This window comes from Myotis daubentonii, chromosome 3 (assembly GCF_963259705.1).
Source record: "Myotis daubentonii chromosome 3, mMyoDau2.1, whole genome shotgun sequence".
Lineage (NCBI taxonomy): Eukaryota > Metazoa > Chordata > Mammalia > Chiroptera > Vespertilionidae > Myotis > Myotis daubentonii.
In genome coordinates this window covers 8,071,508-8,126,494 of record NC_081842.1, presented here as the reverse complement: position 1 = coordinate 8,126,494, position 54,987 = coordinate 8,071,508, and the positions used below count along the sequence as shown (strand labels likewise).

Here is a 54,987-nt window from a genome sequence, read left to right as displayed (position 1 = left end):
AGAAGTGCAAAGCAGTCCCATGCACTGGGGTGTGAGGCCAGGCAGGTCTGGTCCTGGACTCCAAGATGCCCTGGCAGTCTCTGTCCCCCAGATACTTCTGGAGCCCAGTGGGCACAGACTTCTCTCCCTCCTGCTCTTGGGGACTCTCAGGTTCAGCTCCCACTCATCTCTGGGTCTCTCCCACCTGGAACCTGCCCTGCAGGGGGTGTGGCAGCAGAGGTCATAGCTTCCAGAGCTAAGGCCTGGGATGTGGGTTTGCAGATCACAGGGGAGGAGGACAAATCACAGGAAGATGGAAGAGCAGATGTTTGGTAACCAGCTGTCTGCCCTGCCATGCAGGTGAGTCTCAGATTTAAAAAAAGTTATCTCTGATCTTTGCTCTATTTCTGGACCAGGCTCCCCACCTAAATGATTTTAATATAATCATTTTATTTTTGTTCCCTCCTTTATTTTAGAGAGAGGAGGGGAGAGGGAGAGCAAGAGAGAAACATAACATGAGAGAGAAACATTGATCAGTTGTCTCCAGTTTCGGGCCCAGGGGGATATGGAACCCGAAGTTGAACTCAGGACCCTTTGGTGCACAGGAGAAAGCTGCAAAGGACTGACCACCCCGGCCAGGGCCTTCCCTGAATGCCATGAGGGAGAGGTGGGAGTTCTCCCCACCCCATGGCTGGGTCTTGATTGCCCTCCGCTCAACATAATCAACAAGTGAAAGTAGCACCTTTTGGAGGCGTGCAGAGTGGGATACCTCCGCAGCGTGTTTCCGCGGCCAATAAGACCAACACCAAACAGGGCACACGCCTTGCAGCTCTCGCCAGTGGTCCCCAGGCGGCGCCCTCCGCGGGACCAAGTTGTGCAAGAAGCCCGGCCTCGCCCAGATCCCCCCCGCCCTACCGGACTCGTGGCCCGCACCCCGCCCCGCCCCACCCCACCCCAACCCTAACCAGCGTTGGCGCCCGGGCCCTCCAACCGGACCGCCCTCCCCGCCCCCCGTGTTTCCGCCCTGTGTCACCTGAGCCCAGGACTTAGGACAGAGGGAGGGCCCTGCTCACAGTCAAAACCCCTCGCTCTGCCTTCGCTGCTAATCTCACTCTGTGTCCACTGCTCTGTGCCCGCTGCTCTTCCCTTCTGTGTCTGCAGCTCCCTGCCTGCTGCTCCGCCATGAGCGCTCCCGTGGTGCTGTGTGGTGGGACCTCCGAAACCCGCGCTGCCACGGCCGAGATCCAGGCCATCGCCGACAAGGTAGGCGGCCCGGTCCCCCCGAGCCCGGGTAGGTCCCGCCCTGTCCGCACAGGGGCAGCGCCCGCCAGGAAGCGGAGGGTATGGACGCTGGGACAGGCGTCTAGAGGGAAGGGCCTGGTGTGCTTGTCCTCGGGCGGTTCGGGTCAGTGAAGCTGGGGCAGGGTCTGCAGGGTCCTAACTTCCGCCCTGCCTTCTTCCAGTGCTCCTTGTGCAAGTAACACAAAAACAGACACCAGGCTGGGATGCAGAGGCAGAGCCTGGTTCAGACCTGGGCAGCGCTTGACCTCTGTGCCTCAGTTTCCTCCTCTGTAAAGTGGGCATCACTGGGGGCCTTCACCGAAGGTTCTGGGGAAGGTGGGAGGGTGGGGCCACAGGAAGGCTCAGGTTCTGAGAGGACACAAAGTCCAACAAACCTGCTGCTTCCTTAACCCCATAGAACCCCATCCCGCAACTGCACCCCATTTGCTCAGGTGGTTTAGACCATCTGACCACAGTAAAGGACGGTGACTCAGTCCCATGAGACTTTGAAAATGAGGAATGTGTAGGGACTGGGTGGTGAGCCAGTTGGGCAAAGTTCCTCTCCCACGCGGCTCCGGATCCCAGCCTCTCCTGAGGTTCCCGGGTCCCAGGCCTAAGGAATTCCTCACTTGCTGGGTGAACTGTGAATGCGCATCAGCTCAGCAGAGAGGAGTGGCTGTCTCAGGGCTCCCTGATGTGGTGCTGGTCACTTGAAAGTGACAAGTAAGAGGGCGGGCACCATGGCCACTGGGAGGCAGTTCTGAGGGCGGGGCTTGCCTGTGGCTCCTAGAGGACAGGGCAGGGACACCCTCATGCTGCCTCGGGTACTGACTCCCCCAGCTCTCTGGGCTGCAGGTGTGGAGAACAGAGGTCAGAGAGGGAGCCCTGGCCAGAGGATGTCAAAGTCCCAAATTCTGGCTCAGCCTCCTCAAGTAGTGCCCACCAGTCCCGACCTTGGCCTTCCCTAGCCCTCTGCAGTCTCCTGGGCCCTTGAGGGTGGTAACTGGCAACTTCCTCACCATCCCCAGGCCTTTCCTGCTCCCCTTGGCTCTAGTACAGCCCGTCTTTCTCCCGGTCCACAGTACTATCAGTGAACTGTCACCACGGGCAGGGCCTGGAGGCTGCCACATGCCCAGTCCCATCGCCTGCATTTGGGTCTTCTCACCATTCCTGCTTTCCTGCCCCCACTCCTGAAACAGGCCAAGAGGGAGGCCATTCCTTCCCAGACTCCCGTGTGCGTTTGTGTGTGTCACTCATCCCCGTAGGCTTGTCCACCGTCCGCAGGGTCAGATCCCTGTGGATCAGACATGGCACCTTGTATGACAGGTAAGCACTGAGACACAGGTAGGCCTGCAGTGAGAACACTGCCAGCCGCATGCAGAGGGCAGAGGAGTGGCAGGAAGGGCCTGCCTTCTCCCTTCCTGACCCTCCCTCCAGTCAGCTGCTGACTCCATTCTCCCTCCATTCTTATCCCTGGTTAGGGCCCCTCCCTGAAGGCGCAGGCAGGCCACAGGCCTTGTGCCGGCCACGAGTTTGACATGCTTGGTCCTGATTGTGAGGAATAATCCATAAAGGGTGGCCTTAGAGGTCAGTTTGTAACATTTGACATGAGGCCTCAGCTCCCGTGTCAGCCACTCTTGCAGGAAGAAAGACACTGAGTTCCCCTCTCTCCTGTCCCCTAGGTGAAGTCCCAGCTGGAGGAGAAGGAAAACAAGAAGTACCCAAATTTCAAGGCCACAGAGTACAAGAGCCAAGTGGTCGCGGGGACTAACTACTTCATTAAGGTGGAGTTCGCTACAGGGGTGCTCATGCAGATGTGGGGAGATGGGGGACTTACAGGGGCCAGGACAGGGGTGCTTAAGGAGGTTCATGTAGCCCTGGCTGGTGTGGCTCAACGGATAGAGCATCAGCCTGCACACCAAAGGGCCTCGGTATTGATTCCCGGTCAAGGGCGGGTACCTGGGTTGCAGGTTGGATCCCTGGCCTCAGTTGGGGAGCATACAGGAGGCAATCAGTCGATGTACCTCTCCCTCTCTCTTTCTCTCTAAAAAATCAACGAAAATGTTTTTAAAATAATAAAAATAAAATGAGTGTGCATGCACTCCTGCAGGCCTCCATGGAGGAGAGGACTGAGCCTTTCTGGCAACTAAGGGCTCTGAGGAGCGGATGAGGCATGCCAGAGGTGCTGGCTGGGGTGCTGGGCATCTGCTTAGCCCGAAAGAGGAAGATGGGAATGTCACCACCCTAGTGGCTGATGCCCTGAAGGGACTGGCCTCCAGGCTCTCAGCGCCTTTCTCACACAGTCCGCCAGGCACAGGGACTTGGGGTCAGAGGCAGCACCTGCCCCCCTCACTCGACTCTCTCTTTGCAGGTTCAAGTTGCAGATAATGACTTCGTGCACCTTCGAGTGTTTCAAAGTCTCCCTCATGAAAACAAGGCCTTGGCCTTGGACAGTTATCAGACCAGCAAGACCAAGCAGGACGAGCTGGCCTATTTCTAGTTCTGGATTTTGAACTGAACCTTCACCATGTGGTTCTCGGTCACGTGTTCGCGTGTCGGGGTCATGAATGCCGTCTCTATGCTGTGCCACGTTCGCTGGAGGGGCTGCTCTGCACCAATCTGGTGTCTCTGCCTCTGACTTTAACAGCATGATTTTCCTCCCAATCAATGATCTTAACTAAATTGCTTTCCAAGAGGGCTGAAGTGATCCCTACATAAATACATTTTTAAGTTTTTGCAATTTCCTCCTTTGCTGTGTGTTTTGTTCTTCATCTGAAACCATAACCACCATATAGACGTGTTTTCAAAGGTCTTTCACGGCCACGCGCCAGGCCTGAGGCCCTCCACCTGAGCAGGAGAGCCCAGTGGGGTTCCCCCAGGTCCCAGCCAGTGGGTGGTAAATCCCGGGCCCCAGGAATCTGCTCCAACTACAGGTCTGGACTCTGCGTCCTATCTCCAGGCCTTGGTTGCCCCGGTAAGTAAAAGGATTCGAGTAAACCCAAATCTAGACCATGAGTTCCAGATGTGCTCAGTCACACTGTTTCTGTAGCAGCAATGACACAGCAGGGACCAAAGTGTTGCTGAGACCAGCTGCACAGCTGCTCAGAACTGGCGGCCTGGGAGGCGGTGCCTCTCATCCCCTTGGCTGTGGGCACCTGCTCAAAGCCTGAGCCTCTGGAAGGGCCCGTTTCAACAGGGTCCTGCCCATCAGTGCGGTCAGTGCCTGGTTGGTTTGCCCCGTGTTTGTGTGAAATAGATTAAAAAGAGGGCCCCTGACATCATAGGAGTAATGACTGTTTGGTGAAATTTCTATCTGTGTGGCTCAGGGTCAAGGTAGAATATGTGTTCCTGAGGGTTAATGTCCGTCTGACATTCCTGAGCCCCACTCGGGTCCCCTGGGGCATGTGGCGTTTTGTGCCAGGGTCAGGCTGTCTGCATCCTGAGGTCTTGAGGAGAGTGGAAGGGTGGGCGGTGAGCATGCGGAGCCTGGAGAGTGGCAGTGAGAAATCTCTGCACAGTGAGCTGTGTGCGTCCCCGTCCCTCCATGAACTGGAAGAATAAAACGTACATAACAGAGTCAAGCAACTGTGCACTGAACAGAAGACCGAACACAGTTTCTGATAGATCCTCCCTTCCCCCAACTGGTGGGCGGGGTATGATGTAACCTGCAGCCCAGAAATACCTGAGTGCCTAACCAGGTACCTTATATGGACTATACATTGGACCACCAATCCACACCTGCCAAATACCCTAAGCCCTGTCCTATATGGACAATGCAGTAAGCCACCAATCAGTGTGTGCCGAGTACACTAAGCCCCCCACCCCTTCCCATTCCGCCCCAAAGGCGTGCCCACCCCTGCACGTGTTGCTGTCTTCCCCTTGTGTTGCTGTCTTCCCCTTGTGAGGCAGCCTGGCAGGTGCTTCTCCTCCAATAAAGCCTGTAGTCCTGGTTTTAGGCCTCCGTCTGATCTTTCAGTTTCCACCTGGGACTTTCAGGGACCGGCAGGGGGAGACGGCATTGAGAGCGCTAAGCAGAGCTGACAGCCATGCCCTGCTCCGCCTGGTTAGTAATGGGTGATTGCTTAATGGGTGTGGGTTGTGCCCAGGGTGATGAGGCATCTGTGACAGGAAAGGGGAGACAGTTACACATGGCTGGGAGGTACAAATGCCCTGGGCTGTGCAATTGAAGTGACTCAGGTGTACTTACTTCCTGTGAATTTCACCTCACTGAAAACATAGCACAAGACAGTCAATCAGAGCCAGTCTGGGTGAGCCCTTGGCAGAGGATTTGGGGAACAAATGCTGGGCTTGCACTCTTCCATCTGCCCACCAGGCCGCTGTGGGAAGCTGCCTGTTGTCTTCACTAGCAGAGAGCTGTGGACAAGGAACCCGGAAGGCTGGTGACCCTTGAAGCCCTGGCAAGGGTCAGGGCTGTGCACCCACTGTTAGTCCAGACAATGGGCGCTGAAGCAACTTCCCCATTTATTATTATGTAAATCCTTGCTGATGGGCTAGTCCAGCTGTGAGCAAACTATGGCCTGCGGGCAGGATCCGGCCGGTTTGGCTGTTCTATCCGGCCCACGGAGCCAAAAGAGCGGAGGGTTCTCTTGCTCTCTCCTCCGCTCCTTCACCAGCAGCAGTGTTCACATGGCAACGTCGGAAACAAGGCCGAAGCTCCTTCTTCTGAGTGGGCGGATTTATATCCACCCATTCAGTAGAAGGAACAACCTCTCAATCTTCCAGAGGCTCCTTGTAATGCCTGCGGACGCATCTCCGGACATCACCCTGGGAATGCGTAGACACATTATCGTGGAGATGTAGGGAGACACGCCCCTGGAGAGCACAGTATCAGAGCCTTTCCGAGGTAAGATTAAGTGTTTACATTCTTCTTCTTCTTTTTTTTTTTAAAATATATTTTATTGATTTTTTTACAGAGAGGAAGGGAGAGGGATAGAGAGTTAGAAACATCGATCAGCTGCCTCCTGCACACTCCCCACTGGGGATGTGCCCACAACCAAGGTACATGCCCTTGACCGGAATCGAACCTGGGACCCTTGAGTCCACAGGCCGATGCTCTATCCACTGAGCCAAACCTGTCAGGACTACATTCTTCTTGTTAAAATGTTTGAAATGAATAAAACTATTGAAATAAAAAAAAAAAGACCGTACCCTTTTATGTAATGATGTTTACTTTGAATTTATATTAGTCCACACAAACACTCCATCCATGCTTTTGTTCCGGCCCTCCGGTCCAGTTTAAGAACCCATTGTGGCCCTCGAGTCAAAAAGTTTGCCCACCCCTGGGCCAGTCTGCCTGTTACTGGAAATTGTCTGCCTAAGGGCTATGGGTGTATCCCAAACCAATAAAAGGTGGGTGAGGCCTGAGCACCAGTGGAAGTCCTTCCCCTTGAGTTGGACTTGCCCACCTGGCTCCCCAATATTTCCAAATAATTTCTTTTTTCTTGACAGGGCAGTTATAACTTTATTGAGGTTCTTTGTAATTAAATGCTTCAGAGTAGAGACCACAGTCTGCAGGGAAAGCAGCCTCCTCATGTTTCCTCCCAACCACCCATAAATAGAAGTAGAATTTGGTTGATTCCTCATCTCCAGCTTCAGTGGCTAAGGGGTAATGGATGGAAATGGAGAGAATGACTAAGAGGCAAGGATGAGGGTCGGTCTTAAAACAGGAAAATCCTGAAGGGCTTCGACTTAAACCAGCCGAAGTTTGTTTTACAGCTGTTCTCCACCCAGTTCCAGCCAACCAGGAGTAAGTTAAATATCCTTTTGCCACCTCAGCTAATGACAACAGTAGCAGCTTTCCAGAACTTGAGCCTAGTTTGCACCAGTTGCCAACACCACAGCTGCCAACATTACAAGAGATTTTAGAACAGCTCTTCTACCCTCTCACTCTTTTCCACGGGAGGGCTGGCTTCACCCCAGGGATCAGTCCATCTGGCAGCCTTCATTTCCGCTTCTTCTCCTGTGTGCTGGCGAACCGAGAGTCTAGGAGCTTCTTGCTGTAGTGTAACGGCCAGGCATGCACTTGAACCGCCAGCACCAACACCAGGTACATGACGGAGACGGCAGAAAACCCAAAGAGGAAGCGGTAGGCCTTGCCGTGGCGATAGAGCTGCTGGGCGGCAGGGAACATCTCCATGCTGCCGTAAATGAGGGGGGCGATGGAAAAGAGCCCCATGCTGATCATGGAGAGCACCAGGTAGCTAATGTTGTTGCGGGGGAAGGAGAGGAGACCCAAGAGGGAGGGCACAATACTCAGCAAATATGGGTACTCCCACTGATAGAGCATGGCCACCTGATCATGTGATAACAGCCTCAGGTGTCCCACACTCATCTTGGCAACCAGCAGCAGCCATAGGACCAGATGCACGTAGATCAGCTTCTCTGCCAGGCCCCTGCCCCTAGCACACTATACACCCTCCCACATTTTGTAGATAACTCCTCAGGTCATCCCCAAGTAACAGGCTTTGTGAGAAAGGCAAGGAGAGCGCGGGAGGCCGCGGGATCTGCTTTGTGTCTGAAGCACCTGATTCTGCCTCTCAAACCCACGCTGACCGCCCTGTGCTGCTTAGCTGTCCCTGCCTGGACAGCTGGAGAATTAGGGTCGGCACTGCAAGCTGTGGTACTCCTACGGGAGGGATGTGGCTGTAGTCAGCTGGCCAGCTTAATAAAGGCTCTTAAAATTTAAATTTTGAGTCGGTGGCCAAGGTGAGCAGGGCAGGGCAGGGCAGGCCCTTTCTTTAAGAGGGAGCTATTTGCCCGGCCAGCATGGTTCAGTGATTGAGCATCGACCTATGAACCAGGAGGTCAGTCTGATTCTCGGTCAGGACACATGCCCAGGTTTCAGGCTGCATCCCCAGTCGGGGGGTGGGGGGTAAGGGGGGGTGTAGGAGGCAGCCAATCGATGATTCTCATCATTGATGTTTCTCTCTCTCCCTCTCTGAAATCAATAAAAAAAATATATGTATGTATATATATAAAATATATGTATATAATGTATACTAGAGGCCCAATGCATGAAAATTCCTGTAAGAGTAGGCCTTCCTTCCCCTGCTGCCGGCACTAGCTTCCCTCCAGCACCTGGGACCCAGGCTGGCTTCCCTCTGGCCCCGGCTTCGTCAGGAAGGACATCTGGAATGATGTCCAGTCTAATTACCATATTACCTTTTATTATATTTTTTTATTTTTTTAAAGAGGGAGATGTTGAAGGGAGAGCAGTGACCACGGCTTGGTTAATGCAGTGTAGGCACTGCACAGATGATTAACAAAAGGGAATCCTGTGGAGAAAGAATTCCTCACGCTTCACCATGATTGCCATGAAAATATTTATTTGTGGAGAATCATAAGTCAACAGGAGCAGCACACAGACAGGCCTCTACAATGGTGAGCTGCGTTTTACATTTACAAACACGTTCCCACTCACAGTGGGCAGGGCTGGTCACCGCGGGGCCAATGCAACCATTGTCTGAATCTCACAGAGATCGTCCCCTCACAGCTTTGTTCCCAGGCTGACACCCCCCCTGAGAAGCCTCCAGATCCCAGCTCCTTTCCTGGAAGGCCTAGGGCAGCTTCGGCTGGGCTCCCAGTCAGTAGCTCTGTCCTGCTGGGCCAGTTTTGCAATTGATTGAAATGCCAACTACAACTCTACATTAGCAGGTGCACAGCTATAAGGTTAAAACATTCAAAACACCACCCGGTCTACATGGAGACCGGGAATTCCTTTCCAGTTCCCTGAATAGTAGCATCTACACCTCCCATCACCAGGACAGGGGTTGCAGTGCGGGCTCGGGTGGTGCCATGGGGAAGGGCTGGTCCTCGCTCTCCAGCGCTGACCTGCAGGCCACGATGTCCCAGCCACAGCGAGCGCCCCACAGCCTCGGAAAGGAGCCTCCTGCAGAATGGGCTTCCTGTCACAGGAAGATGAGAACTTGCCCATCGTGGTGGTGGGCTGGGGCGGAGGGGAGCCCCCTCTGAAGCGGGGTTGGAGGTGGGCAGGAAGTCTGGCTGTAGTACAGGCTCCGCTTGGCTTGGACAGCGAAAACGCTTTTAAAAGACCTGTTTACTCTGCCAGCATTTAAAAAGAAAATTCTAGGAAGAGCCCCCCACTAACAGAGCTTTAAAATATCCCCCAGGTCAGACCTAACAGTATTCACAGAGCTCTGTCTTACAAACAGAACGAACACATTGTGTGATGAGCTCAAATCTCGAATGAAAGGCAGGAATGTGGTTGGCAAGACATTGTTTTTTAATCATTTAGAGAAAACACTTTGCACCGAGAATCAAGTGCAGACGTCCACAAGAAGACACATGCGCTACGAGCACCCCGGGTGGGGCCTTCCAGACTGGGTGCTGGGTGGTGCTGGGAGGAGCCGCTGAGCACAGTGGGGGATGGGACACACACAGGGCCGCCCTCCCGTGCATCACCACAGAACGCAAAGCCTGGTTCCCGTCACCGGACAGAGATTCATACACCGAAGGAACATTCCCCAGAAGCGGGGCTGATGTTTGCCATCTACCAAGGTGGGCCAAGACCCCGCCCAGCCCATCTGCCCTCGCTGTGTCCCCCTGCTGGCAGAGACTGGAAGTGCGTGGCTGGATTCTGAAACCAGAATCTACGCCTCCCATCACAGGACAGGGGTCTCTGTAAAAACACAGGCTCTCATGATGTTCTTCTCACCGACACACCTGCCGGCTACCGGATTCTGCACCTGTCACAAAGCGGCCGGCCGCACACACACCAACGCTGCCACAGGCCAAGGCGCACATGTGCCGGCCCTCGGCCACTGCTCAGGGGGGGAACTGCAGGCAGGAGGAGGTCTCCTGGGGAAATGACGTCCATCCAGACCAACTGGGCCACAGTTTACGGCTTCCCTGGCTTCGGGCAATGGGCCTGGCCTCCCAGAGCCACCCTCTCCAGGGCTTGGGGTCCTTCTGAGGGGCCACTCAGCTTGGACACCTGACACGCTGCCTCCGGGGACACAGGAGCTGGCTCTCCAGGGAGCCCTAACACAGAGCCTCAGAGGATGATGAGAAGGGAACCCCAATGTGGCATAAAAACAGGTGGGCTCCATCCCACTGCTCTGCTGGTGGGCAAAATTGAGTCCAGGGCCACCTGGCTCCCACCCAGACTCAGAGAGCCAGACCACACTCACAGTGTCCCCATCTGCTCAGTCACCAACTCCCCTCCCCTCCTTCTAGCCCAGGTAGGGACTGGCGGCGGGGCCCAGGGGGAGAGGTGGGTGAAGGATAGGTGGGCGGCAGAGAAGGAAGACAGGGCTTCCTGGCTATGCTCCCGAGTACAGTACAGTCACATGGTGTCCCTGACTCACACAGGTGTGGACCTGACGCCCTAGGCAGGTAGGTGATCCCATCCAAGGGCAGAAGGACAAGGAGAGGGCGGCGTGCAGTGGCGGTCCAGTGGTTAGAACAGGCTTCCCTCCTCTTGTGCACATGTCACCGGAGGAGTGAACATGAGGTTCAAGCAGGGACAAGAGTGGTCCCTGGACATCCCGTAATCCCCGCCTGCCCCACCCTCTGGCCTGGGCTCAACACTACAACACCCTCCTCTTACGCAGAGCAGGTGGGCCAGGCCAGGCACAGGCCATTGGAAAATTAAACATTTTAAAAATTGGTTCTAACAAGTGTAAGAAGAGGACGACAAACAAAGCATCGTTTTACAATCACGGACGTATATTGCAAAAGTAACACAGACTAACACAGTCACCTCAGCAGGACTTGGCAATGACTGAAGACTGATTCGAAAAGGGAATCATCGTTTGGAATTCATCTTTAAGGTCTACAGGAGAGGGTTTGAAACACCGGAAAGTCTTGAAACCTGCACTCCGACAACCATCTTCCACGTTAACATAAATTACCATCCTGGTGCATGTTGCTAAGCTATGTAAGGTAAGAACAAAGATCAGTTCTAATTTGGACCCAACTTGTATCAAAAAACTACTGTCAGGAACCAAGGTTGGGAAATTCTGCTGTTGGCGCGCCATGGAGCGTGTGCGTGTGGAGACGAGCCCAGACAGCACAGGCGCGGCAACACGGGCCTGGGAATGTGGGGCTCGGCCTCCCACGAGAGCTCACGTTTCCACAGGAGCCCACACTCCGCAGAGGCTCTCGGGGTCCCCCAGTTCCTTCTCTCAGCAGAGAGAGCTCAGCCCGTCTCCGTCTCCTCGTGGTCGGGGCTCCCTGCCTGCTCGGGGTCAGGGCCTTCCAGCTGAAGCGCAGGGAAGAGAAAGCCTCAGGTGGCACCTGAGTCCATGGTTCCACAGAAGCTTCAAGGAGAAATAAACCCCATCATGCTCTGTAGAACGCAGGGGAGTAAGAGAGCGAGACCTAGCGTGGGGCCAGGCCTCTGAAATAAAACCAGGAGCCAAGGACCGAACAGCGTTTGCGGAGCGTGAGCTTCCCTTCACGTTCGCGGTGCTCAGGGAATAGCCCGGCACCCACACCGTGCCTTCCCGGTGGGTTTCACCACCTCCTGGAGGACAGACACGCCTGGTTCCTTGTCCAGCCCTATACTGGCTCTCAATATTGAAATAAAAAAACTTCTCGTTGGCCCTCTCCCCAGCTCTACTTGGCAGTGGCAGTATTTTCCATTAAATGTGCTACACGCACCCAGGGCCCCGGGTGACGTGGCTGGTCCCTGTGAGCACCCTGTTGGGGAGGCTGCCCCCCGCCAGGCTGCGGGCCCTCCTTCCTCCTCCTGGTCCTTCGGGCCCTGCAGGGACCAGGAGGCCGGGCTCCTCCGCGGGGCTCAGAGGAGCCTGGTGCTTGGAACCAGGAACCAGGGACACAGCGCCCTGACCCTGTGCACAGGCCACCGCCAGCACGACAGCGTGAGAGTTAGACATTCAGAGGTACAGTGGGGAAGAAAGACCGTGCCATGGTGCCGGGAGCTCAATGGAGAGGGGCCCCTCTTCCTTTTCAGGCATTTTCTACAAACAGAGAATGTGCTACTGAGGAGCTGTGTGGGCCCTACCTGTGGGCACGGAACCAAGGGCACAAGGGCTGGCCTCGGAGAGTTTGCTTTCCCAGGAGCCACGTGGGCCCCATGTCCTGTCTCCCCTCCAGGCTGTGGGCTCCCAGACTAGAGGGCAGGGGGCAGAGATCCAGGCAGGCTGAGTCTTCAAGATGGGCACCCCTGCCTGTAGCCAAGCCTAAGGTACCCCAAAACTCTGGACAAGTGGAGCCAAGGAGGTCTCGCTGGCAGTGGACAACTGGACTGGTGGCAGGGCCTGGGGCTGAAACGTGTCAGCTGTGGAGCAGGAGCCAGCTCTGCCCCCCGCACCTGTCTGCACGCTCACTCCCTGGCGCGGACCCTCGTCACCAGCAGCCGGTGGCACACACGCGGTGCTTACGCTGTTGTGTCACCAATTCGGTGAGTTTTCCCAAAGGAGCCAATGTGGCATCGCCCCGCCCCCTCAGCCCCGCACCAGCCTTCCCTTTCCTGGCATCTCTGCGCCTCGTGCAGCTGGTCCCTAAAGACACTGTGGGTTAAAGGGCGGTCCCGCTGATACTGGTGAGATCTGTGGACTTGCATTTTCGGGGTCTTGGAAGGTCCCCGCCAAAGTGACTGTGCACACCTGTGTGTGTCTGGCCACGGGCACTGACCTGTCCATATGATCAAACAGAGCGGACGTTGGAAGTGCCCAGGGACCGACCGAGCAGCAACGTCACAAACAAACTCCTGAGGCAGGAGCCAAGAGGGAGCGGTCAGAACGACAAGAAAGGTACTTGGCGAAACCCGTCCTCAGAGACACACAGACACAGCCACGGCCCGGCCCTGCCACAGGGGGCACCTCATGGTGGGAGCCCACCCGACCCTCTGGGGCAGCAGCCCCTCCCACCATGCCCCCTGCCCCCAGCTGGGGAGGACGCCCCCCAGGGGGTGACCACAGAGCTGGTTTTCAGGGAGGCCCAGGAGCCTTCGTGGGGAAGGGGGGCTGGGTCTCCAAGTCACATATTTCTGCGATCACTGTGTTATTTTTAAAAAGCACGACTGGCACATTTTCACAATTAAGACCAGTGGATGCTGGACACTCACAAAAGGAAAAAAATACCAAGTTTCGGTCACAGCTCTAAGGCAGACGTTACGTTTTTCACAGGGATGACGACGGAGACACCGGCGCTGCGTGAGCAGGTGGGCGCAGCAGCCCTCACAGCACCGTGGCCTGGACGACAATCTCTGGGTTCTCGATGTCCCTTTTGCTCTGGACCATCCTCAGCTCCAGCAGCGCCGGGCTGGGCTTCTGTCCTTCCCCGGCCTGGGCTACAGAACAGACAGTGCATGAGCCTCGGGCAGAGCAGGGAGATCGCCTTGGCGTTCCCAGTCGGAAGGGAGCTCCGGGCTGCAGCCCGCTGCCCCCATTCCTACCCGCCAGGCCACGGGGACAGCGGGAGCCCCGGGGACCCCATTCCTAAAGGCCAGGCCAGGGGGACAGCGGGAGCCCTGGGGACCCCATTCCTACAGGCCAGGCCAGCGGGACAGTGGGAGCCCCAGGGACCGCATTCCTACAGGCCAGGCCAGGGGGACAGTGGGAGCCCCAGGGACCCCATTCCTACAGGCCAGGCCAGGGGGACAGTGGGAGCCCCAGGGACCCCATTCCTATAGGCCAGGCCAGGGGGACAGTGGGAGCCCCAGGGACCCCATTCCTACAGGCCAGGCCAGGGGGACAGTGGGAGCCCCAGGGACCCCATTCCTACAGGCCAGGCCAGGGGGACAGCGGGAGCCCCGGGGATCCCATTCACAGTCACGCAGGTGCCACCTCTCCCCTGCCCACCGCTCTGCCCGAGGCCCCAAAGCAGGAGGCTCTTGGGATCGCGAAGGCGCCCACAGGCCTGCGGTGGTACCTTTCGCACACTTGATGGTCCGCTGCAGAACGTGGTGCATGGCTGACACGGTCTTCTCACAGGCCACCTGCGGGGAGGAGGGACCACTGTGCCCGGCCACCTCGAGACTGTCCGCTCACCATGCTGCCCACAGCTGCCTGCGTGGGCACTGTCTCCACCCAGAGTCACCGGGGCGCTGGCTTGGCCAGCACATGCTCCCCCAACCAGCTGGGCCTTCCCCCCGGAGACTAACAGAGCTGAGCGGGTGCCTGCACCACTAACCTGCCCTCCTCTGGGCCAGACAGCTCTGGGAGGGGCTGTGACACAGGACCATCTGCATTGCCTGGCACGTCGTAGATGCTTAGTGTTTCTGGGATGAATTAAGTATAAAGAATCTACACGGGAAAGAACTTGTGCCCCAAGGTCGGCCAAAGTCATTGCTCACAGTCAGTCTCACAGTCAAACTGAACTGCCTCCCCGACTCTGGGACCCAGAGCCCCTCCTAAACCAACTCGGCCTTCAGAGACACAGCAGCGAGCCCTCCTCTGGGCACCATGATGCCACCACCTGGACAGATGGCGCTCCCGCTGCTGCCAATTAGACTGGCAGATTTGCACTCTCGGCAGGTTGGCCTTCAGGGTGGGCAGGAGGGTGTGAAACCAGCCAGGGGAGGCACATTTTGGCTTCGATGGGTAGGTGAGAGGGGAGGAACCCCAGAGCAAGTCTGCATTGCACAAACACAGAACCCAGATGTGTTGGGGAGGCCTGGGCCCCGGGGGAGATGGGGTCCCTCCAGGGGCTCTGCCGACAGCTTTAGAGGAATCCATTTCCAGATCCTGAGCTCCGAAGTCTGCCTTCCCACACTCAGGGGGCAGCAGGCCTCACCCACCTGACGAAGTTTCTCTAACGCTGATGGAGGACAGGCCTGGCTGTCAGCTGATGGGGCATCAGACAGAACAATATGACAAGATGCCCCGAGGCTGACAGCAGGAGGTCAAAGAACACCCCTGGGAGTCCTGAGCAGGACCACAAAGCACACAGAAAACCCCCGCACCCCAGTTTACCCAACCAGCCCAGTGGCTACATTTGAGGACACACTCGCACTGACTGCTCTGTGACAGAGGCTCCCCGGTGCCGAGGCTGCACACCTGTCCTGAGCCAGAGCCCTCAGATTTCTGCTGACACAGGCCTCCCGGGGCTGGGCCTGGCACCCTACTTGGGAACGAGACACTGAGCAGGGGTGGGGCTGGGACTCAGACAGATGTGGGGCATGAGGTGGCAGCCAAAGCTAGGGAACCCTCACACCCTCCAGCTCTTTAGAGGGACATGACAACCACTCCCCACAGAGATGACGGGATCAACGGGGGCAGGAGGGGCACGCCCTGCTGACCTTGAGGTTATTGGGGTGCTTGTGTGTCCACGCCAGGAGCATGGCAGCAAACAGGTCCCCGGTGCCCACAAAGACGGCGTCCACCTTGTGAATGTCCATGCGGATGCGCTCTATTGCCACGGAGCCATCAGGATGCCCTGGGGGACAGCATGGCCCGCTGGGACCCCAGACCCTCACCAGCAGAGGCCCAGCCCAGGGCCCCAGCCTGCCCTCCTGCCCGCTCAGCCCCTGCACCCCATGCGGAAGGGTCATGGCACCCACGGAGGCTCAGTCCGGCTGACCCCTGGGCTCAGGGCCCACCCGGTGCCCCCAATACCCCACTGCGGAGAAAGTGAAAGATGGGAGCCCCAGCTGACCACCGACAGGACGGCGTGGGGTGACTGAGCAGCTGATGAGGGGCCGGACCGTGTGATCTGTGGAGGGAGCCTGAGTCACCATGGCGCCTAGAGCTGTAGGGACTATGTGAACTTACTGAAGTGTGTGAGCATGTGTGCAAGCCTGAGTGTGAGTTTGTGAATGAGCGTGTGCAAGTGTGTGAATGCATGTGTGAGTGCATGTGCTCTGCACACAGATGCAGAGGGAGCCGGGAGAAGCTGCTCTCTGGGGCAGTGGGAGTGACCCAGCCCCATGCCATTTTAACGCTGTGCGGAGCCACCAACCCGGTGGCACTCACAGGATGAAACAATGAACAAGCAGAGCACGACGTGAGCTCAGCCCAGCCCCGGCTCTGCGGAAGGTCAGGCGTGTGGACCCCTGGTTCCCCGAGAGCCTGGCTCCAGCAGGGCTGTTCCCGGTGACCCCAGAGGTAAGTCGGGACGTTATCCTCAAGCTGCCGGCCCCATCTGGATGTCGAGGGCTGCTTGGCGGCCATGGGGGAGGTGGCAGCTCCCCATGCTCCACTGCACCTGATTCATGGAATCCTTCCTCATTCTGATTTAGTCTCATCTTTCTCAGGATTGGGGTTGGGGGTGACAGGACTTCAGGAAATTGCAAATCTTCTCAGAGGCCTCAAGGGGCATGTGGAGTAAAGGTGTGGAAGGGAGCTCAGTGCTGGGGTGGGGCGGGGTGGGGCAGGCATGGACTCAGGGCTGCACAATCAGGTAGTCACTGCCCCTCGGGTAAGGGAGCTCAGTGCTGGGGTGGGTGGGGTAAGGCGGGGTGGGGTGGGGTGGGCACAAAGGACTCAGGGCAGCACAATCAGATAGTCACTGCCCCTCGGGGAAGGGGTGCACAATCAGGTAGTCACTGCCCCTCAGGAAGGGAGCTCAGTGCTGGGGCGGGGCAGGGCGGGGCGTGTGGGACTCACGGATCCTCTGGCTTCCCAGCACAATCAGGTAGTCACTGCCCCTTGGGGAAGAGAGGTCGGAGCTGGTGATGACCACGGTGTCGGGGCCCATCGAGTGCAGCACGTCCATCACCTGCCAGGCACGGGGAGCACGTCAGCCAGGGAGCTCCCGAAAGCCGTCACTCCTGCCCCTCAGCCCTGAGCCCCAACAGCCACACACAGCGGCCCGCACCCCCCCACACACTCTGGCGGGGTTTGGCTTAAGGGTAGGAAGATGGGAGACAACAGAAGCTGAGAACCGGAACCCACCCTGACCGGCCCCTGCCCGTCCAGTGACAGCTTTGCCAGGTTAGAGCTACCGACTCCTTTCACTCAGCTTAAAGTCTGAGGGCACGTGCCTGCCGGCCCCCATCTGCACCCTATAGGTGCCCACCTTCTGGAGGAAGGTGCCCACCAGCTGGGCCAGCTGTCCTTCCTCATCTGGGCTCCACACACAGCACACACCAAGCAATGCTGGGCTCCCCGCACCTGTCCGCTCTGGGAAGCCACCCACTCACTCGCTTATGTTTTCAACCAACATCTACTGTGTGTGTGTCCAGCAACATGCTGGGGGCTGGAGGCTCCCTGCCCTCGAGGGCACAGGCCTTGTGACAAAATATCCACCGAGGTCCACTCGGGCCTCAGGAGAGCGAGCCAGCTGAACCAAGCAGGGCCCGGCCTGGAGAGACCTGGGCGGAGGCAGAGGGCCTCATCGCAGGCAGGAGGCGCATCACCTGCCTCCCGTGGGCGGCGCCGGCCAGCGGAGCCACACCATCTCATGGGGTCACGCGGAGGGCCTGGGAAGGCTCCTGTGACCGTGAATCGTGCACACACCTTCGGGACTTCTCGTGCTGGGGACTGGTGTGGACTCCAAGTCACGGACCCTTGGGCTAGGGTTCAGCTCTCCCTGTCACAGCCCGGCAGCCGTGTCCCTCCTCTCAGCCCAGGGCCCCGGGCTTGGGGTCACAGAGCCACAAGGAGCGGCCACTCTCTAACTTGGCTTTTCTGGAGGAGCTGTAGGAGGCCCTGCCTTCCTGTGCAACTGCCTCAGAGCAGTGCCTGTGATCGTGTGAGCGGGCACTCCCTGCTCTAGAGCTGAGTGTGAGTTGTGGGAGATGCGTCCCGCACCTCTCGTGCACACACACACACACACACACATGCACACAGGGGACAGGGCGGGGGGGGGGTGTGGAGGGCAGAAAGGAAACTGACAATGCAGCCCCCTGGCCCTCGGGCTAGGTGACAGGCAGCCGGATGCTGGCCCCTGGGGCGTCTGTCTCCCATCTCCCAGGTGTGCAGCGTCCCCTCCCCAGGGAGCAGGCCGCCTGTCCCACGCCAGGACCTGGAAGGCCTCCTTACCGCTAAGGCTTCTTCCTGGCTGTGGATCTTCCTGCCAGTCAGTAACCTGAAAGACAGGCGGGCACAGGTGAGACGCTGCTTGCTGGGTCCTGCCTAGAATGTTCCCAAAGCGACAGCGGCACTGGTACCCTCGCCTACCCACCCCCCCACCCCGCCCCAACCCCCACAGGGAACTAACTCAGAGCCTGCTGGCCATCACGGACCAAGTGGCCATCATGATGTGTCTGGGGACCGGTCAAGAGTAAACTTTAGGCCGAGCTGGGGTGGTTCAGTGGTTGGGCGTCAACCTATGAACCAGGAGGTCATGGTCAGGGCGCATGCCTATGTTGTGGGCTCAGTCCCCATTAGGGGGCGTGCAGGAGGCAGCAGATCAAGGATTCTCTCTCAATCATGGATGTTTCTAACTTTTTCTCCTTCTGCCTTCCTCTCTGAAATCAATAAAAATGTATATTTTTAAAAAGAGTCAACTTTAGTTTTAAACGGGAACTAGCTGCACACCCCTGGCACCGGGAAACGCCCCTCACTCCCTCAGTGCCTGGTTCTTCAATGTGTGAGTGAAAGGACAGAGCAGGACTGATGGCTGTGTCCTTAACCCCTCTTCCAAGAAAAAGCCGCAGGGTGTATCCGTTACTCAGCCTGCCCTTATCTCGGCCAATGGGAAAGCGGGGGGGGGGGGGGGGGGAACTAGCCCAAGGCCAAAAGTATGCTGGCCACCCCCCCTGTCTTTGTGTAACCAGACCCTAGCTGCACCCTGCCCCAAGCCCCGACCCCAAGCCCTATAAATTCTTTGTTCTCTTGGGATTCGGGGCTCTCTCTTGCACCCAGTAATGGAGGCAAGGGGGGGACCAAGCGAGCTTGTATAAGAGACCCTCTGCTTTTGCATCGGACTGGCTCCCTGGTGTGGTTTTTTGGGGATCTTGAAATCTGGGCATAACATTTTGGGGGCTCGTCTGGGATCCCCGACACCATCGAGGGACCCCCAGTCCAGAGGGCCTGACTGACCGCGGTACGTGTTTGTGTGTCGTTGTATGTTTTGTATCTATCCTATGTGAGCTCACTTCTGAAATCTGTAATCGTAATTGCCCGCATGATCTAGGGGATCAAGGGCGGGAGGAGTTGGGGGACACCTCGATCCTCCGTCTGGAGGGGTATAGCTTTGCTTCCGCGGAGTCGGAAGATCTGTAGAAACCCCCTCAATCTGGGACGGGCGGAGGAGTTGGGGGACGCCTCGATACTCCATCTGAAGAGGGGAAATTTTGCTTCCGCGGAGTCGGAAGGTCTGTAGAAACCCCCTCAATCTGAGAAAAGGCGGGTCGCTCTGCTGGTTGGCGCGCAGCCATCGTCTAGCTTTTGGTTTTTGCTTCCATGGAGTTGGAAGGCTGTACTTTTTTGGGCCCTTTAGTTGTTTGTGTTTCCGTTTTGTTTTGTGGACTTGCTGGATGGACATTATGGTGGACTCAGACTGCTCCCTTGGGTATTGTGATGAATCATTTCAAGAAGATTGGGGGAGGCTTTAGAGCTCCCTCAGGAATGGGGAAGTTGTTAGGAATTGAATGGATTGTTTAAACTCTGAATGAATGTCTGGTGAACGTGTATGAATGTGGAGGGAGGGGGACTGCTCTCACCCCTCCTTTGTGTGGCGGTCGGGCGGCTGCCTGAGTGAGGGTCTGTGGAAACAGGTCACCCCCTCCCCAAGTATTCTAAAATTAAAATCCTTCTTGTAATTGAAAAGCTTTTACAAATTTATAAATGCATCCGGGATTTCTGTGCACATGTAAAGGGAAAAGGCCAGTTTAAAAACGAGTGCGCATAGTTTTGAGCTGAACTTGACTTTTTGCTGCGTACAGAATAAAAACCCGAGACTGTTTTGGCCTTAAAAATGGCAAAGTTAAACCTGAGAAAGAAATACAGGCTGGTTTCCCAAGGCCATTTAAAGTAGCCCTTTTGAAATTTCCCGCCCTGAGGCAAGTACCACCAGGAAGTTGATAGTCAAGTTTACATGTGAATAGCTATGGTTTTGCTTCTTGACTTCCCCAGAAGGAAAATTGTGACCATTTTGAAATTTAGCAGCTATGCCAGGCTTATTGGCTGGAACCTTAAAACTTTTAAGTTCAAATCATCTAAAAGTATTGAGATTTACAATACTGAAATGTTGATCTGAGTATGCCTAGTATGAAGTCTAGAAGATAGAAGTTAATCTATTCATTGAAAATGCCTTATATTTTATTTGAAATGTATCCTTAAATGCAAAAGTATTGATTTGAAAAATGCTAAGTATTTAATTTGCTACTTAAGATTTAAAGCTCTGAAAGTTTAAAGTGCAAATTGAATCAGGAGAAATTAATTAAATATCTAATGTATAACTTGCTTTTGAAAAAATAGAATGTGTTTTCTCTTAAATGATTAGGAATTCAAAATATGTTACTTCTTGGTCTGATTTTAAAAAGAGAATTAATTTTTAAGATCTCAACTGAAATTTTTAATACAATAACCAGTTTAAATTTGATTAATATTCTTTAAGATAATTATAAAAGGTATAAACAGCTAATATATGCCTAAGTTTAACCTACGTTCTAGATAATGTGTTTACCCAAAGCTGTGGTTTAAATTGCATGCTGTCTCTGCTTAACTAGTGAAATTTCTGTGTCTCTTAAAATGTATTCCTAATCAACTAAGAATTAAGGCTAAGAGTTCTAGCTACCTGGAAAGCATGGCCTTGGTGTGATAGGAGGAAAAAAAGAAATGTTAAATGGATAATATACCAGTGAGCTGGGACTGGTCACTAATGATGGATTGTGAGAAGGGCTGAACATGGCCTAACTTCTCCTTCCTTGGTACCCCTGAAACATCAGAGGATCCAATGTGTTTAATCCTCTTGAAGGACATTTAATGGTTCTTTCCTTCCTCTTTAACTTCTAGGGGATTGTATAAATGGATTACTGATGTAGATTATCAAGAATCTCTAAGGGACTTGTCCCGTATCTGGAGGAATGGCTTCTAGATGGTATTCACCGTCTCTGGGACTTCCGGAGGGAAGTCGAAACTCGGATTGGCTAAGGGTTCGAGTCTGGCCTATCTTTTAGAAAGACAGAAAAGAAGCATTCCTAGGCAGTTTTCTACCGCCTCTGTTCAGGGACTTGTTCTGCATCTTGACACAACTGAAATTGATTTGTTGGTATTTTGTGGTATAAATGTGGCATGCACCTCTAAGTTCTTAATGGGGAATGTATCTAGTTATCATGTCTACTTAGTCTTGATTTCCTTGTTCAATATGAGTACCGTTTCTATCTGGATGAGACATAGGTCAAGAATCCTGTCCTGGGACGTGGGAAAGGGAGGCCCCCACATCTGTTCCTGTCAGGCCCCCATCAGGGGACTTGGGCGGTGTTCCTGTTACCTGCTCAAGATCCCAAGACTGTATTTGTTCATGTAAGTGTGGAAATATATTCTGTGCTAGGTTGGGATTTTGGAATTCTGGGGTAGATTTAAAAGATATTTGTGACTTTTCTAGTCTGATTGGGACATTTAAGGGTGGGGCTCACAGTTCCTCAGGGCAGAGATTCCATGGGCCCTTCCCCCTGCCTGTGCTGAATTAAATAATACAGGCCAGTGTCATTTAGCTTGCTGGTTAAAGGAAAACAATGGGCCTTAGACTCTGTAAAGGTGGGTGGGAATGAAGCTGGTCAAATGTACTGAAAGAGTTTGGTACCTGTTGCTGCTAGCTAAGGAGGGGCTAATACCCACTTCTAGCGCACTCCCTTGAAAGAGGCCTGGTTGCTGCTCTGCCACAAAGAGAACTGGTAGAAAGACGAAAAAGCAGAGCGCTGTAACTGATAAACAGGGTTACCTAGAAGCCATCAGGACTTTGAAGTTCTCCAAGAGAGGAGGAATCTGACTCAGAGACTGGCGAGGACTGGGTGGCTTTTCTTTAACAATCTCTTTCCTTGAGAGGGCTCCAGAGGGCACACGAGGACATTTGGCCGTGCCTCCGCGCCATCTATGGGACCAGCCCAACCCCAACTCCTCATCAGCACAGACCAGGAGATTGGGTCTACATCAGAAGGCACTGCTGGGAGACCCTAGAGCCACGTTGGAAGGGTCCCTACACTGTGGTGCTGAAGACCCCCACCGCTCTCAAGGTAGACGGCGTCACGACCTGGGTCCATCCAGAAAGACTTCATCACCAAATGGAGTATCGATCGATTGATCGAGATCAACGCAACCCGCTCAAGCTCAAGCTACGGAGTGCTTGACCTGCCTGATGCCGGTAACATGACTCGCGATCGCTCCTGTCACCAGGAGCCCCCACAATACTGTGTAATACACTTAGATAATGCCTGCATCTTCATGGACATGGCTCCAAAGAGACAAGGACCATTTATAGGATCACATGTTTAGTAGAAGATTTGGCTACCTGAAGCGGCCATGATGCCAATATTATGTTTCATTGTATTGATATGTTATATTTGATTCTTTTGCAGGTTTGAATGTATGTTGGCTGTCCTGGAAGGGAGCTGTGTGGGGTGACCCCCAAAAGTAAAGGGTGCCTAGCTGCCAAGAGGGCAAGTGCCCAACTGGGCAGGGGAGGGTGCCCATCAGGTTTTGGTCTCTGTTGAGAGACAGCTAACAGTTGACAGCCTGTAATACTGTCTTGCAGGCCTGTCACCATGCCCATGTCAGGGGTAGTAAAGCTGGAAAAAGCCTGTTTAAACTAGAAAGTCTGAGGCATGGTTATGCATAGAAAGAAGGTTTTATACCAACAATTATTGTTTTGTTTTAAATCCATGAAAAGGAATTAGCAAGGAAAGTCAGAAAATCTTAGAGTAGATCAGTATGTTTTTCTCCTTATGTAATTCCTCCGAAATCTGGCAATGCTAAATAAATACGTTTCTTTGCATAGATCCAATAAGACTGATTCCTAATAGTGGTTTTATTAATGGAAAACTTTGACTGGAATATCATGTTTTAAAGAGCCCTGTCTGAACTCTAAAGACTTGAAGCCACTAAGACCACGAAGAAAGCCTGGTATCCTGCTTGGGAGCCCTGAAGATGGCTGGCGCTGGAGCGTCAGGCCCATGCCCTACCATCACTGGCGGTTGGTAAGAGTAGAAGGGGAGCAGTAAAGATGCCTCTGCATCCCTGCGGAACCCCCACACACTCTGGGCCGCAACAAGTAGGAGGGCTACTGAGATGGGCCTTAAAGCCTGGAGCGTGGGCTCAGGTGGAGTTGCTACAGGTGAGGGATTCACCTAACTCAGCAGATACTGCAGGCAGGCTTGATGGCTTGGCTTCCTGGCCCTACGGGGCACATTAAGGTTCAACCATGAAATTCCAGCAAAGGTAGTCAGTTACCATTCTTGTTGTGTTTATGCAAACATCAGGACAATAAATAAATTAATCTTGATTTGGCTTTTTAATAGCCATGGAGGAATTTTAAGAAGAAAAATCCTATTTCAATAGAAGTTGTTAAAGCTAAAATGATTTCTTTCCCTTCCACCGGACCATTTGTTAAGCTTATAAGAATAGTTCAATTGATAGTTCTGTGTGCCCAGTACGGGCCTCTAGCAACGGTGGAATAGAAATAGTCCGTCTCATGATTGAGCCGGAAGTTCCAAGACAAGGGGGGAATGAAAGGACAGAGCAGGACTGATGGCTGTGTCCTTAACCCCTCTTCCAAGAAAAAGCCGCAGGGTGTATCAGTTACTCAGCCTGCCCTTATCTCGGCCAATGGGAAAGCGGGGGAAACTAGCCCAAGGCCAAAAGTATGCTGGCCACCTCCCCTGTCTTTGTGTAACCAGACCCTAGCTGCACCCTGCCCCAACCCCCGACCCCAAGCCCTGTAAATTCTTTGTTCTCTTGGGATTCGGGGCTCTCTCTTGCACCCAGTAATGGAGGCAAGGGGGGGGGCCAAGCGAGCTTGTATAAGAGACCCTCTGCTTTTGCATCGGACTGGCTCCCTGGTGTGGTTTTTTGGGGATCTTGAAATCTGGGCATAACATGAGGTGGGGCCGTGCAGCCCAAGGAAGGCCCTTTGATACTGGGCAGAGGGCTGCACATGCCTTTCCACCTCACAAACAGATCTGGGAAGTGGGTTTCAGAGCTCAGGGTGACCGCCCGTGTCAGCTGCATGGACTCCCTTCCTTGTGGCAGCACATGCCAGAGCACCTCTTCCCTCTCTCTGTCCCCAAGACTCTTGCTGTTCAGGAGTAAAATAACCAACACGCGCCCTGACCGGTTTGGCTCAGTGGATAGAGCATCGGCCTGCGGACTGAAGGGTCCCAGGTTTGATTCCGGTCAAGGACATGTACCTTGGTTGCGGGCACATCCCCAGTAGCGGGTGTGCAGGAGGCAGCTGATCGATGTTTCTCTCTCATTGATGTTTCTAACTCTCTATCCCTCTCCCTTCCTCTCTGTAAAAAAATCAATAAAATACGTATTTTTTAAAAAATTTAAAAATAAAATAAAATAACCACACGCCACTGCTGACGGCTAGAAAGAAGCCAGATCGGCCCTGGGCGCCTCGTCACCCTGGCACGCAGGGGGCAGGGGGCTCCGACTCGGGGAGGGCCTGCCCCCACCCTGGTGCCAGATCCACTCCCCTGGGGCAGGACCTTCCGGGAAGCCGAACCCACAGAAGGGATGTGGGGGACACGTCCTGCACTGTGTCTGTCACTGTCCTGTGGGGAGGTCTGAAAGCTTTGGCCATTTCTAGTCACTTACTCAGCCTCGAACTGGTTGGGAGTTATAATGTCTGCAACCGGCACCACCTTTTCTTTATAGACAGGAAGGAGATCCTCTGGAACGTACTGAAGGAAAATGAGAGAGGGACAGGCTGATGCACACAGAGGAGGAGACGAAACCAGAACATTCGAGTCCAGCTCGGGGGCCCCACGTGACACCGGGCTTCCCGGCCCCCCGTGGAGACAGGCAACGCGTGGTGACCCAAAGGGCTCCACACGGGGACAGTGAGCCGCGGCCGGTCCCACTGCCTGTCTGTGTCCGGCTCAGGGGCCGACAGCAATTTTAACATTTTTTTTAATGTTGGGGGGAAAAGCCACAAGAAGAATAACACTTTGTGACACATGGAAAGACAGAAAATTCAAGTCTGTGTCTCTACATGAAATTTTACTAGAAAACAGCCATGTCCGTTGGTCTGCAAATTGGCTGCTTTGGCTACAACAGGGATGCGTGGCCCTAAGATACTGACTCTCTGGCCCTTTTATGGGAAACCTCTCTGCCAGCCCTGCCTCCTCCCACCGAGGGCCCCGCCTCCCCCAGAGCAGCGCCCCGTCCATCAGAGGTCCTGTCCTGCTTTCGGATGAGCAATAGGTGTGCTCACTGCACTCACACGGGCGTGACATTACTCACCATGGAGCCTTCGCCTTCCCACTTGTCACCCATCACCGGGTCACACACTGCAGAGACACAAAGGGCATCGTATCAGCAAGGGCTGCAGCCGGGGAACAAAGAGCCTTTCACAGGATTTTTTTATTTTTTTAATCCTCACTTGAGGATATTTTTCCATTGATTTTTAACGAGAATGTTGGGGGTGGGAGGTGGGGGAGAGACAGAGAGAGAAACATTGATGTGAGACACACAGATTGATTGCCTCTCACACATGCCCCGACCGGGGTCAGGGATCGAGACTGCAACCCAGGTATGTGCTCTTGGCCAGAATCAAACCTGGGGCCCTTCAGTCCGCGGGACAACGCTCTATCCATTGAGCCAAACCGGCCAAGGCCTTTCACATGATATTTGTTGTTAAACGTCACCTGCACCTAAAAGCTTGGGGAAGCATGGCTCCATTCTCATTTACGCATTATCTGGAATTCCCCACTTTGTCATCCGGGCCACCTGGGGTGACACAAACCTCAAATGCAGTGACCTTTGCACACTGACACTGATGAAGCCAGTTTACAGCCTGTTTGCCTCCCCACAAAGATACCAGGTTCGCGGTGAAGGTGTGTCTACCCCCTGAGTTCAGTGCGTACAGGCTGGGAGGTGGACCATGAAGTTGGGATGAAAAGAGGGAGGCTTCCACCCAGGCACAGGCCCCAGGGGCCCCCACTCCCGCAGGTGACAGCCCAGCGCCTACCATACACCAGCCGGGAGTTCTGCTGCTTCAGCTCCCGCACGATGTCCACCACCATGGCCAGGAAGGACTTGTCCCTCGTGTACCCTGTGGGAGGGAGAGCAGGCCACCCGCATAAAACAGAAGGCTCACAGCGACCGACCGCGGCCAAGGGAAACCATCCCGCGGCCAGGGTGAAGACCAAGTGTCCCCCAACAAACGCAGCCCGCGAGGGTCGCCGGGCACTTCCCAAAAGGAAGCCTCGGTGATGGGTGTGCAGGGGATGTTCTGTTCTGTCCATTTCAACAAACACACTCACTTTTAACCACGTATATAAACACAGACAGGTACTCTTTTTTTAACCAAAAATGGGTAAATATGAGACCAACGAACCAGGCGGCAGCGTGTTGCCTACTTGGGTGTTTCACCCCATTCTCTTCCCAACACCCCGCTTGGCCCCACCCCATGTGCACTGCAACCCCGATGTGGGCCCAGAAGTGTGACTTGGCCTGGACAGGACCAAGCGCTCGGGGGCATGCGCCACCCCTCCTTGAAGGAGGCAGGGGCCAGGGACCAGCCGGGTGTGGGGTGCTCTGGGACTTCGAGAGTCCATCCCAGCTGGAGCAAGGCTCGCAGGTACCAGCGCCTGCTCCCGCAGGGCCCTTACCCGTGAGCACGTAGTCATATTTATTCACGTTGTTCAGCTTCAGACCTTCGTACACCTCGTGGAGCTCGTCTGCGTTCAGCACCTGACCCTTCCAGTGTGCGTAGCCTGGGGAGAGCAGAGCCGTCAGGGCCTGCGCACACGGCACACGGTGAGACGGCTTCCCCTGATGGCCCAGCACAGCCCCGACAACCCCGATGACGCTGGTGGGTGAATGGTGCCCTCCCCAGGGGCTGACGCGGGGACTGACTGAGACCTCCCAGGCATGGTGTCTGAGGGGGCTGATCCCTGTGGCTGCCCAGCAGCCTCAAAGCGCCCCTGACGGCAGCACCCTGGCTGGCACTGTCTGTGGTTGTAATTCCTGGCATCAGGGGTCACACCACCCACCGCCAGTTCCCTCTGAATGAATCCAAGGCAGGGAGGGCATCAGCTCTCCAGGCTGGCCCACGGACACATGTGGAACCTGCGTCACACTGACAGGATGGGGAGGGACACTCCAAAGAGGACACGCCAGGCTCACACAACTGGTCACTTCTCCCTGTCTTTCGAGGGGGCCCTGGGGATGTGTTCCCAGATGTCACAGTCACTTCCTTTGCCAGCTTCTACTGTGCATGTTTCCCCATCCAGGCTGAGCTGCTTGATCGCTGTCATCTGGGCACCCTGGCAGGTAAGGGCTTGTCATAACCCAGCTCCCCTCCCCACCTCCACATAAGGTTGAAATGCAGCCAAAGCAAGTCTTGGATCAAATCATGACCAAGAGCCAAACGTGAATCAGAAATGGGCCCAGATGCTCATCCTGCTCTCGTCCCTGACAGACACGCAGGTGCAGACAGACACGTGAGCATCCTGAGGGGACCCGCCTGGCATGTGGAGCCCCTGCCCACAGAGGCTCAGGTGGGGACAGGCCAAGGGCTCCCAGTTCACCAGGGGCAAGGCCACACCATGGACACCCCACACTTCACCCATGGGAACGCCTCCTGGTGTCCTTTATGGCAATGGGAGGCCCTTAAAGTATGTGCTTCAGTAAAAACCACGGGAGCGTTATCCCTACAACCCTCCACATGGACCACCGGTGGTGATCTGCACTAACTCAGACCGCCCAGAGCCAGGCTGCTCAGCCTGGAGGAGGAGAAGGGCAATGGCGCCCTCTGCTGGCAGCCTGAGTGCATGAGCAGGAGTCAACCTGATTCTGGAACAACTCCAACTGTCAACACGATTCTGCAGGCAGCGTGGCCCCGGGGCACCAGCTGCAGCAAATCATGTGTATGTCCCTTGAGAGACACCAGCGTGAACTGACATGGGAGGGTGAGTCTTAGTAGAAGAACCTGACTGACCCCATTCATCAGATACCCTCGGGGTCAGCAGGGTCAGGAGGGCGAAGCAGGGAGAGTCCAAGAGCTCTCCAGTGCAGGACTGCCCCCACCGGCTCTCGCGTTCACCAAATGCTGGCAGCCTCTGGCTGTGTCCCGGCAGGTGTTTGCTCAAGGAAGGCTGGGCGGCCACAAAAATGCTGTATGCCCAGAGTGGGAAGAACAGTGGTCCTTCCTGCCCCTCCGTTTCCCAAACCTCCTTCCGACCAGGGTTGGTTTATTCCCATTGCCCGTGTAGCATAGTCGAGTCCTGGAGCACCACAGACTGGGCGGCTCCAACACAGCCCTGGAGGCCGAGGTCCAGGTGTGGGCAGGGCTGGGCCCTCCCAAGGCCTCTCTCCTGGGATTAGATGACCCCTTTTCCCTGTGTCCAAACATGGTTGTCCCTCTATGCCTGTCTGTGCCCTGATCTCTTCGTATGGGGACGACCATCATGTTGGATTAGGACCCATCCCAATGACCTCATTTAAGCTTATCACCTCAGAGTCCGTCTCCAAATACAGTCATTCTCTGAGGTGCTGGGGGTCAGGGCTTCAACACGTGAATTGGAGGGGACACGATTCAGCCCATCAGAGCAGCGGTGAGGGTGAGACACACAGCCCCCCACCAGGCCTCGGACACCGGGCACCACGGCAGAGCACAACCTCTGTGAGACCAGCTTCCTAACCAGCCTGTGGCCGAAGCACTAGCTCCGCGGCCTCGGGTGCCAGGTGGCACATGCCACACTACCATAGGGCACTGGTCTGAGAAACAGACCAGCCTCATTTCTGAGCAGCAGGGCGTGGGCAGGGGTGAGGGGAAGAGAGATGGGCTCGGGGCACAGCGAGGCATCACCTGGCTACTCCAGGTCGAGGGGTTGGCACCTGAGCCACAGAGGTGGCCTTGGGGAGACCTCCCCCTGTAGGTCCTCGGATTAGGCTGCAGAGACAGGGTGCTCAAAGTCACCCCCAGGGGGAGCTGCCTGAGGGATCCTCTCGCCAGGCGGGCCCCACACGGCATCTAAGGCTGGACTGGAGCAGGAGGCTCTTCTCCGTGGGGGAGGAGGCCCATCCGGAACCAGAGGTGCCTCCCTGGGACAGAAGCCCATCCCAGCCCTACCCATGCCCACACCTGCGTAGGCTCTAGGGCAGTGGTTCTCAACCTTCTGGCCCTTTAAATACAGTTCCTCATGCTGTGACACAACCATAAAATTATTTTCGTTGCTACTTCATAACTGTAATGTTGCTACTGCTATGAATCGTAATGTAAATATCTGATATGCAGGATGGTCTTAGGCGACGCCTATGAAAGGGTCGTTCAACCGCCAAAGGGGTCGCAACCCACAGGTTGAGAACCGCTGGTCTAAGGCAAACTGTGGTCTGTTCCTCATCCACCCCGCCCGGGGCGGGCAGAGGCCTCCCTGCTTCAGACCCGTGGGGAAAGCCAGCGCACCATCACCTGAGAGCGTCCACAGGAGGCAGGAGGAGCCGTCACCACCGAGGCCGGAACGCCCCTCCCCTCGCCCCTGCAAAGGGCAGGAGGAGTTTCTGAACCGAATCCTTGCTTATGTTGAGCTAATGTCATTATGGCACAATATAATATTCACCAATAAGTTTAATTCCATCACTTGGTGTCCAAGCCAGTTTGGCTCATTTACTTTAAAAAAAAAAAAAAAAAAGGAAGAAAGGAAGGAAGAGCCCGAGGCTCAGTGGTTCGATTCGATTCCCGGTGAGGACACATGCTTCGGGCTTGATCCCCAGCGTGGGGCATGCGGGAGGCAGCTGATCGATGATTCTCTCTCATCATTGATGTTTCTACCTCCCTCTCCCTTCCCCTCTGAAGTCAATACAAATATATTTTTTAAAAGAAAAGAGAAAAAGGGAGGTGGTTGAAATAGCCAGTAAAAACATGTGGGATGTTCGCTGGATTGACTCAAACTTTTTGGGACTTCTTCAGATTTCAGAGCGTGCAGCACACTCCGCAAAGTGAAAGCAGGAAAGGACTTTTAGGGTGAACTGTAGCCTTTTCATCCAAACCCACACAGAATTCCTCCCTCCTTGCTTATGACCTATCATACCCTCTCCCCCCTTCCAGGAAAAATTAAACCCAGGAGAATTACAAGGCACCACCCACAGGTCCCACGGTGCCCTGCCAGGCGGTCGGAGACGTCTGTGCCCGGAGGTTCTTCCTGGATGCAGAGCAATCTCACGAGACGCAATGTGGGGACCGTTCCAAGAACCAAGGAGGCTTTGTCCTCCTGCCTCTGCGGCCGTGGGGAGCGTGGGGTCAAGGGGCACTGCCCCTCACACACCCTCCAGCCAGCAACTCCACTTCAAGGCTTGTCCAGAAACCCGTGAGGTCCCTGTGCGTGTGCTCTCCCAGGCACCAGTCTCTAATAGAGACAGTCAGGGTCCACCCACACGTCCACCTACAGCATGGGAGACCCTCCACGCAGCCATGGCAGCACGGGGGGCATGAGCACACTCATGTAAGAGTAGGTGCTAGGATCACCGTCCTTGTTTTTCAGGAGGAAACTGAGGCACCACCTCCCCTGGTTACCGCATCTGCCTGGCCAGCCAGCGCAAAGCCGCAGGGCTAAGACTCAGGTGGGAAGTCCACCCTGCAGATGGGAGACCCCAGCCCTCCACCCTCACACAGGGCCGCCCCCCCCCAGCTCTGTCAGGTGGGGGCACAAGACCCACATTTCTAAAGGGACGTTTCTCACACCCACACTCAGCTGAGCCTGTGCCTTACCTGTGTGGTTTGAAAACTGGACAGAGTTCACAGCGTCGATCTCAAACCCCAAAACCTGCAAGACAGACAGAGAAGGACCAGGTGTGAGAGAGCCTGGGGCTGGCAGTGACCTCCCTGGCCTGGAGGAGGGGAGCCAACGCATGCTGTTGGGAAGCAGCCAGCCGGAAGGACTGAGACACAGAGGCCACTCGCCACAGCTGGGACTCAACGCCTCCGGATCGCTCCTGGAGATCCCACTGATGGAGCTCGCAAAGAAATCCGTGAGGCCACCAACCAAGACCACACCCCCATGAGCCACATACAAGCAGTGGCAAGCGGAAGCCACCAGGGAAGTGTGAGGCCAATGCCCTGCCCAGGGTGAGGAGGGGACATGCCCACGAGCTCAACTCTGACGCAGGAGACCTGACTGACCAGGCCGGTGAATGACAAGAGGCCCAGGAGCAGGAAGGCCCTCGAGGTCAGCTCCAGGCCTTCTGGCTGGCCGGCTCCACTGACTTTACTCCTTTCCCTTCCCCGAGCTCAACGGGAGAACAAGGATCTTTTTGTTTTTTTGTTTTTGTTTTTTAAATATATTTTATTGATTTTTTACAGAGAGGAAGGGAAAGGGATAGAGAGTTAGAAACATCAATGAGAGAGAAACATCGATCAGCTGCCTCCTGCACACCCACTACTGGGGATGTGCCTGCAACCAAGGTACATGCCCTTGACCGGAATCGAACCTGGGACCCTTGAGTCCGCAGGCCGACGCTCTATCCACTGAGCAAAACCGGTTAGGGCAACAAGGATCTTTTTGTAACACTGAACCACAAGACAAAGAAAGGGAGCAGACAAACTGTGGAGTAGCTGAAACACACACTTCCCATGCCACTCTATATAATAAAAGCCTAATATGGCCCTAACTGGTTTGGCTCAGTGGATAGAGCGTTGGCCTGCGGACTCAAGGGTCCCAGGTTTGATTCCGGTCAAGGGCATATATCTTGGTTGCAGGCACATCCCCAGTGGGGAGTGTTCAGGAGAAGGCTGATCGATGTTTCTCTCTGATCAATGTTTCTAACTCTCTATCCCTCTTCTTTCCCTCTCCCTTCTTCTCTGTAAAAAAATAAATAAAATATATTTAAAAAAAAGCCTAATATGCAAAGTGTCTGGTCATTCAGTTGCCTGTTCAACCAATCAAAGAGTAATATGCTAATGATATGCTAAGGCTGCTCAACCACTCGCTATGATGTGCACTGACCACCAGGGGGCAGACAGTCGACTGGTCAACTAGTCACTATGACATGCACTGACCACAGGGAGCAGACACTCCAACCGGCAGGTTAGCTTGCTGCTGGGGTCTGGCCCATCAGGACTGAGCAAGACAGGCCAGACATGCCCTGGAGCCCTCCCACATCCCTCCCCAGCCACGATCATGCACCAGTGGGGTCCCTCAGCCTGGCCTGCACCCTCTCGCAATCCAGGACCCCTCGGGGGATGTTGGAGAGCTGGTTTCAGCCCGATCCTGCAGGCCAGGCCGAGGGAACCCCACTGGTGCACGAAGTCATGCAGTGGGTCTCTAGTTAAATTAAAATCTCGGTGCCTCCTGGGGGCACAGGGAAGAAGTGGGCCCATCATCTGTACACTCTCCCAGAGAGACAGGGCAAAAGAGAGCAAGTGAGAGAGACCACGTAAAAAAAAAAACACAAAAAAACAAAAACCAGAGACTGAGAGCCCGGCCGGTGTGGCTCAGAGTTTGAGCGTTGACCTATGAACCAGGAGGTCATGGTTCGATTCCCAGTCAGGGCACATGCTCAGGTTGGGGCTCGATCCCCAGTAGAGGGCGTGCAGGAGGCAGCCAATCAATGATTTTATCTCATCATTGATGTTTCTCTCTCTTTCACTCTCTCCCTTCCTCTCTGAATTCAATAAAAATATATTTTTATAAAACAGAGACTGAGAGACAGACAGTGTGAGACAGGCAGCAAGAAACAGAAAGTGTGCACGGAAGTGTGTACGGAAGAAACGGCAGAGAGGACAGAAGTGCAGGGACGTGCTGGCCCTGGGGCCTCTCTCCCCTCCACCTGCCATTCTGCTCTAGCAACACCCTCCCGCCCTTCTGTGCACTGACAACCTCCAAGTCTCATCTTAACGTTCAAAACAGACAAAAGGGCCTCTGCTGCCGGCAGTCGGGAGCGGCTGCCCCGGGCGGGGACGGGGCGGCAGTGACGGGGAGCAGGTCCACGTCCTCAGGGGGTGGAGGTTACACAGGCGCATTCACTTGGTGAATTCACTGAGTGACGCGCTTAGGATGTCTATTTAAACATTTTCAGCCGGTATTATCAGAACTTAAAGTGATAAAAAGTCAAGTCTTATTAAAGTAAAAAGTTAAATGGGAGCTTTGCAATTTCCTTGCCTGATTTGACGGCCTCCTGGGCACACATACAGTTTGCAGTCTTTCAAATCCTGAAGAATCAGATTGGAAGTGACACCAACCCTGACAAACCTGCCAAAAGTCCCCTCTCCAGCGCTTCTGGGTGCGGATGGTCCATCCTCGGAGCTGGCAAAGGCGAAGTCGCTGTTTCCTGCTTTGCAATGACAGCGAGCGCTAAGCCCCTGGTTGCCATCGCCCTCTCAGATGCCAGTGACACGGGCGTGTTCGCCAGGATCCCAGGCTCCTCTGAGGGCACCTGGCAAAGCCCGGTGCAGGGCTGAGCCAGACCCAGAAGGAAGTCAGCACAGAGGGCCGACCTGCGGGGTTCAGGCCTTGGGCCCTGGAGAAAGGACCTCCTGTTGCTCAAATCCAGGCTTCAGTTCAGACCCCCTCTGTGCTGGGCCTCGTGGAGCAGGGGCTGAGCGCTGGGACTCGCACCCAGCTCAGCCAGTGGCCACCTCTGGGCACGGCCAACAAGGAGAGAGAGGCTGGGGGAGGGAAGGGCTGTACCCCAGCAGCTCTGTCCTCCGAGCCCTGGCGGTGACATCCACACTGTGGCTTCTCATCACTCTCAGCCCAGCCAGCCTCCTCCCCCTTCTCCCCTGCACACCCCCTTCTCCCAGCGTTAAGTTCCAACTCCCCAACCTTTTCTCTTCTGATCCCACATCAGCTACTTAAGGCGAGTGCTGGGCTGCTGGCAGGGCCTCCCACACGATACCTGTGTTGCCCTTTTCCGTTCTCCTGATAACAACTGTCTCTATTAAACTCTGTGAACATAATTGCTGTGGTTTCTGTTTCTGGACTGGCCCCTGCCTGCTACACCTCGTCTCCTCCAGCCCCAGGGGAGCCAGAGACAGGCTGATTCCTGGCCCAGGGGTCAGAGCAGACCACACACACACACACACACACACACACACTCACACTCAAATACACACGGTGAGCTGCTGGGTGCTCCCCGGCATTCAGCTTCAGCAGGGGGGGCAGATCTGAGTTCCCACCCTTGACAGCCTGCACATAAGTCACAGGACGTGGGAACAGACCAAGACGCCTGTGGACCCTGCTGACTGACAGGACCACCGCATAAGAGAGCAGCTGACAGGACAGAGTGCTGGTCCTGTGGGTGAGAACCAGGTGGTTTTATAGCAGAGCCGGAGCTCACACAGCTGCGGGGCTCCCGTGGGGAGCAGCGTGTCAGGGCCCCATGGCCCTGCGCACCTGTGCACAACCCCGTCCGAGTGTGGGTGGAACGCGTGAATGTGACTATGTTCTGCAGCAAAAGGCAGCGTATCCACGTGAGTCTGATCTAATTACACGCGTCCTTCAGCAGCAGGGAGTTGCAGGCTGATGGACAGAAAATGAGAGCGATCTGGGTGAGAGGACCCCACGCACGTCGCTGGCTTCGAAGACCGAGGCCACGTGATGAGCCACACAACTGTGCGTCAGTGCTATATCAGCCAGTACTGACAGCTGAGTCAGAACACGCACTTAGTGAACCGTTAAATGCAAATGCTGTGGCTATCTTACCCTCCCCCTCCCCAGTTCTGGGCTCTGGAGCTTTCCACGCCGTGGATCTCACGAGGCAGGTGATGTGCCTCCCTCCCACCTCCCCCGCGAGTGGGTGTCGAGCAGCCAATGGCAGAGCTGACACCACAGAAACTGGCACACACCCTCCCCACCCCAAGCCAGTTTTCTGTTGTTAATCCTCACCCGAGGATATTTTTCCAATGATTTTTAGAGAGAGAGGAAGGGAGGGGGAGAGACACACAGAGAGAAACATCGATGTGAGAGAGACACGGCAATTGGTTCCCACACAGCCCCCAACTGGGGCCGGGGATCGAGCCTGCAACTGAGGCACGTGCCCTTGACCAGAATCCAACCGACGACCCTTCAGTCCACAGGCTGACGCTCTATCCACGGAGCCAAACCAGCCAGGGCCAAGCCAGTTTAACAGTTGCCAGCACACAGTAAGAAGATATAAACTGTCATTTTAAGAAAAAAGAGGGGGGTGGGGGCAACTGGGGAGAGGGCAATGGGGGGAAAAGGAGACTATGTAATACTTTAAACAATAAAGAAAAAAAAATACTATGTTTGAATTTAAAAAAATAAAGATACTATGTTTGAATTTAAAAAAAAAAAGGGAAAAGAGAAAAGAGAAAGCCCAGGCCGGGTAGCCCCGGTGGTTCAAGTGTTATCCAATACCAAGGCTGTGGGCTTGATCCTGGGTCAGGGCACAATACAAGAATCAACCAATGAATGCACACATAACTGGAACAACAAACTGATGTTTCTCTTTTTCTTTCTCTCTAAAAAGAAAAAAATCAATAAATATTAAAGAAGAAGAAGAAGAAGATCAACAACAACAACTGACTAGTTCAGCCCAGGGTGGGGTCAGGGGAAGGCAGGCCTTTCGAGAGAAGGGATACCACCACCTCTGCCACCTCTGGCTGCAGCAGGAACCCTGTCCCACCAGCAGGGGGCTGGGTGCCCCTGGAATTTCCCTGTCCTAGGGCCCCATCCCTGCTGTGGCAGCCCAGTGCAGGCTGTGCAAGGGCTCCTCACTCCAGTTCCTGCGTGCTCCCCCACCCCCCCACCACACCCAATTCCATGGACTCCACACTGTGGCCACTTCCTGACCCTGAAACGTCGGAAACCTGTGAGCTCCTCTCCGCAGCCCAGACCATCACTCACTCAGCCCCCACGACCCTGTTTAGAATCTTGTCTTCTCTGCTCTGCACCTGCACTTGGTGGGGTTTTGATGGCTTAGGGACGCCCCGCCAACCGGGAGCCCCCCAGGATGAGTCTGCCACCCCGGTGCCTCTGAATGAAGCCAGCGGTGGCAAAAGCCCCAGCCTCAGGCTCCACTAGCAAATGCACTCCCACTTCAGAAACACGAGGTGCCCGCACTGAGCGTGCCACCACTCCCACTCTGGCTGCTGAGAGCGGCGGCTTCACGTGACCACATCAGCAGGGCTTAGCCAAGGAGCCAGGGCTCAGATCCAAAAGGAGCCACGGAGATTCACAGCCAGTCGAAATCAGGGCACTGCTGGCGAGGTCCCTGGGTAGGACATGCTGCCTGTCAATGCTAATCCACCCTTGGCACGTGGCAGGGGACCTGGACTTGCTGCAGGAAGAGAAGTGGCAACGAAGGGGAGACGTGCATGGTATGTAGGAGGCACTGGTCCTCCTGAGAGGCCACTCAGACTGCCTGCTCCAGGGGTCAAAACAAGCTCAGGCCAGTGGGTTGGCCTGGAAGTGGCTCCAGCTTCCTACCCCTGCCAGCGTGTGGGGGAAGCATTTGCAGTGATCAGAGCACGTGTGTGCCTGGGAGAGCTTTCCAATGTTCCACAGTCTCCGAGCCACAGAGGAACACAGGGGCGTAATCAGGGTCTTCGATCCACGCAGGCACCCATCTCCTGCCCCAACACAGACCTCAGTCCGCCTTTCCGGACACAGCAACCCTCCTCAGGGATAGCTGCACCTGCTGGGGGCATGAAGCAGGGCTCCCGTGTGAGCCTCGGTGGGTGACACAGGCCCCAGTGGCTGCATACCCACCTCGCGGCTGAATCATCCACGCACTGTGCTAACAGCGAGGCAGACGCAGCTCTGTGATCCACCCTCGTCACAGCGGCAACTTTTTTTTTTTTTTTTAAAGGGTAGGATGCCATTCTTCCAGCATCTTCCAAATGCAACTCTGCTGGAGAAGGTCCCTTGTATCCTGGGGACTCTAAGGAAAAAATGTAAGATCTTCCAAGGGACTGATCAGAGACCCCCTGAAGTTCACCCCGGGGCTCAGGGGGTTCTCAAAGGTGAGAGGTGGACGTGGCTCCTTGCGGCCCTGTGGCGGTCCCTGGGGACCCAGTGGTGGCTCCAGGAGAACCTGGAGTGAGCCGCCCACAGGAACATGTGTGTTCACACGCCCAGGTCCCTGTAGCTCTGTAGCTTCTGTTGGGCTCCAGCAGCCCCCTGGGAACCCCAACCTCTGCTCCAGCTACTGTGGCCAAAGGAATCTGAATCCAGGTTTCCCCGCCGGTGCCTCTCAACACACCTGCGGCTGACCTCTCCTGCACAGATGGGCCAGAACAGCCAGAGAATGAGGCTGATTTCTGCAGGCCCCAAACTGAGTCACCACCCCCAGCCTCCCCAGAGTGTCTTTGGGGCCCTAGCTGGTCTTGCTCAGTGGATAGAGCATGGGCCTGTGGATTAAAGGGTCCCAGGTTTGATTCCAGCCAAGGACACATGCCTGAGTTGCAGCCTCGATCCCCCCACCCCCCAGTAGGGGGCGTACAGGAGGCAGCCAATCAAGAATTCTCTCTCATCATCGATGTTTCTATCTCTCTATCCCTCTCCCTTCCTCTCTGAAATCAATAAAAATATTTAAAAAAAAAGAAAAAGAAAAGAAAGTGTCTTTGGGGCCTCCTGTGGGCTTGCCTTCCTGTTTCGGTGACACCACATTTAAATGGATTTTCAGCTAAGGCTACCTCCTCTGTTGCTGGTCACATTAACATGTTCCCCTCAATATTAAAATGTACTATGGACTTGCTGCACCGGAGTGCTGAAACGAATCCAAAAGCAGGATCAAGGTTCTGTTCTCTTCTCTCTCCCCACCCCCCTTTGTTGTTGTTGTTGTTAATCCTCACCAGAGGACATTTTTTCCATTGCTTTTTCAGAAAGAGTGGAAGAGAGGGAGGGAGGAGAGAGGGAGAGAGGGAGAGAGCAAGAGAGCGAGAGAGCAAGACATCTATGTGAGAGATACATCGACGGGTTGCCTCCTGCGCGTACCTCTACCGCACTCCTATCAGGGTGATGAGCAAACCTGCAACCCATGTATGTGCCCTTGACTGGGAATCAAACCCAAGACCCTTGGTCCAAGGGCCAACTAACCACTGAGCCAAAGCAGCCAGGGCCCTTCTCTTTCTTCTATAACATTTTTCTCTGCCTGTGGGAGGTGGAGCCCATGGGCCGGCCTGCCTGAGACTGTGAGAGGTGCGCTTCAGGACCTGGCAAAAAGCGGTCTGGGAACCTCAGCCCCGAAGACTCACAGGCACCCAGCGGGCACAAATCAGCACCAGGCTGACTGCCGCCCGAGGAGCACCTGGGCCGAGCTCCGGCCGGGGGGCGCCCTGGGAGCCAGGCACCCTCTGATCACCACGAGGACTGTTCTCGCGGAGAAAGGAAAGGGTGTCTAAGCTGCTCCAGCTTGAGCAGTAGCCAAGGGAGCACAGTCAGTGCCTGACCGCGGTCTTCCGAGGGGCTTCCAACGGAAAAGGCAGCGATGAGAGAAGGCATACCGTTCTCCCTACAGCCCGGTAAATCTGTAGAAGTAACTGCTTCCAGACCTTCCCATGACTCCCGGCTCAGAGCCGGACGCCCCCGCCGTATCGGAACGTTCTCCACCTGCCGTAAAGAGGAGCCCTCGGCGTGTGTAGCCCCTGGAGCTGCTGTGCACAGCTGCACCTCCCCGTCCTCAGTTGGGCCCACGTGAGAAACTCGATGCTTAAACCTACAAAGGTTCTGCTGGCATCACTCTGCAGGTGAGGCTGAGGCAGGCTCAGAGGGCCAGAACTCCGAGACGCGGGACACCAAATCAGGCCCCACAGGCAGCCTCGCCAGCCCCCGCCACACCCATTTTCCAGCCTCTGAGTGGCATGAGGGCAAATCTGTGCGGCCCAGCCGGAGCCAACCCTTCTCCAGTCATTTCCAAGTTGTCTTTCCACACTCGGCTGTGGAAGAGCCTGCGTTTGGAGTCTCTAGCTGCAGCCCCCACCCGCTGTGGCTTTGTCTGGAAGGAAAATTCGTGCAAGGGTAGGCCTTCCTTTCCCTGGCTGCCAGCACTGGCTTCCCTCCAGCCCTGGCTTCGTCAGGAAGGACGTCCGGAATGGCGTCCGGTCCAATTAGCATATTACTCTTTTATTACTATAGATGGAGCCATGACAGAGGTGACTGAGGTTAAACAAAGCCACGAGGGTGGGCCCTGATCCAGCATGATTGGTAAGCTCAAAAGAGAAAGAGATTAGGGCACAGGCACACAGAGGGGCAACCACGTGAGGACACAGGAAGAAGGCCCCCTCCACACGCCAAGGAGAGCGGCCTTGGGAGAAACCAGCCCTTCCCACACTTTGATCTCAGACTTCCAGCCTCCAGGACTGGGAAAGAAGAGACATCTGTGCCTGAGCCCCCCAGTCTGCGGTATCTGTTACAGCCACTTGAACTAACACAGTTCTGTTTGAGTTCCCGCTGTGCAGGGAGCATGTTCTTTATTTTTTCTTTATTTTTTGTTGTTGTTAATCCTCAATCGAAGATATTTTTTTTCCATTGATTTTTTTTTTTTTTTTTAGAGAGAGTGGAAGAGAGGGAGGCAGGAAGGGAGAGAAAGAGAGAAAGAGCCCTGACCAGTTTGGCTCAGTGGCTAGAGCATCGGCCTGTGGACTGAAGGGTCCTAGGTTTGATTCCGGTCAAGGGCATGTACCTTGGCTGCAGGCACATCCCCAGTAGGGGGTGTGCAGGAGGCAGCTGATCGATGTTTCTCTCTCATCGATGTTTCTAACTCTCTATCCCCCTCCCTTCCTCTCTGTAAAAAATCAATAAAATATATCTTTTTTAAAAAGAAAGAGAGAAAGAAACATCGATGTGAGAGACACACATCTTTGGTTGCCTCTTCAAGGTCACTAACCTAACGGTCCCTGCTTTCCATGACCCCCATCCTGCCATGCTCCTCCTAAGCCTCAGAAATCTTAAGGGGAGGGAGTGCAGGGCTGGGAGATACGTGTCAGCAACCCCCGCCCATGACAGGAGGAAGGAAATGACATGACCCTTGCCCCCCAGTCTACGTCCCATAAGCCCCAGAACACGTGCCCATAAGTGAAGATGCTGGGCCCTGAGGAAACCCCGGGTTAAAAACCGCAGCTCTGTCTTTAAGAGGCACTTCTCCAGGTTGGTGGCCTGGAGGAGCAGCCGCTCTTGAATAATTTGGAAAGCATGGTTTTGGTATGGAAGTTGAAGGCATGTGCCTGGGAGTTCAAGAACAAGGGACATCACTGCAGGACCCTGGTGAGCAGAGGAAGGGAACAGTTTGCCCTGTGGAAAGACGAAGGGAGGTGGGACGGGGCAGAGGGCACAAAGAAGCCAGCAGGGAACTCACTGGACACTTTCTGCCAAGGGCGGTTCCCATGGCTCCCCGGCCAAGGCCAGGCTGGAGCTGCTGCTGCCCTTGGACAGAGAGCAGAACCTGTTCTCAAAGCCGTCCTGCTTCCACCTCCCTGGGCTGCCCCTGCTCTGCCCCAGGGACCCTGCAGCTCCCCCCACCCCGACCCAGTCCCACCCCAGTGGCCCTATGCAGACTAGACTTGCACCTACCTGCCAAGTCTCCCCACCCTATCCCCCCACAAGCTAGGAGTGAAGAGGCATTCCAGAGCAGTGACCAGGAGCAGGGACAGTGGGGCACACCCAAGTTTGCAGGGTGACTACCCCACGAGTCTGCCCTCTGCTGGCCAGAACAGGAGGGATGAGGACCAGACCTGTGGAGCTGCTTACACATCAGATCTGGCTGGTCACTTTGAACTTGAACCTTTGTACCTCTCCACCTTCAAGTTTTTGCTCCACTATTTCCTATTCAGGCTTTAGGTATGGCAGCCTCAGGTCAGCCTCAAATTCTACTCGGAAGCTCTGGCGCTTCCAACGGTCTTTCTGGCCAGCCTGCACCCCTGCAGGTGGCCCTTTACGCCCTGTGGGGCCAGCCCTGGGACCTGCCATGCCTGTTCCTTTGCTCAAACATCAAGCCGAAGGCGGACAGTCCAGGAGAGTCACCACCTTGCCAAGGTGCCCAGTGCTCCTGCTTGGCCACAGGCCAGGTGCCCAGCAGCACACCTCCCTGCACCCAGGCCTCCTCCTGCCCTCCAAGGGCTGCAGTATGAAGCAGTGAATGCCCAGTGAGTCACAGGAAATGGTGAGCCCCTCAGCAAGAACGGCCCAGGGGGAAAGCCAGATGGAAAGATGGACACGTTGAAAGAGCAGCTTCTAAAGCCAAACCCTGCCGGGTCCTGAACTGGTCTGTGGGCTCTTCGTCTTCAGAGCCAGCACCGGCAGGGAGCCCTTCCCTGCCCCATCTCCCTCCAGCGACCACCTCCCGGAATGGTCAGCGGCAGGGTGGGGGCTCACAAGGGGAGAAGAGGCATCCTAGCTGGCGGGGCCTCTCTAACTATGAGCTTCCTTCTCCTCCTCCATCCCGGCAACCTGACCCCACCGCGGGCAAGGGCAGAACACAGCGCCCGGCAGGTGAGCATTGCAAACACCTGCCCTTCCTGTCTCATCCCCTGGGGCATGGTCAGGGCCACGGCGCGGCAGCTTCTCGCCCCCGGAGAACCCGTCTGCTGCGGTCAGGCAGCGGGAAGGGGTGGGAACCGCCGGGTGCGCGAGCCAAGCACGAAGGCTGCAGCCGAGCTCAGCGCGCCCGAGCCGGCCCACCCGCAGGAACCCACCAGGCGCTCCTAGCCAGACGGGGACCCGCCAAGGTCACGCGGGCCGGCCGTGGCCACCCGCCTCGGTCCGCACGGCGGCTCGCGGGACTCCGCGGGTTACGTAAGCGTACCTGCAGCGGGAACGTGGCCGCCCGGTTCCCCACGTAGCCGCGGACGACATGGCTCTGGATGGAGAGCACCCGGCATTCCTCCTCCATGCCGGCCTGCAGGGTTGGCGCGGGGCCGTGCGCGGCGGGCTCGCCCTGCTTGAGGGACTCGGGCTCTCCTCCGGTCCGGGTTCCGCGGCGGCCCCGCTCGGCGCAGGCGTTCGGCTCGGACGCCAGGCCGCCTGCCTGTGACCTCAGCGCGGCTGGAAACCCGCGGGTCTGGCGCTGCGCGGGGGCGGGGCTGGGGCGGGGCTGCGGGCAGGCCCCGCCCCTCGGGCCCCTCAGGCCCCGCCCCTTGGACAGGAAAAAGCGGAACCGCACTCCCACCCGGCCCCCCGCCATTCCCTTTTTCCTACTCCCCGCTCCGGATCTTGGCAACCGACGTCATTCCGCGCTCCTGCCTCGTGGAGGGGGGCAACTACCCCCCCACAATGCTGGGTTTGCCCTTTTACTAGTAATTTTACCAGGAAGGGCACCGGAGCGGCGCCCATTCATTCGAGTCATCGATTCATTCATTGACTCATTCATCCGGACCGCCAGCTCGCGCCCCGCAGCCAACCTCCGGCCCCGCGCTCCGGGCGCCCCGGGACCACCAGCGCCTCTGCCAGAAACAGCCACGCCGGCGACGCGCGGGCGCAGCTCCACGGGAGATGGCGCGGGCCCGGTGACCGCGGAGGCGGGCGGGGCTGGAAGTGACCGGACTGCCCCGCGGCACTTGCAGGGCCAGGTCCGCGCTCCAGCGGCGACAGTTCCGCCGAGCCCCCTGGAGGGCCCGGAACCGGCGTCCGATCCACACCTGGTCTCGCCTCGCAGACCCGCGAGAGGACCCGTGAGCTCCACACCCGTCCTGGAACCAAGGTCCCAGGCCCAGCTCCCCTCCCCGCCGGGGCGCACTTGCCCATGGGACTAGGAGCCGACTAGGGCAGGCATCTCCGCCACGCCATGAGACACTTGGGGACACCAAGGCGCCCACCCTCAATCCTGGCCGTGTCGCAGGCTCTCAGCCTCAGGGTGTCCTGGCTCTACCACCCGTGCCCTGTCTCCTCTTTCTTTCTTCTTCTTCTTTTTTTATTTCTTTGCTTTTTTTTGGTCTGTCTCCTCTTTCAAAACCGGTCTTCCATGGGGTGGGGACTCAGCCTGGCCTTCCCTCTTCTGCCCTTCACCTCCCCACTGTCATCCTTGTCACAGCTCCCCCCCCCACCCCCCTTTCAGACCATCAGACGTGGTGATTTGGGTCCCTCATGGGGACTCAAGGCAACATGTTTAGACCTCTCTAGCCTGGTAAGCAGTGACTGGCAAGGGCTGGGATGATGAGGAAGAAGGGCAGTGCCATAGCTGTTCAGGTTTTGAAGAGGAAGTTAATAATAGTTGATTAATAATAGCTCATGTTTATTGAGCACTTACTATGTGCTAAACACATTTCTCACATTAACACACTGAATCCTGTTGTAACCACATAGAAACTTCATTTCTTTCATATGATCTTTTCTCCTTTTCTTTTGATTCACCCTGGCCTCATCTAGCACCCTGACTCACTTGCCTCCTCCCTTGCACATCCATTCCCTTAATATTAAGCCCTCATGACAATGAGTTTTTTTAAATTTATTTATTAAATGTATTGGGGTGATGTAGAGCGCGCCTGGGAAAGCACATGAGCTGATTTTCGGCTGAGTCCAGTGGTGTCGGCAGAGCCACGTCCTAGAAACATACCATGCCAGAGGCAGGTATGTTGTCAGCCTGACCCTTAGCTCAGGTGGCAGGGGGTGGGTTTCATTATCCAAGTTCAGCCAGGTGCAAGGAACAGACGCAATTATCCGGGCTCAGTCAGGAGTGACAATTACAAAGAAGCCACAAGAATAAAGAATTGCAGCTTGATCCTTAACCATGATTTCACATAATTCCCTTTGTTTTAAACTCTAATAAAACTTCCTGGAATCATCCTATCTAATAAAAGAGAAAAATGGTAATTGGCGTACGACGATACCCTTTTCATTGGCTAATCAGGGCTATATGCAAATTAACTGCCAACTATGATTGGCAGTTAACTGCCAACTATGATTGTCAGTTAACTGCCAAGTAAGATTGGCAGTTAACTGCCAACAAGATGGCGGTTAATTTGCATATGTAGGCACAATGCAGGGAGGCGAAAGGGAAAGCAGGAAGAAGCCCCCTGCCACTGACAGTGATCGGAAACCCTGCCCCCCAGCCATGATCGGAGAATCAGGCGCCTTTGCCGCCCTGGCCAGTGATAGCAGGAAGTAGGGGTGGAGCCAGCGATGGGAGCTGGGCACGGTCGAAGCTGGCAGTCCCGGGAGCTAGGGGTCCCTTGCCTGGGCCTAAAGCGGAGCCCATGATCGCGGGGCCGCTGCAGCTGCCGGTCCCCGCTGCCCGGGCCGGACACCTAGGCTAGAGGCATTAGGCCTGGGCAGGGGCGGAGCCTGCAACCGCGGGGAGCTGGGGGTCCCCTGCCCAGGCCTGACACCTCTGCCAGAGGCCTCAGGCCTGGTCAAGGGGCCGATCAGGCGATCGGAGGGTGATGGGGGTCTATGCCTCTGGCGGAGGCGTCAGGCCTGGGCAAGGGGCCGATCAGGCGATCAGAGGGTGATGGGGGTCTACGCCTCTGGCCGAGGCATCAGGCCTGGGCAAGGGGCCGATCCTGCGATTGGAGGGTGATGGGGGTCAACGCCTGAGGGCTCCCAGTATGTGAGAGGGGGCAGGCTGGGCTGAGGGACACTCCCCCCCCACACACACCCAGTGCACGAATTTCGTGCACTGGGCCCCTAGTGCTGTATATAATAAACTCGCTGCACCAGCTCTGGGTCACTGTCCCTCCAGAGGGCAGCGTCCCAGCCGGTCCCAGCTTTCCCTACTGTTTCTGTGTCTCTTTCTTCTTCTCAATCCCCCACCACCCCTACTCAGAGACTCGGTCTGCTCTCTAGCCGTGCTGGTCGCGGTAAAGAGAATATTTATAGGGTGACATTGGTCAGCATGAATATACAGGTTTCAGGGGTAGGTTTCTATGTTACAAGATCTGTATATTACACTGTGTGCCCACCACCCAAAGGTTCTTTTTTAATAAATATATATTTTTATTATTTTTAGAGAGAGAGGACAGCAGTGGGAGAGAGGGAGAGAAATATTGATATGAGAGCAAAATATCGATTGGGATCCAGCCCATAAGACCAGGAATCTCTCTCATCATTGATGTTTCTCTTTCTCTCCCTCTCCCTTCCTCTCTGAAATCAATAAAAATATATTAAATTAAAAAAAAAGAAGACCAGGAATCTAACGGGTGACCTCTGGGTGCATGGGTCAACCCTGAGCCACACCAGCCAGGGCAGGACCATGAGGTTCTGACCAGCATCAAATAATCTTAGGAACAGAGCCTCGGGTCCCTTGGCCACAAAGACAGAGTTCCAGTCAAACTGGAGATAACAGTTAGGCCTCAGTTGTGTTTCAGCTGCAGGCCCAGAAAAGGGGGAACCAGAGGAAGCAACACCCTGGCTGACATCAGGACCAGACGCACTCATCGGTACAGCCTAGCACTGACCAATCAGTGGAGGCCACAATCCTACCACAACCCGGGCTCCCCAGTCACCATAATTCATGATTTTTCCTCTACATACCTCACCCCCTGGGAGCCAGGCCTTTGAGCATTAGCTCACCTGTGTTTCTCCGGCTGGGCCACTTCCTAAAAATAAACCCTTACTTCCTTTGCTGCAAGCTCCTGTTTGTGTCTTACTGGGCTTTGATGCTCACAGGCAAAGGGACCCCTTTTGTCCTGTAACATTTCAGTTGTAAAAGGAGCGACAGACTAAACCTGATAAGCTAAGGAGGGGCCAGCATGACAGGCCCTACAAACTCAGAGACTGAAAGTGAAATAAAGTAAAATAAAAAGAGAAACTGAAAGTAACAACACAGAGGGATCTCAACACAAAATTCTTAACTAAAAGCAGGTCATGGTGATAGTTACAGCTTAGGCCTGTAGCTTCCTTGACAAAGGTCAATCTTTATCTTTTTAAAAAGTACTTTTTTTTTTTTTTATTGATTTCAGAGAGGAAGGAAGAAGGAGAGAGAAAAACATCAGCGATGAGAGAGAATCATTGATTGGCTGCCTCCTGCATGCCCCACACTGGGGATAGAGCCAGCATATGCCTTAACTGGGAATTGAACCATGACCTCCTGGTTCATAGGTCGTGACCTCTTGGTTCGACACTCAACCACCGAGCCATGCTGGCCGGGCAAAGTCAATCTTGATCTTAAGTGAGACGGTCTATTATTTATTTGCATCCAAGATAGCATATCTTTGGAATGTCAGAATAACCTTTTTTTCAAGACCCCTCAGAGTGCCGTAGCCGGTTTGGCTCAGTGGATAGAGCGTCGGCCTGTGGACTGAAGGGTCCCAGGTTCAATTCAGGTCAAGGGCATGTACCTTGGTTGCGGGCACATCCTCAGTGGGGGATATGCAGGAGGCGGCTGATTGATGTTTCTCTCTCATCAATGTTTCTAACTCTCTATCCCTCTTCCTTCCTCTCTGTAAAAAAATCAATAAAAAATATATTAAAAAAAACAAAAACCAAAAACCCTCAGAGCACAATGTCCCACCAGACCTCCAGAGCACAAGACCAATGAGGATCCCCTCATTGTTATTTTCTTGCCCAAATATCATCTCTATGTGCAGTAAATATTTATTGTTAACTGTCTTATACCTGTTGTAGGCGGCTGGAACGGCACTGGGGGTCAGACCTGTGAGGTCAGACTGGATCTGGGTTCAGCAACCTCAGTACTAGAGTTCTGGCTAGGAAAGACTTCAGAGCCAAGACTCAAACTACAAGAGAACGTTTATTTGGAAAATTACAGAGATAGAAGAAGTGATTCGTAGACGAGGTGGGCTTAGGAAACAAGTTATAGGGGCAAAGGAAGGGCCCTTGGAGCTTGAAGTGGGGACGGTAAAGCTGAGGCACCTGGGGGGATAGGGAGGGGGACGTGAAAGGGAAAGGCCAGGGTGCCCTAAGGGTGCCCTTAGGGGAGCTATTAGGGGAGGCCCCAGGGGAAGATCTCAATAGAATGTTCAGCAGCTTTCCAGGGATGTCCTTTTGGGTCTAGGTCTCCCCTGATGGATTGGTCATTATCCAATGCAGCTGGTCCTGAGGGCAGCCATGGCATTCCTTGTCTGGTTTTGCTGCTTTTCTGGGCCTGGAGCTGAAATACAACTGAGGCCTGGATGTTATCTCTAGGGAGGAAAGGTGGGGGGTTCCAAACCACTGACCAGTGATATGCTAGGGGAGGAAAGGTCACCCTGAGGCGAGGTCCCGCCCTGCAACTGTCCTTTGATAGGCCCACAAGGCTGTCCGCTCTAGTGACCTTCTTGTACCCAGCCCATCCATCGTCCTGGCTCTGCTCAAGTCTGTCTAACTGCGTACCACGTACCCACCAACGTAAAAGAAGCATGTGTCTCTTAATTTCCCTCTTCATCCAATCCCAGAGAATTCCCGGCTTTGCTTCCTCCCATCTTGCCACTTGGCCACCAATGGATTTCGTGTGAGCCTCCTTAGGTCTCATTTGATTCTAATGCGTAAAATGAGCTGTAGAGCTGCCCTTTTCCAGAGCATATTCTCAGTTGTTAGGATTTTACTTTCCAGCAATTGTTGTCAGTTTGGCTCAAATAAAGTCATAAAAATGCTCTACAAGTTTGGGTAATCTTGTTAAAAAAAAAACAACAAATTCAACCGAATAAATTTGAAGACCTAATTAGCTTTATTAATTGATTTATGAATCAAGCAGCTTCTCATCCAGCAACTAGAAGGGGGCACTGGGTCAACACTAGGATTATACTAGTAAAGGATGGCCAGTGTATTTTCTGTTGAAATTTACTTATTTTTTTCTAAGTTCATTTTTCATTAAAATTATTTCTAAAGCCCCACCGGTGTGGCTCAGTGGTTGAGCGTTGACCTATGAACCAGGAGGTCATGGTTCAATTCCCGGTCAGGGCACATACCTGGGTTGTGGGTTCCATCCCCAATAGGGGGCGTGCAGGAGGCAGCAGATCAATGATTCTCTCTCATCATTGATGTTCCTATCTCTCCCTTTCTCTCTCTCTAAAATAAATAAAAACTTAAAGAGTGGATTATTTCAGTGAATGGATGTTTCACTACAGCGGAGTCTCATTTAACTGCCATTGGCTGAGGCGGGGCTGGTTGCGTGGGATTGGGGATCAGGGTTCCCATGGAAAGGAAGCTCACTGGCCCCTCCGCTCAGCTCAGCTCAGCTCACTCTCTATGCCTGTAGCTGGAGTGCTGTCAAGCGAACCAGCCTCCGATGTTCACAGGCATTTTTTTTTTTAACAATGTGGCCTCTAACCCTAAGTCAGTGTTTTTTCTGGCGCTCAGTCAGAGCAACAGTGCTCTGTTCCAGCACCAGGGCAAGAGCCGTTTCGTTGGATTGGACAGAGCGCCTGGTGGAGCTCCGCTGGCAATTGGCTCTACCTGAGATTCACCTCCGGGGTAACTGGGGACCCAAGTCCTGCCTTATGAACAGCTCTGGGAGTGCCTTCTGGTACACAACCTACACACTCACCTAATTACTAATATCTCCTAAGGTCAGGTTTCTAGCAGTGGGATTTGGGGACTAACGGGTGGGCACATTTCCAAGAATTTGGATGCAAATTGTCAAACGGCGCTTGTATCAAGGTATGCCAGGGAAACACCTACCAGCCCTGTATGAGAATGTGGAGAAAAACACATCTGAAATGAACCAGTCAGTGATGGGTTTGATGGGAGACTGGACACAGACAGAATGAGTGAACTGGAAGAGTGATTAATCAGAAATAGCAAACCAAACCACAGAGAAAATGAATTTTAAAAAATCATAGAAAGAGCATAAACGACACTTGGAACATAATGGAAGTTCTAACGCCTGTGTAGTTAGAGTCCCAGGTGGAGAGGAAAGAGAGAACGGGGTTGAAACGGTATTTGAAGATGTGGTAGCTGAGAATCTTCCGAAAGACCCCACCAACTGAAGAGACGCAGTGATTCCCAAGGAGGACAAATATAAAGGAAACTCTTTGGAGCCGCATCCTAGAAAAACTGCTGACATCCTCTCCAGTACATGCCATCCCCACAAAGGGTCTCCCGCGACCTCCAGGGACAGTGGCCCTCAGTTGGTTGGCCACAGCTCGGGGTGATTCGGGTCTCTGCCCACCTTTGATTGTCCCAGGGTTAGGGTGCTCTAGTGGCTTGTGTGCTGGGTGAGACAGGCTTCCCGCCCAGCAAAGTACGGGGATGATTTGTACAAAAAGAGCTGGCACTCATTCAAGGGGGTGAAAACCTATTAATGATGACCCCAATCTAGAACTTAAGGTGTTTTACACCAAACCACTGTTGTGGACTGAATTGTGTTCCCCCCTGAATCCACATGTTGAGGCCCTAACTCCCAGTGTGGCAGCATTTTTTTTAAAAAATTTATTTTCTTGTTTAAAGTATTACAAATAGTAGTATATATATGTCTCCTTTTTTTCCCCATTGACCTTACCCCGACATCCCCTACCCCCTGGCACATGCCCTCACTCTCCCCCACCCCCTACCCCCCACCCCCCACCGTGTGGCAGCATTTGGACCAAGGAAGTAATTACGGTTAAATGGGGTTAAGGGTGGGGCCTTGATCCAATGGGATTTATGTCCTTATATGAGGAGACACCGGAGTGAGGACACAGAGACTAGGAAGCCAACTCTCATCGGAACCTGTCAACCAGGCTGGCACCCAGATCTCCGACCTCCAGCCTCTATAACTGTGAGCAGTAAATGTGGTGGTTTAAGTGCCCTGTCTGTGGAATTTGTTATGGCCGCCCAAGCTGGCTAAGACAAGCACAAAGACATTTTTGCATGGCTTTAATATAATGTTCCAGGAGTTCAAGCCATGCAAATTGGCAGAAGATTATACTTTAATTTGCTCTGACCTTTACCTACGGCTGTTCAGCCTTTCATAAAATCGCATCTCCCATGGCAACGCCTGACGGGGCCTGAGCGGTCCTTTTGGTGTGTCACTGGCTTTTCTCACTGTTGCAGCCCAAGCATAGCCCCTTGCCCAGGCGTTTACATGTCAAAACTCAGTTGATGTTATTATAAATGTGTTTCTCCTTTATCCTGTAGTCAGAGCATTATCTTGACTTTTTTAAAAAATAGATTTTTATCGATTTCAGAGAGGAAGGGAGAGGGAGAGAGAGATAGAAACCTCAATGATGGGAGATAATCATCAATGGGCTGCCTCCTGTCCACACCCAGGCATGTGCCCTTGACCGGAATTGAACCTGGGACCCTTCAGTCCGCAGGCCGATGCTCTAACCACAGCCAGGGCCAAGTGTCTATACAGTGTTTGGGACATCTGTACGTTCAAGGACTAAGTTTTACGTCAGGCGGGGAGAATGTTCAGTTAAGGTAGGGCGTCAAGCCCTGGAGCCAGGAGTCATGGGAGGGGTCTGAAGCGATTATTTCTACATATTTGTCAGGATGTGGACCAACAGGTGCTGCCTTCCACCTCATTGGAGCTACTGGAAATACACTCGCCAGCCCTGCAGGAAGGCCTGGGTTAGGGACGGACTGTTCCTTGGTTACTGATCCAAGGGGAACAGCTTAGACGCCCGTTCCTTCCTCGGCCACATAAACGCACCCGAATCCCCATCTCAGTCCCCGTTCTTGCAGCATTTTTATCAGCAGATTTCAGCACATTATCTTTCCTTTAAGATAAACTTGCCGGCTCAACTGTGTTAAAACAAATAGCATGGCCAGAAGAATTGCTTATGGAGAAAAAAAGGCGACGTCTCTTTAACAGAAAGTCAGTTATTAGGGAAACACATGAGCGTCAGCCCACTGCCTTCGCAGTCGCTAGAGCCAGTGTGACATCTGTGGGCTGTGACAGCAATCAAAGGCTCCCGGTAGAAGGAAAGTGCCTACAAAATGGGACTCAAATCCAGGAGCTGCCAGGGGAGGATATTTTCAGCGTTTACTCTTAAAACCCTAAGCTGAGAAATAATGATAGGATTTAAAGATTGACGAACCAGAGCCTGAGTCACCAGGCAGTGACTAATGCCAGGCAGAACTGCAGCCACTTTTAGAGTGGGTTCAGCGAGGCAGCGAGTCCCGAGTCCCGAACAAAAGGCCTGTCAGAGCCTTTGGTAAACGCGGAGGCGGGACCACGGTGAAAAGGCAGGTGCCTGGAACGTAGTTCCTTGGCTCCTGCTGGCTGCATTCAGGCACCCAGTGTGACCTGCTCCCTAAAAGGGAAATGCACTCGCCATCCACAGGGAAGGGGTACACAGCCTTTCCTGGAATAAACGACTCTAGGCCCTCTGAGAACCGGGTCTGCCTGGGCCCCCCCTGAAGCCCCAGGGCCTTGTCCTCTTGGACCCCAGGACAGGTCAGTCCTCATGGCCCCTGGAGACACCCTTCTGCTGGCAGAGGTTCAAAAAGGGAAGGTCTAGAAGCTGGCCCTTTAAGTGGGCCCCCACTGGGCACCCTCACCTGCCTCTTCTCTCCAGCTCCGCCTTGAGGCTGTCCTCCTGTTCCTCAGCCAGGCTGGGCAGCTGCAGGCCAAGTGGCAGGCCAGTCGGATTCCTAAGCAGAGTGGGGACGAGGCCTGCGTGCTGTCCAGCTCCCAGCTCTTCTAGGAAGGAGGGAACAGGTGGCCTGGGAGAGGACACGCACCAGAGAACTTGGCTGAGAGCAGAGCACTCCTTGGGAGTCACCTGCCTTGCTTTCCTGTTATCCTGGACCTCCTCAGTCAACCAGAAACCTGCCCTACCTCCCCCTGCCCCGCCCCGCCCCTCCCCGCTCTGCCAGGCTGACCTCAGACCTCGGGCCAGGCCTCCAGCCTCTCCTGTGTCCGGCCTGTCCTTTGCCTGCTGCTGGGCCACCGGCTTCGGCTCAGCCTGCCTGAAGCTCTTCCTTCTGAGGTCCTTGAGGTGTCCCCAGGGGAGTCCAAACCCTCCTCAAGGTCCTCACAGCGCCTTCGGCTGTAAGGTGCTCCCCCTTGTCCTCTGGGCAAACTTCCTCTCATCTTTGGATGCAGAGCCGCCGTGGGCTGGAGACACGCGTGGCATCCTACTGCTGGGACGGGGCTGGTCCCAAGTGACCTGTGCCTTCAGCTTGAAATACATACTGGGTTTCCCAGACTCACTATGAAAAAAGGCTGCAGAACATCTTATTAATCATTTTTCAGGTTGATTTCGTGTTGAAATGGTAATATGTGGGGTAAATGGAATATACTGTTAACATTGATTTCACCCGTTTTTCCCCTTCACTTACACTTGTGGTTACGGTTGATTTTCTGCTGGAGCAGCGCTGGTTCCTTCCGCCTCTCAGGGCCTCTCCTCCGCGACCCTGTTGCCTTTCGTGTCTGTGCCTGCCCCAGTGCCTGGCACTTCCCGGGCCACCCCTGGTGCCTTTCTCCAGAGTGAGTGTGGAGGTGGCAGGGGCGTGGGGTTCTCTGATTCCGGCTGCCAGTTGTACGTGGTCCAGCTGCCTCCTGAGGCGCTGTTCTCTGCCCTCTGAGCCCAGCAGGTCGCCATGGAACATTCAGATCACAGGGTTTAGACCTGGCTCCCACAGGTTTGCAGGCTCAGCAAACAGATGTACGTAAGTGGCGTCATTTTTCTGCATTCATGTTGTTAAACAAAACTTGGACTTGGCTTGAGCTTTGTTTATATTTAGTTGGGGCATCGGTAAAGTAACCAAGCTTATCCCACGGTTCTGCCGTTCACTGCACAAGCCCGCTGCATAGGGGCTGCCTGGCTGCTAACCCCAGAATGTACTGACCTCTGAGGTCCTCGGTAGATCCACAGTTTTGAGACAAAAGTTAGATGATAACTGTGTGTGAGAAGAGACAGGACCTCCGGGGAGATGATGCCTGTGGGGTCCCCTCTCCCCACAGGTGAGAACTGACCTTGGGTTGTTTCCCTGGACACACACTGGGCTGGGCTGTCCAGACCGAGGTCTCAAGGAAAACAAGCCTGTGCTGCAGGAGGTCCAGTCCTGACACCGGGAGGGGGAACCCGCCCTGCCTGGAGTTGGAGAAAGTCCCTCCCCTCCCAGCTGAGGGAAAGCCGAAAGCTGAGGTTGGAGCTATCATGGCAACCAGCCCAGCCTGTTGCTCCGAGGCCTGGCCTAGCTCAGCCTGGCCGGGGTCAGACGGCCAGCACTTTCTGTACTTGGGTCACTGTGATCAATGGAAAGGTCACAACCCCTGCTGGACCATCCCCAGAGTGACCACAGCCAACCTGTGGGCTGCAGGTCAAGGTTAGAGTCACTCTTCAAAAACGCAATGTCATGAGAAAAAATGAGGTTCTGAATAAGAGAAACTTTAGTCACTACAACCAAGTGCAATGTGGGATCCTCAGTTACTTTCTGGTTAAGAAAAATATTTGGGGATGACTGGGGGGGTGGGAATGGTGTGACTACGATGACGTGCATATAGAGGTCACTCTTTGGCAATGTTGGCTGGAGTGTGTGGGAATAAAAGGTCATGCTGTCCATAACTGAGTCTGAGATGGTTCAGTTAAAAGAATATATAAACCAGACGCACGGCACCAGTTCACTCGAGTTGACGGTCTATGGGTGTTTGGGTGCAGTGTGTTCTGCTCTCACGTAAGTTCTGAAAGTTAAAGGCTCATATACAGACAACAATATGGTGATTACCAGAGGGAACGGGGATGGGGGAGGGAGGAGAGGGTAAAGGGGGATAAATGGTGATAGAAGGAGATATCACTCAGGGTGGTGAACAAACAGTTCAATGTCTAGATGATATATTATAAAATGGTATACCTGAAACCCATATAGTTTTATTAACTGGTGTCACCCCAATAAATTCAATTAAAAATAATAATAAAAAAAGAAAGTTAAAGGCTGAGGCCCAGCGGTCTGGTGGGAGTTTCCCCAGCTTGGAGCTCAGGGATGTCCATCAAAGGAAAACCCCTCTGGTTTTGTGTTTCTTCAACTGGAGTAAATTCGATGCAGCAAATACTCACTGAGGACCGTTCTGTGTGGAGGCCTCTGCGCAAGGCTGCAAGTCTGCGGCCAGCTTGCGTGTGCAGGCGAGATGCAGGTGCTGATTCCGTGGCTCTGAGGGGCTGAGATCCTGTGTCCCTAACCCGCTCCGGAGGTGCCCTGCTGCTGGCCAGTGCCCAAACTTCGAGAAGCACAAGTACAGCCCGGTGGGGCCAGGGCTTGGTGGGAGGAGGTAGGTCAGAGCCTGGGCTCTGCAGATCAGGGGAGCTGGGATCAGACCCCTGCTCAGGCATGTACCAGCCGTGAGGCCTGGGCAAGGGCCTGGCTTCTCCAAGCCTTGCTGCCTCCTCTGTGGATAGGAACTCATTACATCTCCCTCCTGGGAAGCTGTGGGGACACCTGTCAATTGCAGAACCTGGCAGAAGAGAAGGCTCCCCAGGGAGAAGCTCCTGCACCTCCCAGGGCTGGAGAGACACGGGCTTTTGCTTGGAGTCCCACAGCCCCGCTCTGAGTTTTAGAAGGTGCGTCCTCCCTAACACCGACACCAGCCCCACACCAGCCTCTGGGCCCTCCCTGCGCTCCCTCTGCATCTTGGAAGCTTGAAGGTAAATGTCACTTTGGTTGCTGATCTCGGCGGAACAGCTCCTTCCCTCCCCTCTCCTTCCCCCGTCCCCCGGTCCCCAGAAGGGGAGGTGGGAACAGCCTGGGCGCAGAGCCCACTGAAGTCCTCCTGGGAGGCAGAACCATGGGCGCGGGGCTGCAGTCCAGGTTCGTGTCACAGCCTCCTGCTAGTCTTACTCAGCTTCTGTAGATTTTGTTGAATAAATGCTTCTCAGCTTGTTGCAGCCCTTTGACCAATCCCTAGACTCTGAATGGCTGTCTTTGTAATCCTGACCAGTATGCCAGATGTCCTCTATGGGGACAGTTGGGGTCCC

At 54.6% G+C, this 54,987-nt stretch overlaps 3 protein-coding genes across 6 annotated transcripts; 1 reads left to right on the top strand and 2 right to left on the bottom strand.

Moving 5' to 3' along the window:
* Positions 1–998: 998 nt before the first annotated feature.
* LOC132229950 (cystatin-B-like) lies at positions 999–4,000 on the top strand. Of its 2 annotated transcripts, none has more exons than XM_059686659.1 (3): positions 999–1,242; positions 2,943–3,062; positions 3,632–4,000. In XM_059686659.1, the coding sequence occupies exons 1-3, from the start codon at positions 1,162–1,164 to the stop codon at positions 3,758–3,760; spliced, it is 330 nt and encodes a 109-aa protein (XP_059542642.1). In that variant the 5' UTR covers positions 999–1,161; the 3' UTR covers positions 3,761–4,000. The 2 variants fall into 2 exon arrangements, with proteins under 2 accessions (XP_059542642.1, XP_059542643.1); XM_059686660.1 differs by having other exon boundaries at positions 1,007–1,242; positions 2,943–3,044.
* A 2,724-nt stretch (positions 4,001–6,724) lies between these two features.
* On the bottom strand, positions 6,725–7,627 carry LOC132229949 (protein jagunal homolog 1-like). The gene has a single exon (XM_059686658.1). It carries the CDS (start codon positions 7,610–7,612, stop codon positions 7,223–7,225), a length of 390 nt encoding a protein of 129 aa, XP_059542641.1. The 5' UTR covers positions 7,613–7,627; the 3' UTR covers positions 6,725–7,222.
* Positions 7,628–8,589: 962 nt separating this feature from the next.
* On the bottom strand, positions 8,590–42,289 carry PDXK (pyridoxal kinase). Of its 3 annotated transcripts, XM_059686640.1 has the most exons (11): positions 42,021–42,283; positions 31,030–31,084; positions 26,930–27,034; positions 26,287–26,370; positions 25,560–25,606; positions 24,912–24,997; positions 18,192–18,237; positions 16,815–16,926; positions 15,509–15,645; positions 14,140–14,206; positions 8,590–13,558 (listed from the first exon to the last, which is right to left on the bottom strand). In XM_059686640.1, exons 1-11 carry the CDS (start codon positions 42,105–42,107, stop codon positions 13,446–13,448), a joined length of 939 nt encoding a protein of 312 aa, XP_059542623.1. In that variant the 5' UTR covers positions 42,108–42,283; the 3' UTR covers positions 8,590–13,445. The 3 variants fall into 3 exon arrangements, with proteins under 3 accessions (XP_059542623.1, XP_059542625.1, XP_059542624.1); XM_059686642.1 differs by lacking the exon at positions 31,030–31,084 and having other exon boundaries at positions 42,021–42,241; XM_059686641.1 differs by lacking the exons at positions 8,590–13,558; positions 14,140–14,206; positions 15,509–15,645 and adding an exon at positions 15,711–15,921 and having other exon boundaries at positions 42,021–42,289.
* Positions 42,290–54,987: the final 12,698 nt, after the last annotated feature.

What these genes read in the sequence shown, in the direction of transcription:
- LOC132229950 (XM_059686659.1), top strand. Translation starts at nt 1,162, where the DNA reads ATGAGCGCTCCCGTGGTGCTGTGTGGTGGGACCTCCGAAACCCGCGCT. An exon ending in TCCAGGCCATCGCCGACAAG is followed by an intron (nt 1,243 to 2,942) that starts GTAGGCGGCCCG and finishes CCTGTCCCCTAG; the next exon opens with GTGAAGTCCCAGCTGGAGGA. An exon ending in AGGTGGAGTTCGCTACAGGG is followed by an intron (nt 3,063 to 3,631) that starts GTGCTCATGCAG and finishes CTCTCTTTGCAG; the next exon opens with GTTCAAGTTGCAGATAATGA.
- LOC132229949 (XM_059686658.1), bottom strand. Translation starts at nt 7,612, where the DNA reads ATGAGTGTGGGACACCTGAGGCTGTTATCACATGATCAGGTGGCCATG.
- PDXK (XM_059686640.1), bottom strand. Translation starts at nt 42,107, where the DNA reads ATGGAGGAGGAATGCCGGGTGCTCTCCATCCAGAGCCATGTCGTCCGC. An exon ending in CGGCCACGTTCCCGCTGCAG is followed by an intron (nt 31,085 to 42,020) that starts GTACGCTTACGT and finishes TCTGTCTTGCAG; the next exon opens with GTTTTGGGGTTTGAGATCGA. An exon ending in GAACTCCCGGCTGGTGTATG is followed by an intron (nt 25,607 to 26,286) that starts GTAGGCGCTGGG and finishes GTGTCTCTGCAG; the next exon opens with TGTGTGACCCGGTGATGGGT.